This window comes from Rutilus rutilus (genome assembly GCF_951802725.1).
Source record: "Rutilus rutilus genome assembly, chromosome: 12".
In the NCBI taxonomy this organism is placed as follows: domain Eukaryota; kingdom Metazoa; phylum Chordata; class Actinopteri; order Cypriniformes; family Leuciscidae; genus Rutilus; species Rutilus rutilus.
The window spans coordinates 13,316,838-13,372,272 of NC_140217.1; the positions used below are offsets into that span (position 1 = coordinate 13,316,838).

General features: G+C 39.1%; 1 protein-coding gene and 1 long non-coding RNA gene across 6 annotated transcripts; both read right to left on the minus strand.

The window, feature by feature from the left end:
- Positions 1-9,456: 9,456 nt before the first annotated feature.
- Positions 9,457-36,652, minus strand: ppp1r12c (protein phosphatase 1, regulatory subunit 12C). Of its 3 annotated transcripts, XM_084426102.1 has the most exons (21): positions 36,470-36,652; positions 36,120-36,295; positions 35,498-35,657; positions 31,335-31,465; positions 28,454-28,572; positions 21,420-21,579; positions 18,188-18,332; positions 17,626-17,700; positions 16,594-16,670; positions 16,409-16,521; positions 16,280-16,326; positions 16,060-16,190; positions 14,393-14,480; positions 14,187-14,304; positions 13,946-14,058; positions 12,482-12,531; positions 12,199-12,247; positions 12,011-12,115; positions 11,849-11,899; positions 11,380-11,430; positions 9,457-11,030 (listed from the first exon to the last, which is right to left on the minus strand). In XM_084426102.1, the coding sequence occupies exons 2-21, from the start codon at positions 36,284-36,286 to the stop codon at positions 10,944-10,946; spliced, it is 2,037 nt and encodes a 678-aa protein (XP_084282228.1). In that variant the 5' UTR covers positions 36,287-36,295; positions 36,470-36,652; the 3' UTR covers positions 9,457-10,943. The 3 variants fall into 3 exon arrangements, with proteins under 3 accessions (XP_084282228.1, XP_084282229.1, XP_084282227.1); XM_084426103.1 differs by lacking the exon at positions 36,470-36,652 and having other exon boundaries at positions 16,409-16,518; positions 36,120-36,397; XM_084426101.1 differs by lacking the exon at positions 36,470-36,652 and having other exon boundaries at positions 36,120-36,396.
- Positions 36,653-45,014: 8,362 nt separating this feature from the next.
- On the minus strand, positions 45,015-49,225 carry LOC311301166. Of its 3 annotated transcripts, none has more exons than XR_014629403.1 (12): positions 49,116-49,225; positions 48,161-48,359; positions 47,974-48,023; positions 47,705-47,787; positions 47,481-47,529; positions 46,826-46,897; positions 46,640-46,721; positions 46,512-46,545; positions 46,342-46,428; positions 46,036-46,200; positions 45,819-45,876; positions 45,015-45,726 (listed from the first exon to the last, which is right to left on the minus strand). It is a non-coding gene; the product is annotated as an uncharacterized lncRNA (long non-coding RNA). The 3 variants fall into 3 exon arrangements; XR_014629404.1 differs by having other exon boundaries at positions 47,705-47,790; XR_014629402.1 differs by lacking the exon at positions 47,705-47,787.
- Positions 49,226-55,435: the final 6,210 nt, after the last annotated feature.

Consider the following 55,435-nt stretch of genomic DNA (forward strand, 5'->3'; position numbering starts at 1 on the left):
GACAGAGAGCAACCGTTAAAGACGCAATTGTATGACGTAATAGTATTTCCCAAAGCTTGTGTACTCTTTTGCTACACACTCAAAAGTATTTACTTTTTCTTCACAAAAAGAGTACACACTTTTAGGGCGTAGTTTAAGTAGGCAAATTGGGCATCTTCTTTTTTTTTTATCTGTTGTATAAATTGCGGTTGGCAAACCAACTAAAAGGTGCAGTATTGGATTGGAGTATGGAGCACAACTTGGTTGAAGACACTTGGTTGAGAAGAAGAAGAAGAAGAAGAAGAAAAAAAACTTTAATTAAATATTTTTTACCAGTCCTGTATCATTCAAAATTCAAATAATTCCTCATGAATTCTATCAATATTTTAAAATGTATACGATGTTTAATTGGGAGCCAAACCAGTGTTGATAGAACCGGGCTAATATGGTCATTCTTCCTGGTTCTAGTAAGAACTCAAGCTGCTGCGTTTTGGACCAGCTGTAGTTTATTTATTAAGCGTGCAGGGCAACCACCCATAAGAGCATTACAATAATCTAGCCCTGATGTCATGAACGCATTAACTAATTGTTCCGCATTTGTCATTGAGAGCATATGACGTAATTTAGATATATTTTTAAGATGGAAGAATGTGGTTTTACAGATACTAGAAACGTGACTTTCAAATGAAAGATTTGTATCAAAGAGCACTCCCAGGTTCCTAACCGACAACGCAGATTTGACAGAGCAGCCATCAAGTGTTAGACAGTATTCTAGGTTATTACGTGAGGAAGTTTTTTGTCCAATAATTATAATCTCTGTTTTTACAGAGTTAAGTAGTTGGAAATTACTAGTCATCCAAGTTTTTATATCAGCTGTGCATTCCGTTAATTTTGTGAATTTGTAAGTTTCGTCAGGGCTTGAAGAAATATAGAGCTGAGTATCATCAGCATAACAGTGAAAACGAATGCCATGCTTCCTAATGATACCTCCCAAGGGTAGCATGTACAGAGTGAACAGCAAGGGTCCAAGTACTGAGTCTTGTGGTACTCCATACTGAACTTGTAATCGATAAGACATCTCTTCATTTATTGCTACAAACTGATAATGGTCAGATATGTATGATTTAAACCATGCTAATGCAATTCCACTAATGCCAACATAATTTTCGAGTCTATTTAAAAGAATTTTGTGGTCAATAGTATCAAATGCAGCACTAAGATCGAGTAACACTAATAGAGAGATACAACCACGATCGGATGATAAGAGCAAATCATTTGTGACTCTAATGAGAGCTGTCTCAGTACTATGATATTGTCTAAATCCTGACTAGAAATCCTCGTGATCCAGATACCATTTCTTTCTAAAAAGGAACATAGTTGTGAGGATACTGCCATTTCTAGTATCTTTGATAGAAAAGGTAGATTCGAGATCAGCCTGTAATTGACTAATTCTGCAGGATCAAGTTTTTTTAACAAGCGGTTTAATCATAGCCAGCTTAAAAGTTTTTGGTACGTATCCTAATGACAAAGATGAATTAATGATATTAAGAAGAGGATCTATGACCTCTAGAAGCATCTCTTTCAATAGCTTAGTTGGTATAGGGTCTAACATACTGTATATGTTGTCGATTTAGAAATTCTTCATCTCCTATAGCAATGAATGAATAGAATTTTTCCTCAGGGAAACTACAATGCACTGCCTGATGCGATACTGTAGTAGACGGTTGCATAGTTATAATTTTCTCCCTGATATTATCAATATTGTAAGTAAAGAAAGTCATAAAAGTCATTACTGCTGTGCTGCTTGGAAACGTCTGGGGTTGAAGCTTTATTTTTCGTTAATTTAGCCACTGTTTCAAATGAATACCTAGGGTTTTGTTTATTTTCTTCTAATAGGGTTGAAAAATAAGCAGATCTAGCAGTTTTTAAGGCCTCTCTGTACGCAATGATGCTCTCTTTCCATGAAATGCAAAAAAACTAGTTTTGTTTTCTTCCAGTTGCGAAGCGCATTGAGTGTGCTCGTTGTACCACGGTGTTGAACTATTTTCTTTAATCTTCTTTAAGCGCAAAGGAGCAACTGTGTCTAAAGTGCTGGAAAAGAGTCAAAAGTTTTTGTCGCAATATCGAGTTCTTCTAAGCTATCTGGGATGCTGAGACGATGAAACTGATCAGGAATATTATTAATAAAGCAATCTTTGGTAGCAGAAGTGATAGGTCTAACATATTTGTAACACGGAGTCGGCTTTACAGCCTTGGCTAAATGAAGTATACACGAGACTAGATAATGATCTGAGATGTCATCACTCTGCTGCAGAATCTCAACGGCACCAACAAAGATTCCATGTGACAATATTAGATCTAGAGTATTATTACGACAATGAGTAGGTCCAGACATGTGTTGTCTAACTCCAATAGAGTTCAGAATGTTTTTAAATGCCAATCCCAATGCATCTTTTTCGTTATCTACATGTATATTAAAATCACCAACAATTAGGACTTTATCTGCAGCCAGAACTAACTCTGATAGAAAATCAGCAAATTCTTTGATAAAGTCTGTATGGTGGCCTGGTCTCAAATCTCAAACATGATTTATCATTTACATTAGATAGGGTTACATTAAGCACCAACACTTCAAAATAATTATATTTGAAACAAGACTTCTCAGTAATTCTGAAGATATTACTATAAATTACAGCAACACCTCCCCCTTTGTCTTTCAGACGAGGCTCATGTTTATAACAATAATATTGGGGGATGGACTCATTTAAAGCAATGTAATCGTCTGGTTTTAGCCAGGTTTCTGTCAAACACAGCACATCTAGGTTATAAACTGTGATCATATCATTAACAATAAGTGCTTTTGAAGTAAGGGATCTAATATTCAGCAACCCAAGCTTTATCATTTGTGCATTTGTATTATATTTGTTTTTTATTTGTTGAACATCAATAAAAATGTTACCCTTAAATGGGTTTGGGAGTTTTTTTGTATTTCCTAATTCGGGGTACAGACACATTCTGTATACGATGATGTCTAGGTGAAAGAGTCTGTATGTGATGGGATTTATCTGACCTCAGTGACGTGAGACAGACGGCAGACGGTTGGTTTAGCCAGTCTGTCTGCTTCCTGACCTGAGCCCCAATTCATGTTTAAGCTCTAAGACTATGAGCCATATTACAAGAGAGAAGAACAGCACCATCCCAGGAGGGATGAATACCATCTCTTTTCAACAGGTCAGGTCTGCCCCAAAAACGTTTCCAATTGTCTATGAATTCTATATTATTTTTGAGTGAGGACAGTCTACTAAGGATCTTATCACTCCGAACATCATTAGTGCCGACGTGAATAATAATCTTAGAGAATTTACGATTAGTATTAGCCAGTACTTTTAAATTTGCTTTGATTTCAGGCACTCTGGCTCCCGGAAAACATGTGACTATGGTGGCTGGTGTATCTATTTTTACATTCCATGTAATAGAATTGCCAATAACTAGGGCACTTTCTGTCACAGTTCATGAATTCACTGCCTTTTCCTTGTCTCGTGTGATTGTTGTGTTGTGTGTATTATTAGTGTGGGTGTGTCCTCCAATCACTGCTGATCATCAGCGCCAGTCATCATTAACTTGCCTATATATTCTCTGTGACTGGTGTCATCTGTTGTCAGAACGTTGTGGTGTTACCGGTGTCTGTTCCTGTCCCGTTTTGGCTGTCTCCTGTGATCTTCATTCCTGTTGGATTGTTTGTCGTGTCTTCACCTCCGATCATCTTCATCACTCTTCTGGATTCGGACTCATCTTCATCCACCACCCATCACCAGCCCGGTTGCCCGTCGAAGTCCCTGCGTCACTCTCCCGTCCCAGTGTGTCGTAAAGTGTCTCATGGTCACCCAGTTGTCCTGCTGCACGGGCTCTACAGCCGGAACTGAACAATGTACAGAGTTCACTAAGCTAGTCACATCCAAAGCAGTATCTAAAGCCCTTGCATTCTTACTATCTTCGATTAAAGTTTGGATGCGTGTCTCTAGTTCTGAAATCTTCTCCGTCAGCCTGACTATCTCCCTGCATTTATCACATGTAAAGCCCTCAGTACTGACAGAGAAGGCTATACTATACATGTGACACGAAGTGCAAGTGACAATAACAGGAGAAGACATTACTCACGATGTTTGTTGACTGATCCTACTTACCACAGTTGTTTAATAGACTCATAAAAAGCGCGCGAGAAAAAAAGACGCCAAGCACGGATGGCAGGTTAACAGGCTAGCGATAACGATTTAGATAAAAGCTATGTCAGAATAATGTGATAGGCAATATTAGACTATATCTAATATATGTTGATGAGTAAGTTATATTTAGCAATATAAACAAAAAGGAATGATAGTAAATAGAGATTCAAAACAGAAAGCTATACGGAGCTTACAGACGCAAACCAGCAGCAAGGCAGACAGGAGCAGCAAGTTACGACCTACAGTTCTTGGAGAATTAAAAAGGCAGTCTGGAGGAGAAAGTTCCTTTAGAGCTGAAAAATCACCAGGGCTGAGCCAGGTCTCCGTCACAAAAAAAGAGCTTGAGCAGTAAAAAAGTAATTTATAATTGTGGAGAAACGAAACAAAAAAAAAAAAAAAGCTGTACTGTGCTGATGACGAAATTCGCGTCATGTGCACTGTGCACATACCCTTGTGTACATGTAAAAACCGAAGTATACTTTTGGCTTTAGAAAAATCAAGCTACATGCATACTCTGCTGATGATGAAACTTATGTCATGGGGGCTGTACATGTCCCCTATGTATGTGTGAAAGCCTTCCAATTGAGAAACACCAGGAAGCATCAATTTCAGTATTGAGCACCATACAGGGTTGCCAGATTACCCCATCATTAGATCCTCATCCGTTTCCCTTACCCTCTGTTCTTTTATCCACTATGGGGTCCAGGGCGTTCAGTTGTGCTGCTCCTCGTCTCTGGAATTCACTTCCACAATTTGTACAAGAAAGTGATTGTCTTACTACTTTTAAATAGCTTTTATACTTTAATAGCTTTTTCTGATCAATTTAAAATCTTTTATCTTAATGTTAAACAACTGTTGCTTTATTGTATTGCTGCCTTGTATTCTATGACTGTCATTAAGTTGTAAGGTGTCTCTGGGTGCTTTGAAAGGCACCTCTAAATAAAATAATAATAATAATAATAATAATTCGTTACATTTATATAGCGCTTTTTCTGAGACCTCAAAGCGCTTTACATAGATGGGGGAATCTCCTCAACCACCACCAATGTGCAGCATCCACTTGGATGATGCGACGGCAGCTATATTGCGCCAGAACGCCCACCACACACCAGCTTACTGGTGGAGAGGAGACAGTGATGAAGCCAATCAGTATATGGGGATGATTAGGAGGCCATGATGGACAGAGGCCAAGGGCAAAATGCATTATTATTATTATTTAAAAAAAGAAGGAAGAAGTATGGCACGCTTCTTCTTAGCATCAGTTTCATGGTGTGTTCAGCATTCACTAGGTTGACTGAATTACTACCAGCCACGTTTTTGCAACTGGCATACCCAGAGTAAGCAAAGTTGGGTTAATTAACCAAGAGTTCATGGTTTGTATGATGGTATGTAAACCTTGGTTTTTGGCCCCCCGAATATTGGTCCAAAGTGGGCCAACTGGGGCCTGAGGAGTGGTTATGAACAAAGGCGGAGTTTACTTGAGTCAGGACACCGCTGCTCATTCCCCATGTTATTACATACAAGCCAATTTCAACATTTAAGACATAAAAAAAAAATGTTCAGCTCAAAACTCACTTTCAGACACCAGTGAGTGTTTAAAATAACATCCTTGTGATCCGTTGGGGATTCTGATCACCATATCAGGCAGAAATATATTTGAATGCAATGCTAAAGGCTACTTATGCTAACGCGGTAATAAATACATATGTTTATAAAAAATACCAGATACTGCTTTAAGAACATAGACATTGTGTATTTATTTGGTTTAATATTTTATCTGTCTTTTCTCTGTGCCTTTGTTGATACCGGACAAAGCATCCGCATGTCATAAAAAAACATGCACTACGGTTAATTTGTGAGCTCCCTCTGTTGCTCTGGCTGAAAGTATAGTGAGACGGGAGAGATCGCATTATTTCGTGGAAAATTAATAGAAATGCTCACTCTTTCTTTCTAAGGAAATGTGACAAACATGATATTTTGTCAATATTTTTTCTAAATGTGTAAGCCTTTGGACTTAAAAGCCTTTATGGAGTTTAGTGCATTCCTGTGATAACAAATAAATGGAAGCAGGTGCAAGCGTATTGGTGTGTGTTCTCTTTTTATGTTAAATGGTACCAGTTTGATACAGCATGATTGATGTGCGCTCCTGACAGCAATTAATAAATTACTGTCACTGTAACATTTAAAAAAACATTGGTCAAATATTGATGCTGGATTCGGAAGTCTTTAAGTAAACATTTGCATCTGTCATGCTAATTTTCATAGGCGAACCTACATTGAGTGGGGGCCCCAGGCAAATGAGGCCCTTCTAAAAGATTTTTTTTGTTAATATATCTTCATTACCTAGAGATTTAATTATACAACATACAAAAAGTAGTCAAAACACATCTAACAGAACATAAATTGTTTATTCTTTACAACATTAAAGTGCTTATTTTTAATTAGCCTAACGAAATGTCAATCATCTTTATAATAGAAGATACAATACAATACAACAATCTTCAAGATACAGTACAATCTTCATGTTAATAACGGATTGTCACCTTAAAAAAGGTCATTTGTGTGGTGGTGAAAGGGAACAAGCAATGATCCTACATATAGAAATATATGGTTAGCATCTTAATTTAATCTTTATTTTATTACTTTATCAACTAATTATATTCCGTGCTCAAGCGCACACATAAAGCTTGCTGCAAAACACCGGCAAAAGTAGGCTAATGATAATAAATGTGTCAGGAAAAAATAATGAGACATTTTAATTGTTTATTAATAAACTAGTGTTTTCTGAGCCAGTGTTGGATGCAAAGATATAAGTTGACGATGCTGACTCGCCATCTCCCAGCTGTATAGTGGAAGCACCTTTAGAAAGAAATGCACCTTTCATACGAATTACATAATCAGAGGGTATTTGCTTTCGATTCAAATTTGTTCGTTTAAAAGTAGACATTTCAAGCTTTGTATAGATATATTTTTCATGTCTGTGAGGAAAGTATACGCTGACTTTTTTGAGACGCGCTCCAGTTCACGGAGATCGAGACTGCAGAAAGCGCGCCCTGTTTGTTTTCTATATTTTACAAAAGCACAAGGTTTTCTTGTTATTGTGAGTTTACACAAATAAAAGTAGTTTCGAATGATGTATTATTTTTATCTGCACAGGAGTATTTTGCAAAAATGCAAGTGATCGCACAGGCGCCTCCATGTCATGCAGTAAGCTCGCTCCACACTCCGCACAAACACTTGGATATGCGCCTAATAACGAACATTTATCTAGGTTAACCTTATCTAGGTTAACATAGACTGAGCGGCTATGCCAGACGGATTATCCTCTTCATGTTTAACAAATCAAATCATGCTTTTACTACCTACCGCAAGTAAGCGCTGCGCCAGTTTGAAAAAGGCAGCCGAGGTGAGGCGGCAAAAGCATAACCAGTACAACGAGAGAGGGGGCCCCACTAAAGGGGATGCAGAGATGTTGCTGCATCTTTATATTAACATTTCTGATTGTTTAAATGATCAGCCCTCGGGGCCCCCCTCAAAATGCAGGGCCCCAGGCATATTGCGACACCTCTGCTCATTTTGATATCTAGCTAGTTTTCAGTCAGCTGGTGAAACGGTGGGGTTGTGTGACATCGTTCAATGGAGGCGTGTTAAGGCAGGTTTTAGGGTAGCGCTCTGGGGTGCTTTCGGCCCGACAGTGGAAACGGAACTTAAAGGGATAGTTCAACCAAAAAAGTACAATAAGCCCATGATTTACTCACCCTCAAGTCATCCTAGGTGTATATGACATTCTTCTTTCAGACGAATACAATCGGAGTTGTATTAAAACATGTCCTGGCTCTTCTCAGCCTTATAATGGCAGTGAATGGCCATTTCTGTTTTGAAGTCCATAAAAGTGCATCTAGCCATCATAAAAGGGCTCCACACGGCTCCGGGGGGTTAATAAAGGCCTTCTGAAGCGAAGCGATGTGTTTGTGTAAGAAAAATATCCATATTTAAAATTTTATAAAGTAAAATAACTATCTTCCGGCCAAACGAACATACGGATTTGACTTAACTGTAAACTGCAACTTTAAATAACCATTGCTGTGGTTACCTGGATTGTCAATGCATGTTGAGACTGCACTTCAGTTCAGAGCATAGACTGTAAAAAAATTGGTTCAGAGGCATGTCTGTTGGACAGGATGAATGGAGGGTATGAGAGAGGGATTCAGGGAAGGTCTTGGGCTGCATCTGAAATCGCAAAGTTCCCTATATAGTAGGCAAAGTATGTGACAAAAGAAGTATGTCCGAATTCACAGTACTATAGACAATACTATACTACACAGTACAATACACAATAAAAGAGGCGGCAAAAAGTAACCGGATAACCTACTAGAGATTCTGAAGTGTGCATACAATGGACACTTTACTATCCCATGAGACCACAGGAGAGGATTTGTGAATGGCAGTGAAACTACACAACTGATGCTGGAAGGTTACGTGATGATGAAAACATGGCGAATGTAATACGTCCAGATTACATTCATACTACACACATTCAAATTATACAGTGTACTTTGTTAGCGGTTGTGGAGTAGTTATTCCAAAAAAGTACCTACTCAAGAGAGTATGTGATTTCGGATGCAGCCAAGGCTAAAATGTCATTAGTTACACAATTCATTGTGTATTTGTTTGTTTGATGTTGTTTTGATTTCTCTTGGTGACAACATGTTGTTTTTAAATGTGCTGTAGAACTAAATATGATTAAGTCCCTAATCAAACACACTTGATTCAAATCATCAGCTAGTTAGTAAAAGCTCCATGACTTGAAATGGGTACATCGAAAAACATCCAAAAGATGAAATCCAAATGCCATTTTTGCACCTTTGGGGAGCAGAGAGGGAAAGGGGTGCTGCACTAAGCGTTGTTCCATATAAAAGTGAGTAAATTATCCCCTTCATAAATGCCCTCTCTCCTCTTAATACCACCCATTTCTGACTAGCAATAGCAATTAGTAAATCATGAGTCATGGATGAGTTTCAAAAGGCTTATGTCCCACTCCAACTTCCTGTTTCAATAATAAAATACACACAAACAATGTTTGTAATATGACTTAGTTAAGCCTGGTATGAAATTGCCCGGTTATGTTTCCCAGAAACCTTTCCCAGAATTTAATTTATCATATTCTAAATTTTCACAAGGAACCAGACAACATTTGTCTACTACATACATTTCACTTTTCTACCACTGCCACTAATGGGAAATCAAATCAAACTTTTGAAAATAATGTCTAGCAAGCTGCTATTTATTTATGCAAGAGCTAAAAGCAATGGTGCAGAGACCACTTTAATGGTTGTTACACAACCATTTGCATTGATATTTATTGGTCATCCTTTTTAACAAAGCAACAGATATATATATAAGGCACATTTTTTGGCAAAATACACTGGCTGGATGAACAAATGCTTAAGCTCTGAAAGCTATAATTTTAGGGGAAAACACAAATAAACAGTGGTAAACTTTAAAAAGCTTTGACCTATGGCGCCAGTTTGGTTTAGGACAAAACTCATAGTCACAGTACAAAACACTTTGTGTCTCTTCCTAGTAAAAAGAGATTACACCACTGGCAGAACACAACATCATCAAAATTAACCATATATAATATATTTATAAATATGCAATAATAGAGAAATAGATTCATACTAATGCCTGTTTGGTCCAAAGAACAGTAGTCAGCTAAAGTACAGTGTTAATCCAAATACATACTGAGAAAAAGACACACAACCCCAAGATCTTCTACTGTCTCACCAAGAGACCCCTGAGCAATGTCGTTACTGTTTGGCACTTTTTTTTCTCTCTTACCATTACAAGAAATATTTTTTAAAAACAAAAGAAACATTTAAGCTAAAATTATGATGGCATTGGCAAGCTAACAGCGCCATGACATTAAAAAGTTCGGTTTAAACATTTGTAAGTTTGATAACACTGCAATTTCAGTAATAAGCCTTTAACAAATATTAGATCATGCTTAACAGATCAGTACTTTATGTACATTCAAATATGAATGCATATGAAAATATATAAAATAAAATGTAATTTCTATTTCAATGTACATTCATCTGATCTGTTATACTGTAATTGTAATATTAGATACATTTTTTGTTATTAATGAACTATATTCTATCCTATATTCTGTATATCATAAACTCTTGATTTATCTATATTTGCAGGTTTTAAGAGGTACCTGCCGAAAGGCAAATATTTTGCAATGGTAGATGTCTTTAAGTGAAACTCAACAGTAAACCTGAACTGAAACTTCAAAGTATCAATAACATTGTCATCGGTGCAGCCCAGTGTAATAAGGGTACAATAAGGATGTGAACTAAATTAGTGAGATGGCAAGTCTGCAGAATTTTAAGAAACATTAAAGCTGTGCTATTAATAAAAAGCAGCAAGCACATTGCACAAAATAAATCAATAACATTACAAATGACACAAGAGCACCCTGAATCAAAGCTCAACACCACAATCTAAAGCAGTTGAACAGCAGATGGACTTGAGTCATTGAAAATTCCAGTTTAGATGGATCTAAAATGGCAGCTAAACAAGGCCTCACATATGTACATATCAATTTTAAGAACAGTAGTTTAACCACCCCAGGCAGATGTATATGTCCCAGAGATGAGAGAGGGAAAGAAAAATATTGTGCAGTTCTTTGTTTGGGCAAAGAATTCAGGAAAACAATGCAAAGAGCCCAAAGGTTCATTTCGACAGCTTACTAATGACACGAATGAGAGCTGCATTTTCATCCTTCAGTCTCTGGTTATCAGCACGCAAATCCACAAGCACCTAGAGGGGGAGGGGGGGTGACAGACAGTGAGATGAGAAGGCCCACATGGATATGCATGGGACTTTGCAGAAAGCTCTGCAGATTTGGCATGATCATCATTTCACAAGTTCTACAGAGCTCCCACCTTTTATATGTTTGTTTATTAAGTTGTGTTTAGCTGTCAAATAGTTTTTAGCTGTCAAAAGAGTGTAGTAATCTCAAAGCTCTTTTTTTTTTTTTTTAAATTACCATGTTTAAATCTATGACACATATTTCCCATGAAAAATCCTAACAACATATGTAAAAAACAGTCAGCAGATTTTGCATAATTAGGAGATTCCTGATGAATTTTAAAGCTCAAGTTCTTACTTTGAGTTCATCTTCTAACTCAGATGCTCTCCGCTGAAGAACTTTCTTTTCCTGTGTGGAGAGCAGATAAAAATAATAAAAAACACTTTACAATAAGGTTCATTTCGTTAACATTTGCGCATTAGGTGAACTAACAATGAATAATACTTTTACAGAATTTATTAATCTAGGTTAATGTTAATTACAACATGTACTAACATTTTAACATTTAAAGCCATATAAATTACATTCATGTATTTAAAAATACATTTAATTAATAGATGTAAAGTAAAAAATGTGTTACATTTTTTTTGATAATTGTTTGTTCATGACACCAGTGCATTAACTAATGTTATCTAATGGTATGAAATTGTGCACTGTAAAAAATAAATTGAGAAAACTTCAAATCTGTGTTCAGATTTCAAAGGTTTTGTAAACTGGAAAATATGTAGTTGTTTTTATTTATTTTTTTTACAGTGTGAGAACTTACAAATCTCTCCAGCTCCAGAAGGGCTGGTCTGTCTGATCCATTCTCTTGATTCTGATTACATGCAAACAAACAGAACAGACAAAAGAATTCTCTCTCACTTTAGTGGTTCAACATATCCTTTCCCCTTCCTTCAGTCTCAGGACAAGAAAAAACACCTCTCACCTGTTTGAGTTTCTCCAGCTGAACTTTACTTTCATTTAGCTGCAGTTGAGTTTCCTGCAGTTTCTCTTTTAGATCTCCATTCTCTTGCAACACCTGCAGATACAACTGAGATAACACACAAGAGTGTAAACCAGCTCTTATATTACTCATCGGTCTCTTGATGATTGTTGCGTAAAAAAAATCATTACCTTTCTAAAATAATGAGAAGAGTGTCTGGAATCATCTAACAGAGGATCCCTACAAAAACAAACAACACTGTTAAAAATATCATTGCAAAAGCCTCAACATTACTCTCTCAATGTGAGCTTATTTAAAACTGTGCTCTAATTAATCCGCCAATTCCGACAGGCAAACCCCAAAGCCACACCTACGCAAAGTGTTCTAGTCACAAGCAGAACAAAAAACAAAACGCAACCCAAACCACTCAAACAAAGCTATACACCAGGAGATGTAGAAAACCTTAAAACAAACCTTGTGCTCTTGTCTTTTTCAGCATTTTCATTTGCATCCATATCATCCATCTGAACAAAAGTAAAATGCCAAAACAAGTCAGTCATTTTACATTCTTTACAAGGAATTTCTTTGCCACTAGTGACACCAAACACAAGTAGGGGTGTAAAAATGTTCTCGCTGTACAAAGCAATCGGCCTAGCAACAAGAATACTATATAAATTTGGAAATTCTCTATGGTCATTTTCAATACAATCAATAACAAAGATGCAAAATGGCACCACTTGCATTTGTATGAAACAAGAGAGAGTGAGTTTGCAATGTTATGCAAAATACACTGAAGTAGCACCCAGTTGTTCCTTCTGATATACCAGTTTTGGGACAACAGCATCATTATAGTGTTGAGGTCTTTGTCAGGGTTGGAAATTAACTTTTGTTGCCCAATATTTGCCTTTTTTTTTACCTTTTAAGGGCAATTTCTTTAATTACCTTGTTACATTTATCAGTGTTGTCTTTTATGTCAAATATTTAAATTTACTCAATTACTTTAAAAAAAATCAGAATTCTATACTGTTACCAATAAAATTTTATCAACATCATCTTCAAACTGCAAAGGAGGAACAGAAACTGCATTTATGTGTATTTACACAGACTCAAAGCTGGCATTCATGTACTGTATTTATACAACAATTGCATATATATGTAAATAGCCTACATACTAATTATTGTTGATTATGAATGTTGTTCAATAAAACGTTTAAAAAGCTAATATCCGTTTATGAATTGGTTTAACTCTGGTGTTTTTAGAGGTGACTAATCTAAAGGCCTCTGATTGACCATTGCATTCATAAGCTCAACAAAAACTAGTGTGATTGTTTATTATTACAAACAATATGAAGAGTGCAACGATGCAAAAAAATGGGTAAAAAGAAATCCGATGCAACATGAGCAGATCTAAATGTAGTGCACAATCAATACTTTTAATTAATTTTCACATTTCACTTTAAGTGCGACAGCTGTACTAGGTTTAGTTTAATTGTGCAGGGGCATCTTTGTTTATTAAGTTCCCATTCATTTCCAAATTCTGGTCTCTGTTCATATCATAGACCCTTAGTTATGTACTGTTTGTGTTTGCATATAACGGTTGGTATCCAGCTAAAATCATTGTCATAAAAAAACATTATCATTTGACTTTTCATTCATACACTTAAAAAGAAACCAGGAATCACTTTAGCCACTATTTTAAAACAAGTCAAAAAGTAAACAACCACAAACTCCTCCTGTTCTATAACAATGTTGTGGGCAACATTAGCTGAAAATAAATGCACAGATACACATTTCCAAAATCTATTATTATTTTTTTGTAATATTCTGGTGAGAAGCTGCAAAAAAGCATACTTTTTTTAAGTACATTAAAACAAAAAAATGCACTGGGAGTGAGAATGCAGAATGAGAAATGAGTTTTTATGAATGTTTGAAGCTCACCTCTTCAGCCAGCTGAACGATACCAGTAGAGCGTCTCTCTTTCCTCCCTTTCCTGCGATCTCTCACTCCTAGTCTTGTCTCTGCCTCTCCAGATTCCTTCACTGGCTCTATGTCTATTGCAGAGAGAAAACTCTCAATATCCATACAGAAGTCATACTGAATCAAAAAGATCAAAGAGTCGTTACTCTTAACTGAAAGAGCAAATCCAGGTGCTTCACACACACTTGATAATAAGACTCACCTCTCTCAGCTGGGGTTACTGTGATGTTGGGGCTCACAGGCTGAACACTGAGGTTCTGAGGTTCATTGATTTTAACAATACTCCGTTCTGCTTCCTTAAGATCCGTCAGTGTTACTCCCTGGAAAAATAAATAATAATAATGAAAAAAAACGAAAACATTTTGAACAGTGTGCACAATATGAGTGATTAGGGGTGTGAACACACACCTGTGTTGATCGACGTGACTGCCGCATGAGACGCGAGCGAGCTTTCCTCTGAAACTCTGATTCCTCGTCTCTCACTGGAGCCTGAAACCTGAAAAACAATTTAATCATTATTCATGAACAGAGCTTAAATCCTTAAAAACATTTATTTACTTACTACTTTTACATACTGCTTAATAACTTTAGCAAAATTTGATAGTCTGTACCAATATAAGTGAAATTTAGTGATTCTCAATACCAACTTTGATACAAAAGATTAAAAAAGCTACTAAACACTTATTTTAACCATCTAACTGCTGTAGAGATACATTTATAAAAAATATCTCTGCTGTAGAGAAAAAAATGATCACTTTTGATTTTAATTATAAAAGTTCTATTTAAAACACGTTGTTTAAATAGCAAATGCATTTACGCCCATTTGTGCACCCATGGCGGTGCTGGTCTGAAAACGCGGTGTGTTCAGGCACATTGTTGGAGCGTTGCTATTTTGCGGCAACTGAAATAACCAACAAAAACCTGGTCTAAAGTCAATGGCGCAGTATTTTTTTTGTTATTTTAAGGCGGGTGCTCAACACGTACACACTCTGCTTATTACACACACTAGGACACGCAGCAGCACACAAACATGGCAAATATTAAAAATAAAAGGATTACAATGTAAAAGATTAATATTGTGTACATAAAGATATGGTGGAATCTGGCTTGTCTCGTAGATGCTCTGCTTGCACACTTTAACCTCGCGCATGAGCAGATCCGTTTTCTCTCTGGAGAAGCGTTCAATTTCCGCTTGCAAATTCCGCCATGTAAATAGCGAATCCGCCATGGCGCGAGCGCTACTGGCTTTTAAAGGGAATGGGAGATGAGACTCTGATTGGTTTTATTGCACGTTACGCCCAAAACACACCCATTACTCATTAAGAGAAAAGGGACAACCCTTTAGACCATTTTCTCGTCGTTAAACTAGCAAAAGTGGATTCGGACACCCCCTAACCCCAGTTATTTTTTTCGGCGTCCATGTTAATCAATGAGTGCATTCACACCGGGAGCAGGAGCAGCGCGTGAGCGTCAAGCAGGAGCGTCGCGTGAACAGCAGTGCAGCGGGGGTTTCGGCGTCCGGTCTATTTTTTGCTGTGCTGCTCACGCTCAATTAAAGTGAAAGAACACTTTTGATGCTTTTGATGGACAAAATAAATGTGATTTAACACAAAACGTGCTCAAAATGCACAGAATAAGCATGTCAAGAGTTTTAACAACAATGCCAATGTCTAGTGTTTTAACAATTATGCCAGAAAAGAAAATTAATTATAACAAATATGCATTTACCCATTTAAACTTTTTAATTATTCGTTTTGGGTGGAAGTAAGGTGTAATATTATAAAAACAAAAATGTTGAAATAACTGACCCATTGTTTGAAATGGTTATATTGTCTGCCAAACACGGTTTGCAGCCGCTGCACTACGCTTCCAGTGTGAATACTCGCGGGAGTCTGCTGCTGCAGTGATGATGTAGTTGCGCGGATGCGCCGCTTGCGGTGTGAAAGAGGGGTAAGTGCACTTGCGCTGTGTGCTTTAGACCATGCGCTTAGAGCGTTAAAATAGGGCCCAAAAGCATGGAAATAAAATGGAGTGTTCTTGTAAAGCATTCATTTCTTTAGATCAAGCGATCTTACTTCCTTCCGTCACTAGAGGCGTTACTGGGGCTCTCAGCGGGTGACTCTCGCCTCTGAGGGGTGGGCTGCACAACTGCTGTGCGACTTGCTCTGTCCTGATCATTCACCTTGACTTCTTTATCCTCACTGGTCTGAAAAACACAAACATACAGTGATTAACCACAAGCACCAGCAGAGACATTCGACAGTGAAAGCTAAGACAGAAGAGTGTGTGTCTTACCCCTGAAGAAGGAACAATGCTTTCTGGAGACGATACTGTTGAACTTTCTAGAACAGAGAACAAAACAAACATCAAACATGTAAATATGATAATGCTGCTGTATATGTTTGAGAGAGAGCGAGAGAGAACCTGGGCTGTTTTCTCTCTCATCGTTGAGACCAAGGCCACCTGAGACCCCTCGTTCTTTAGACTGGTCCTGTACACATATTTTGTCCCTGCTGCTCATCCGGCACACAGAGCTTCTGAGAGAGAGAGAGACATGAGTAAAGATGCCCGTGACAGACAAAGACTAAAAGACAAATCATCTTTCTCACCTGCGTTTCTTGTTTGCAGTGTTGGCATTTGAGATCTGTGAATTCTGCTGCTCAATAAGTGCCTGTTCAGTCCTCCACTAAAATAAACAGACACAAAAATGTATATAATCATCACACTTCATTAATATTGGATCTAAATAGACCAGATTTAATTCGTTTTCTGATTAAACATCATAGTAATGAGTGACATATTTCACTAGGGTTGAGTCTGCACCAAAATTTTTACTTTGGTACAAATCTTAAATAATTAAACAGCCACACTTGACAAAATATATCTTTATATACTTTATTTATATATACACTATATTTGTATTTATTTATTTTTACTGGGTTTCCATGTGTATATGTGTTAAAGGCCTTAAAAGTCTTAAAACTTAAGGAAACATGGACATATAATTCAAAATGCTTTCCTGTCTTTCTGGGATATATAAAAATGATATTTGGTCTATTTTGCTTGCCTACTTTATTAGCAAAGAATGTGAAAAAGTGAATCATGGGGGATAAATTAACAACTCTGTGAACACAACCTGGGAGAGCAATGTGAGTGATGATTTACAGAAATTAAAGAGATTCCAAGTGTCATCCATTAGAATAATTCTGTGGACATTATACAGTTGAATTGCAAGATTGCAAGTGTCTGTTCGCTTTCATATTGCCAGAGCAAAGAAAAAGAAAGTAGAGCACAAAAAAACTCTTAGAAGTTTAGAAGTTGTGTTATTGATGTCACAAAAACACACTTGGGTGTTAAGAGTCTAACAGCAAATAATAGTACAAGTATATGTACTTTTTATTTGCTCTGGCAATATGAAAGAGAACAGACACTTGCAGTCTTACAATCTGTTCAACTGTATAATATCCACAGAATTATTCTAGGAGGAATAATTGACAACCTTTACCAATAGACCGGATTCAGTACGCAGGCCACCAGTTGAAAAGGCATGCTATATTACATGCAACATGCTGTGAATTTCCTTTTGTGTCTAAAATGACTTATTGATTTAGATAGAGTTGTGTGTCTGTGTGTGTTCTTACATTAGCCTGTCTTTGAGACAGCTCTTCTAGTAAAGACACAACGCTCTCGTCCGCCACATCAAATGGAGTCTGACCCTTAAAAAACAAACAAACAAAAAAAACACTTTCAGTTATTATCATTTCCCAAACATGCATGCACACCCACACACATTATGAAACAGAATTATGGCTAACTGCAGTGCTGCTGCAGAACTGTGGTGCATTTTGACACAAAACAGTAGCTCCACACTTCCTCTTCCTTTAAGAGAGAATGAGCCCTCTGCACTTATTTTTTTGCTATTGCTATTCTATTGCTTTTACTTTCCCATTTAGAACTATGGTACATTTCTGTGTTTTTATGATTACAGTATATTGGCTGTTGTTAACACATTTCTTGATGTGAACTGAGTATAAAACATAAAAATAGTAATAGATAAAACAAGATAGAATTGTCCTCCTGAAATATAAATGTGGCACAATGGTGGATTTGACTTTGTACCAGGTGTATACCGGTCTCAGGAAGACAGCTTTGTTTCTCATAGACAACAGTCTAATCAGTGCACTCAATCCCTCTATCACTCACCCCATTGCTAATGGCCTCCATGTCACACAGCTGCTCAGCAAGCAGACGACAGGCCTCACTTTGACCCCAGTGAGCCGCAGCATGGAGAGGAGTCCAGCCATCATAGTCTTTAGTACTCACATCCAGACCACACTGACACAACAATCTGAGAGAGAGAGAGAGAGAGAGAGAGAGAGAGAGAGAGAGAGAGAGAGAGAGAGAGAGAGAGAGAGAGAGAGAGAGAGAGAGAGAGAGAGAGAGAGAGAGAGAGAGAGAGTATTTGAAGTTAACTGTGTGTTCAATAAAATGTAGACACAAGCTCTGTTCCAAAACCTAGTGAGAATTTTAAAGGCAGCATTTTAAAGGGTAATGGAACACAAAAACTTTTTTTTTTTAAATGTTAACACATATGCACAGTATGCATTGTACATAGCTAAAAAGAATATCACACAATGAATATTAAGTAAAATTATTAATCCCAAAAATGCCCCCTAAAAAAGGTACCTTACCTTACCCCCCTTAAAAAATACCACAAAAAAAGGTACCTTTGGTAATCACATTTATGGTAAATAAATATTATTAGTGCAGCAAACTCATTGCTGTTTTGAATCCAAAATAAATGTGATTTGTGCAGAACCACAATGTTTAAGGAGTGGTGAGGAAATCAGTCCAAAATTCTATGCAAATGACCACTGAAGAGTTTCGGCGTTTAAGGAGATATTTATTATTAATCCACATAATTTTTTTTTCCTCTCAGTTGATTGCATGCTTACAGCAGTGCAAGCACAAGCATTTGCACTCTAACACCTACAACATGTGACCACAAATGGCAACAGATAACAGCCTCTAATTTACAAAACACGCTTCCATTATACACAATGCCACTTCAGAACAGTACAGTGTTTTGTTCTCAGCCATTCTTGGGTGCTTTCAGCTATATATTTTGGGTCACTATCCTGCTGGAGGACCCATGAGCTGCAAATGAGACAGATTTCTGATGCTTGGCAGTACATTGGGGTCGATTTTGCTGTGCCCAGGGAGATGTCTACAGTCCCATGGACCTTAAACTTCTTAATAATACTTGCAACTGTAATGACGGGAACATCAAGCTGCTTGAAGATGGTCTTATAGCCTTCACCTTTAACATGCTTGCCTATGATTTTATTTTTATTTTTATCTGTAGAATGAACAATAATTTATATATTTTCCCACTTTCTTTCTCACCAAAGGCATGCAGATATACATGAGACAATTCCTTTTAATTTAATCAGTTTTCTGGAGGAATGAAGCATTGGAGCTGTAAGGGTATGTCTGTATATTCAGGTTTTCCAAGACCATGGTTTTGGAATTCTGGTTCATCAAAGAAAACAAACAGTTGCTGAGAGGAGTATATTAAAATAAGTATTATTAAAAATATATTTTGTTTTGTCTTATTTTTAAATCCCTTTAAGTCATTTTAAGGCCACTTGGATGTTTACTGAGGCCCTCTAGAGCAGTGGTTCTCAACTGGTTTGGCCATGGGACCCACATTTTCCCATGGTCACTAAGCCACGACCCACTGATCCTTATTTTTCTCTTTATTGAAGTGAAACAACACACAAGCAGAGTACAAGGTCTGACAGGACAGGAACATTTGTTTTTCTGACGTCAGAGACTTTTTATTTCATAACAAGTTACGAAAATAACGTAAGAATAATGACACTGACATACTGTAGCTTAACAACATCTCATCTGACAGAGATACTGAATCAGGACATGTTTTTCTCAGGCACTCTTTACTTAAACTCTGTCTGACAAAAGAGTCAACAGCTTTCAAGCACATCTTTCAAAATAAAAGTCTTGCATTAGAAAAAAAACATTTAGAATTAAAAAAAATTGTTGTTGATGTTGTTTCTTTGACTGCACAGTCTGCAACCCACTCAAAACGGTCTTGTGACCCACCAGTTGAGAAACACTGCTTTAGAGGGCCCCATCCCCTGGTTGAGAATCACTGGTTTAAATTATCAGACTTACCCCTGGTTTCACAGACAGGGCTTAAGACTAGTCCTAGACTAAAATGTAAGTCTGAGCTGTTTCCACTGAAATAAACTTGCACTGACTGATCTTAAAAATATATCAGTGCCTTTTTAGTTTTAAGATGCACATCGGTAATGTTTTTTTTCTAAGCATGTTTATAAAAATTACTTAAATGTCCTAATTGATCTATGGTCTAATCCTGGCTTAGTCTAAGCCCTGTCTGTGAAACCGGGCCTAAATGTAACTGGTGAAAGTTATTCCCTAGACTCTTCTGTCTCATGACTAATATCAGTAACTAATAATATATTTAGTCTTTGACTGCCCTCACATTGTAAAGTTAGAATGAAAGTGTAGGGCGGGACTTAATTTTGTCCATTGGGAATTGATTGAAATGTTGTGGTTTGCTATTGCTATGATCTCATGTGAGTGACAGGTTGTCCCACCCTCGTGCTGAAAAAAAAAGTCATCAGAGAAGAGAAGAGATGTCATTGCAAGAGGGAGGGGAAGTTATTATTTGTGTTATATGATGTGCACAGATGAACCACAGATATAATACATAGTGCACAGATACTGCAAAAATACTGCTATAATATAATAAATAAATACTGCAATATTCCATCAAAAATAGGAATTGCCATTTTTTTATTTTATGATGATTTTAAAGTCTGGATGAACTATAAATTGAGACATTGCAACATTCCATGAAGCATTTTGATCTCAAGGTGACTTTAAAGTTCATCTCAATAGTGAGTGTGTTTGCAGGTTTGCCTTCTCTTAATGCTTTCTCCTCCCCTCTTCCCATTCTCTGGGAATGACAATGACCAGCTATTCTTTTTCTCTTCAGTCACGTTTTGAGATATCATGCAGTGAACAAGAAGCTGATGTGCCTTCTGCTCTAAACAGCTCCGAGGCACACTCCACTCCTTCTCCACTTTGCATAGAAACAGGAAATAAACAATGACTATTCTGTGAACAGAGAACCGCCCGATGGCGTGGTGGAATACCCTGCATGAATATGGGGTGTTAAACTAGTCAAATAAGGGTGGATTGGTCCCTAGGGTTTGAGACATACCAAACACTACAAAATTCATTAATCACTGAGATACTAGTAGTCTATGGTAAAACTCTTAAAAGTACTGCATTATACCACATTGCCATCATATAAGTTAAAATTTTGCAATGGCAAGATTTTTTACAAGGATCTTTTTCCCACATTTCCGTTTGGATTCATACTTACTTAATGGCCTCCAAATATCCTTTAGCTGCTGCAACATGTAAGGGAGTAGCACCAGTCCGGGGATGGCAAATATTAGCAGGTAACCCATCTGTGAGCCAATGGCGGGCATCATGCATGATCCACTCCTCTTCTGCCCGCTTAGCTGCTTCCACATCCATGCCTGATGAGAGATGGACTGATTATAAGTGTATCTCCTACACTTCTGCATAAAACAACAAAATATGCAAGATTCTCTGAGGAGAATTATCTAATAAATTTGAGTCTGTTATTATTATTATTATTATTAATTTTAATCTAACCAGCTGATGTTGGATTGCAAAAACGAATTAAATGTAAATGTACTAATCTATACATTTCTAGAAACATAAACAATGTTTATAATTATGGAAATATTTTGTCAAGTTATTTGTGAATGAATATAGGGTAAATACACTGAACAAAATTATAAACGCAACACTTTTGTTTTTGCCATTTTTCATGAGCTGAACTCAAAGATCTAATACTTTTTCTATGTACACAAAAGGCCTATTTCTCTCAAATATTGTTCACAAATCTGTCTAAATCTGTGTTAGTGAGCACTTTTCCTTCGCCGAGATAATCCATTCACCTCACAGGTGTGGCATATCAAGATGCTGATTAGACAGTATGATTATTGCACAGGTGTGCCTTAGGCTGGCCACAATAAAAGGCCACTCTAAAATGTGCAGTTTTACTGTATTGGGGGGGTCCGGGGGGTCCGAAAACCAGTCAGTATCTGGAGTGACCACCATTTGCCTCACGCAGTGCAAGACATCTCCTTCGCATAGAGTTGATCAGGTTGTTGATTGTGGCCTGTGGAATGTTGGTCCACTCCTCTTCAATGGCTGTGCGAAGTTGCATATACGCCGATCCAGAGCATCCCAAACATGCTCAATGGGTGACATGTCCGATGAGTACGCTGGCCATGCAAGAACTGGGATGTTTTCAGCCTCCAGGAATTGTGTACAGATCCTTGCAGCATGAGGCCATGCATTATCATGTTGCAACATGAGGTGATGGTCGTGGATGAATGGCAAAACAATGGGCCTCAGGATAAATAAATACAAAATCATAAAAAAATAAAAATAAAATCAATTCAGGGCAGATGGCATACGCCTGCCCATACCATAACCCCACCGCTACCATGGGCCACTCGATCCACAACGTTGGCATCAGCAAATCGCTCACCCACATGACGCCATACACGCTGTCTGCCATCTGCCCTGTACAGTGAAAACCGGGATTCATCCGTGAAGAGAACACCTCTCCAAAGTGCCAGACGCCATCGAATGTGAGCATTTGCCCACTCAAGTCAGTTACGACGATGAACTGCAGTCAGGTCGAGACCCCGATGAGGACGACGAGCATGCAGATAAGCTACCCTGAGACGGTCTCTGACAGTTTGTGCAGACATTCTTTGGTTATGCAAACCGATTGTTGCAGCAGCTGTCCGGGTGGGTGGTCTCAGACGACCTTGGAGGTGAAGATGCTGGATGTGGAGGTCCTGGGCTGGTGTGATTACACGTGATCTGCGGTTGTGAGGCCGGTTGGATGTACTGGCAAATTCTCCGAAACGCCTTTGGAGACGGCTTATGGTAGAGAAATGAACATTCAATTCACGGGCAACAGCTCTGGTGGACATTCCTGCAGTCAGCATGCCAATTGCACGCTCCCTCAAAACTTGCGGCATCTGTGGCATTGTGCTGTGTGATAAAACTGCACATTTTAGAGTGGCCTTTTATTGTGGCCAGCCTAATGGCGCTTTTCCACTGCCTGGTACGGTATGGCACGGTTCGTTACGGCACGCTTTGACGCTTTTCCACTGCATGGTACGGTACGGTACGGCACGGCTCACTTTGTGGCCCTTTTCCACTGCATGGTACGGTACGGCACGGCTCGCTTTAAATGGTACCACCTCTGTTTAGGTTCCAAGGGTACCATACTGATACTAAAATGTGATGTGAAAACACTGCAGATCACTGATTGGTCAGACAGAATCGTCACTACCAGCGTCATTGTATTTGCGACACGAGACACCAAACCCGCTAGATTTAAATAGCCAGTAACAGCCACCGCTGTGGCACCTGTTTTTACACTACTTGCTTGACTTGCTTGAAGAAAAAAAAGAAAGAAAAAAAACCTCACAAATAAAAGAAATGGCTGAATCGTGGTCAGTGGACGAAGTGCAGACATTCCTCTCGTTGGTTGCTGCAACTATAACGATCAGTCTATAATCCCACCCACTTTGAAGCGGTACTAACTGCAGTGGAAAAGCAAACCGAGCTAAAGCGAACCGAGCCCTGCCATGCCGAGCCGAGTCGTACCACGCAGTGGAAAAGCGAAGCGAGCCGAACTGTGCCACGCCGAACCGAGCCGAACCGTACCATGCAGTGGAAAAGCGCCATAAGGCACACCTGTGCAATAATCATGCTGTCTAATCAGCATCTTGATATGCCACACCTGTGAGGTGGATGGATTATCTCGGCAAAGGAGAAGTGCTCACTAACACAGATTTAGACAGATTTGTGAACAATATTTGAGAGAAACAGGCCTTTTGTGTACATAGAAAAAGTCTTAAGGTGATGATACACAGGGCAACTTTTTGAGCAATGTTGCTGGGCAATGTTGCTGTCAACGGGCAACCAGATGAGACACAGGGCCCACAACCGATCTAAATGATCCAGATAGAAAGTTATTGCCCATTTTCAATGGGAAAGTGCCCAAGCAACAATCGCTCGGCAAGATTGCCCAGCAACATTGCTCAAAAAGTTGCCCTGTGTATCATCACCTTTAGATCTTTGAGTTCAGCTCATGAAAAATGGGGGCAAAAAACAAAAGTGTTGCGTTTATAATTTTGTTCAGTGTATATAAAAAGTTACATGATACATTGAGTAAAAATGCCTTCAAGTTATGTTTAATTTGTGTGACTCGATCAAAAAGTAAAACTGATTTGAGTCTGCACACTAAAGTGATATTTAGTTTTCCCAAAAATGTTGATTCTGTCATCATTTACTTACCCTCATGTCATTCTAAATCTGTATGAATTTCTTTGTTCTGTGTAACTCAAAAGAAGACATTTTAAAATTGTTGGTAATCACATGGGTTTGGTTACCACTGATTTTTTAATGTACAAAAATACCCTGAGTAATTTCACAAAATATATTTTGAGAAAATAAAGTCATACAGTTTTGGAAGGACATGAAAGACAAAACATTTGGGTAAATATATCTTAATATTATTGATCCAATAACATTCAGGGTTTTCTTCAGATGACTTTTTGACTCTGAGAGGTCAAAATCTTGCAAGTTGTTGAATAACATCTAGGCGGCTGCATATATGGAAAAAAAACACCAAACCCTAAAAAAATTCTAACAAAAGGTTTCGCAGCTGTTTTTTGTAGTATTAGGTGTCCTTAATAACACACTAAAAGTTTACCAAAGTTTGACCACAAGAAAGATGTAATTTTCAAGATGGCGTCCAAGATGGGCAGGAAGCCCTTAAAATGTCCAAACTCTTTCATTATTTGACAAAGATGCACCGTTTGTCCATGTTAACAAACAATAAAAAAAAAACTTGTAATACATTTTTTGTTTGTCTTGATGCAAGTAATCAACTCAGTAATTTTCATGGTGATATCTAAAGGTTAAAAATTTTACCCTATTCACGTAAGAAAAAGAATGAATAGTCGTATGAATAGGCTGTTTGGGTCTTTTTCGAAACTTTTCCCTAATGGGATTCTTCTGGACTTTTTTTCCCCTTACTCAGGACATATTGAGGATACAAAATCAGTTGAATTTGCTTCTGTTGCAATTTGTTCAAGGTTGACCCCCATTTTGTCTTAAAATGACTGGACTATATAGATGTTTTTGAGTATAAAGGTGGCATTATACTAAACCTCAGGTTAGATACGCCTTTGGGGGAAAGGCGTATCAGTATCGGGTCCTTCCATTTGGTCCAGCTTTGGCTCCGCGGACATTCTCAAAGTGCATGGATGCAGCTCTGGCCCCCTTGAGGCTCCAGGGCATCCGTGTACTAAATTATCTAGACGACTAGCTCATTCCGGCTCATTCCAGAGAGATGGTGTTTCGTCACAGGGACGTTATTCTCCATCACCTCCGATCTCTTGGTCTCAGGTTGAATGCTCAGAAGAATGTCTTAACTCCTTCTCAGCAGAACCCTTTCCTGGGTGCCGAACTCTATTCTCTCTCGATGCAGCCCCGTCTGGCCCCTGCTTGAGTTTCCAGTCTCCGTGCGTGCTTGGCCTGTTTCAGGCTCGGCCATCATGTAGCGGTGGGCATATGTCGCAGGCTTCTGAGGCTCATGGCAGCAGCCTCTCCTGTGCTGCCCCTGGGTCTCCCTCATATGAGACTATTCCTGTGCTGGATGAAACTCAGGGGCATCCGCCCTTCTTGGTCTGCCTTCCGCCTGCTGAGAGTGTCGCGCAGTTGCCTTCACGCTCTTTGGAGGTGGAAAGACTCCCCCCTTTTTACTTCAGGTTGTCACGACGGACGCCTCTTTGACTTGTTGGGGTGCGAGGGCAGACCTTTGAGGGCAGACCAGCGTACGATGTTTAGACGGGCGAGCTTCTCTCGTGGCACATAAATTGCCTCAAGTTGCAAGCTGTCACTCTGGCCCTGGATCAATTTCTCCCGGCCCTGATGGACTCATGTCATTGTCAGGATGGACAACATCGCAGTGGTGTCCCATGTAAATCGCCAGGGGGGCTCGTGGTCGCGCACCCTCGACAGGCATGCGCACCACCTCCTCCTTTGGGCTCAAGACAGGTTTCTTTCGCTGAGAGCAGTTTGCGTTCCAGGGGACCTGAACATCGCAGCGGACTTTCTGTCGAGACAGAAGCTCAAGTCGGGGGAATGGATGTTGCACTGCTAAACAGTGGCTCTAATTTGGAGAATGTTTGGCGAGGCGTACCTCTTTGCGTCGCAGAGCTCGACACAGTGCCCCCTATGGTTTTCCCTGTCTCAGCTCATCCGACACCTCTGTGGATAGATGCCCTCACTCATCCGTGGCTGGAGTTGAGACTGTATGTATTCCCTCCGGTCAAGTGAATCCCTGCAGTCCTTTGCAGAATGAAGGAGTGTGGGATCCGCCTCCTTCTGGTAGCCCTATTCTGGCCATCCCAGACGTGGTTCTCGGAACTCAGCTCCCTGGTGGAGAAGTCCCCTTGGCAGATTCATATCAGGAGAGATCTGCTGTCTCAGCTCCAGGGCAGGAATTGGCATCCTTGACCTGAGATATGGAGGCTGTGGGCGATAAGAGGCAATCGCTAGCGACAGTGGCGTCTGGTCTTCCCACTGATGTTTAGGAGACCATTGATAACGCTTGTGCGCCTTCTACTAGACTGCTGTATTTCTCTAAGTGCAAGGTTTTTGAGTCTTGCTGTTCGGCTCATGCAGTGGATCCTGTCAGCTGCCCAGTCGGTTCAGTGCTGGAATTCCTGCAGGATAAATTTGTGGCTGGAGTGGCTGCAACTACCTTTAGAGTTTATGTCAGCTATCGCTGCCTATCGGGAGTCAGACGAGGTCCCCTTAGGTAAACACTGTCTGGTCTCCTCGTTTAAGCGTGGAGTTAGACACTTGAGGCCTGCACATCCTATTAGTGTCCGCACCTGGGATTTATCAGTTGTTCTGGAGGGGCTATTAGAGCCTTCCTTCGAACCCTTGGAGTCAGCTCCGGACCGGATTCTTACTCTCAAGGTGGCACTTTTGTTAGCGTTGGCCTTTCTCAAACGCGTGGGGGATCTGCAGGCTCTTTCTGTGAGTGAGCCTTGTATGGAGTTTGCCCCAGGTCTTGTGAAGGTGTTTCTATGGCCTAGACCTGGTTATGTCACCAAAGTTTTGTCCACGTCAATCAGCTCTCAAGTTAAGCCACTGAGGAGGCGCCCGCGCCATCAGCCAATGAATTGGTGTGATTCTATACGGGTTCAGACAATCAGCACATGCCTTCATGTGGCAGCACTGTTTTGACTAATTTGACAGTACCACACAGTTCTAATGAATTTATTCTTTATTGGATTCAAAAGAATGGTTATAAACCACCAACACTAGGCAAAACGATATGAGAAAGGAGAAATATGCAATTACTTAAGGCGAGACACAGCAGGCATAAGCATCGGGTTTTTTTTCACTGGTCAATTTTGAGATTTTGGGATATTTGTCTTCAATAACATGTCTTCTTTCAGACTTGTGGCGAAAAAGAGTCTGAAATACACATTTAGGTCTTTATTTTACTACACTTTGTCTGTTTGCGTCTGTAGATTTCTCATAAATTCAACAAAAGTTGGCGTTCTAAATCATCCCGCTGCTCTGCGATTGCTGGAGCACCCTGCACCCTGTCATCACATACACCGTAATTTTTTTTCCCCATCTAATATGTGAACACAATGAACAAATTATTTTGAACCTGGCTTTATCCAATACTCAGATTTCGTTTTTTAATATATATATATATATATATATATATATATATATATATATATATATATATATATATACATACATATATGCAAATAAGCGCATATTTAATTAGATAATGCCTAATTTGCATATTTAAACATTAAATTACAGAAAACTTGCAATACATTTTTTTCTCATCTTAATGTAGACAATCAACTGGGAAAGTTTCATGGTGATATCTGCTAGTTAAAAAATTTACCCTATTCACCTGTAGTGTCTCGCCTTAAGGGAAATTCCTGACGGCTGCCATTTTGAAAATGGAGCCTTTCTTGGAGTCAAACTTTGGTAAACTTTTAGTATGTTTTTAAGTACATCTGATACTACTGTAAACCAATGAGAAACCTTTTGTTAGAATTTTTTTGGGGTCAAGCCATATTTGCAGCTGACTAATCAGTGTGTGGACATTTGTGTTTTTTTTATATTGTGTGCTTTGCACCTGTACTCCAACAAACTTGGATTGGGTGATTATTCTTAATAAAGGCTTTAACTTCTGCAACCTATACACGATTCTGATGTGACATCTCAAATGTTGTGTTGTCTAACCATGTGTTGATGTGTGTTCCTGCAGCAGTGTCTCTGTGGCCTCATCCTCTGCAATGTCCAGTGGTACATCACCATCACAGTTCACTAAGCAGAGAGATGCACCCTGCTGGAGCAGAAATCTGAAACACCAATGTAATCTTACATTGTGAACTCTGGAATGAGCCTAAAAGTTTATAGCAGTCAATAAACTACAGTCAAGGACTACAGTCAAGTTGTACAATGTCTGAGTGACAGTACCAGTAAGCACAGTATAATATGCTAACAGGGTTCATAACATTCACAACAGTCCATTTACTTTTACCACGTAATTAGGTAGAAATATTTCAAAATAATTTAAACCCCCTAAATCACACAACTCTGTCCACAAATGCAAACACATTTAAAAACGGTCACAATGAAAGCAACTTATTTCAATTTTTTCTATTGGCAATTCAACTTTCAGTCTCAGTGCTACCTTTAAAATGCTTCTCATGAATAGTAGTAGAATACAAAAAAGCAGCGTCAAGATTTAGTAAAAGCTATTACATTAAACATGACAGCTGTTCACAATATCACTGCGATAGAAGATTGTTATTTTCATTGTACAGCATTGTTTTGTTATGTAAGGTACAGTGGTTCTTAACCAGGGGGTCAGGGCGCACTACCAGGCCTCAGCAAACTTCCAAGGGGACCTCAAGATGACTTAAAATGTGTGTTTTTTAAACATTCTTAAAAAAAAAAAAAGACAACTTGATTTTTTGTTGCTTTGAATATTCCTACGGTCTTCGAAAACCTGGATATATGAGGAAGCCTCATTTTAAAAGTGTGATTTCTAGACCTGGAAAAGTCATGTAAAATAATAAAATCTTAGAAACTGAGTTTATATACAGATGTATATATATGTATATATATTTATATAAATAAATAATGTATCCTTATCCTTAATCTTTATCCATTAAATCACAAACAACTGGAAAAGGGGCCCTCGAAAATTTGTTGTGGACAATTCTCCAGGTTCTAAAAGTCAAAAAGTTCTAGAAGAATATCACTTAATGGATTTGTTAAATAAAATAATGTTTTAATCAAAAGTTGTGTCTTTAAAGGTGGGATCAGTAGTTTTTGAAAAACACTTCTGAAAACTGTCGGACCGAGTACCAAAACACACTTGTAACCAATCAGCAGTAAGGGGCTAAGATTGTTTAGCTTTGTTTCACAGAACTAATATATGCTGGCCATTGCTTGAATATGCTTGTGTGTCATCTTTGCTTGTTTTTTCATTTGCGATCATATTGTTGTTCTCTTCAGCTATGAAAAAGACACATTCATTTTCACACCATAGTCTTGAGCGTCTAAACCTCCTCTACCGTCTCTGTTTCAAGCGTCGGCTCCCAAAGTGTGTCTGAAAAGTAAGATAATATACTCCTAATATATGTTTGTTTCCTTTGGTTCATCATTTAGTGATCGATATAACCCCCTAATCTTTTTACAGTCTTCTCGTCTTCCACATGAAACGGAGCTGAACCACTGACGTGTTAAAACACACATTACTACCAAAACACATTCAACATGGATTACCATAGTAACACATTGCTTTCACTTATTGATGACATCATACCCTCGGCCGGCAGTGGCAGGTACAGCAGATTCCGCCATAGATTGCCTGGGTTGTGGTCGCGTACGCAAGTGTGGGGTGGAGCTATCAAATTAGGAGCGAGATACCTTTTGGGGTAGTAGAGGAGTGTTTGTTTCGGTGATTTCAAATATCAACATTGGCCAAAAGTGTATTTCAAAAACTACTGATGCCACCTTTAATATAGGACTGGTAAAAAAATTTCATTAACTGGTTTAAACCATGAAAAATTATTAAAGGAATAGATTAATATGAAAATGTACTCACCCTCAAGCCATCCAAGGTGTATATGACTTTAGTATCATAATCAGTGTTATATTAAATACTATCCTGGCTGTTCCCAGCTTTGTAATGGCATTGAATAGAGGCAGAGTTTTTGAAGCTTCAAAAAGTGCATCTATCCATCATAAAGGCAATCCATACAACTCCGTATGTGCTTTTATAAGAGAGTCGAGTTCTGACATGAATTTGAGCCAGTGATTATGGTTTATAAAGTTTTAAATATAGCTATTTTACTTACAAAAATACTAATTATTTAATATAACTCAGATTGTGTTTGACTGAAAGAAGCCGCAAAACCCACATTTAGGACAACCATTGTCTCTGTCTGGCTACCTGGTTGATTCTGCCAGTAACGTGTATATCTCAGATATTAAGCCATGCAGGTATAAGTGAAAGTGCAATTGGCTCATTAAATCATATTGAGTGGAGCGATCCTCACATAAAAATCATAGATACACTTTTTAATTATAAAACATATACACTGTGTTTTTTATTTACCATGAACATTTTAAAATGAAAAAGTTTTGAAGGGAAAAAAAAGAAAAACAAAAAGAATTAGCCTATAATGGGTTTATGTAAAATAATGATGTATTTGTATGTATAATGTTGATACTGGCCTTGAAAGTACTTGGTAAAAAAAAAAAATTATTTATACTACCTTTATGCTAATTCTTTATTAATTAGGGGATTGAATGTCATTTTTTATGACTACATGTTTTAATATAATATGGTGCATTTAATCATGATACATCACAGAATACTGTGCAATAGTTAAACATTAAATTAACTAATTCATAGTCATAGTAATAATGGTTTCATAAGAATAATAAGGGCCTCGAGGCTGTGCTAGTTTCTATATCAATATATTAATCTCATAACATATTTCAATCACACTCAACATCTCAAAGCTATCTAATCGGTAAACATAATAGAACACCTTGAGACAGACTCAATCTAAACACATTTTCATTAAATTCTGTCATAACATACTCTGTTATCTCCAGGTTCCCACAGGATGCAGCCACATGAAGAGGAGTCCAACCCTCACTGTCCACCTGGTTAACTTTGGCACCCTGAGACAGAAGAAATTCCACCATCTCCATACTGCCATCGATACAGGCCTGGGAAAGAACACCATGTACAATCCATCAGATTTGTACAGAAATGCACCAACATTAAAGTCAGCATGAAACAGATGATGCAATAGTCTGAATGAATAAAAATAGGGCGTTCTTCCCTTTTTTGAAGTATATCTGACTGAAACAGCTTCTCGAACAAGAAAAATGTACTTGATTCTGTCCATCGGGAATTGATTGGATCGTTGTGGTTTGCTATTACTGTGATCTCACGTGAGTGACAGGTTGTCAGGCCCATGGGCCGGTAAACACGTCAGCGTAGAAGAGATGTTGTTGCAAGAGGGAGGGGAAGTTATTTTGATTAAAGATAATGAGGGCACATTCATATAAGCAAATGATGTGCATGGATAAATCATTTATAATAAATACTGCACAATTCCGTAGAAAAATAGGATTGGTCAATTTGATTCCATGGTAACTTTATAAAACTATAATGTTTTATAAATATATAAACCATTATAGTTTACTTTAATACTATAATGTTTTATGTATATGTTTCGACCGATAACCAATAAATGACCAATGTTAAAATAACTATATACACTCACCTAAAGGATTATTAGGAACACCTGTTCAATTTCTCATTAATGCAATTATCTAATCAACCAATCACATGGCAGTTGCTTCAATGCATTTAGGGGTGTGGTCCTGGTCAAGATAATCTCCTGAACTCCAAACTGAATGTCAGAATGGGAAAGAAAGGTGATTTAAGCAATTTTGAGCGTGGCATGGTTGTTGGTGCCAGACGGGCCGGTCTGAGTATTTCACAATCTGCTCAGTTACTGGGATTTTCAAGCACAACCATTTCTAGGGTTTACAAAGAATGGTGTGAAAAGGGAAAAACATCCAGTATGCGGCAGTCCTGTGGGTGAAAATGCCTTGTTGATGCTAGAGGTCAGAGGAGAATGGGCCGACTGATTCAAGCTGATAGAAGAGCAACTTTGACTGAAATAACCACTCGTTACAACCGAGGTATGCAGCAAAGCATGTGTGAAGCCACAACACGCACAACCTTGAGGCGGATGGGCTACAACAGCAGAAGACCCCACCGGGTACCACTCATCTCCACTACAAATAGGAAAAAGAGGCTACAATTTGCACGAGCTCACCAAAATTGGACAGTTGAAGACTGGAAAAATGTTGCCTGGTCTGATGAGTCTCGATTTCTGTTGAGACATTCAGATGGTAGAGTCAGAATTTGGCGTAAACAGAATGAGAACATGGATCCATCATGCCTTGTTACCACTGTGCAGGCTGGTGGTGGTGGTGTAATGGTGTGGGGGATGTTTTCTTGGCACACTTTAGGCCCCTTAGTGCCAATTGGGCATCGTTTAAATGCCACGGCCTACCTGAGCATTGTTTCTGACCATGTCCATCCCTTTATGACCACCATGTACCCATCCTCTGATGGCTACTTCCAGCAGGATAATGCACCATGTCACAAAGCTCGAATCATTTCAAATTGGTTTCTTGAACATGACAATGAGTTCACTGTACTAAAATGGCCCCCACAATCACCAGATCTCAACCCAATAGAGCATCTTTGGGATGTGGTGGAACGGGAGCTTCGTGCCCTGGATGTGCATCCCACAAATCTCCATCAACTGCAAGATGCTATCCTATCAATATGGGCCAACATTTCTAAAGAATGCTTTCAGCACCTTGTTGAATCAATGCCATGTAGAATTAAGGCAGTTCTGAAGGCGAAAGGGGGTCAAACACAGTATTAGTATGGTGTTCCTAATAATCCTTTAGGTGAGTATATATATATATATATATATATATATATATATATATATATATATTCTTTTTCTTTTTTTTTATATAAATGTATGGATAACATTTTATAAATGGTTGAACATATAACATAACTATTTTACCTTTGCATTAAATTACAAGAAACTGGTTAACGCTGCAGTGAGGGTGTTTCTATTACAGAGGCTGTGGGAGTGACGGTAAAATTGACGTCTTTCTCTCATCTGACTGCCGTTATCAATTTCTGTCATTAATTACTCACCCTCATGTCGTTCCAAACCAGGGTCCGAAATTAACTTTTTGGCTCACCTGCCACGGGGACTGGTAGATGAAAAAATCCACCAGCCAAGCATATTTTTTACCGGCCAAAATAATAAACAGCCTTTTTTTTGTCACATATACATTCATTTCAGTACATTTAATTTAGATAATTATGCTAGGCCTATTATGTTGAATACAAACATAAAAAATTGTCCAGAGCAAAATTTGAAATGTATAATAAAAAAAAAATCTATATATATATTGCTCAAAATGAGAGAAAAATATGAAACATTACTATCATTGGGGTGAAATAAAAAAAAAAATTGTCAGTTGTGTTACCTGACTCATGTGGAAGGGAGGGCAGAGAACGTACTAGGTTACTTGCGTAACCTCGGTTCCCTGAGAGATAAGGGAACGAGTATTGCATTGCAAAAGCTATGAGAAAACCAATTTTCTCGAGAAAAGAACGGCCATGGTGTGTAAAGCAGAAGCAGCCTGGCCAGCGGCGGAGCACGATCCACGAGTGCTGAAGACGTTCTGCGCGGCTTTGATGAGCAGGACAGGACACAAATGGGCGGCGACCGCTTCACATGTCCTTTTTCCTCAGCGCCGTCAACAGACAGAGCGTTAACTGTACGTTCACACCGCCGCCGACTTGAGCTTCGAAGAAGCTCTGGCCGCCCTGTCAAGGACGCTTATCAAAAAAAGTACGAGGAAGCTTGACCGCTCTGAATAGTGAGTGCGCGCGCGCGGCCGGGGCTCTCTCCATAGACGGCTCTCTCTCTCTCTGCTCGTTCTTAAGAGGCAGAAGAGCGCGCATGCGCGCTGAAAATTTTATATTTTGGTATGAACATTCACCCGCCAGTGTGGCGGATAGCCTTTTGAGATTTACTCGCCAAACGGAAAATCTACCCGCATTTGGCGCTTGGCGGGTGTTAATTTCGGACCCTGTTCCAAACCCGTAAGACTTTCGTTCATCTTCAGAACACAAATGAAGATCTTTTTAATGAAATCTGAGAGCTTTCTGTCCCTCTATAGACAGCTACGCAAATTACACTTTGACGCTTCAAAAAGTTCATAAAGACATTGTAAAACTAATCCATATTAATTGAGAGGTTTAGTCCAAAATGTTTAGTTTTCTGAAGAGACATCGCTTAATATGATAAACAGATTGATTTTAGACTTTTATTCACATATACACATTCATCAACTCACACATCAGTTGTGGTAAACAGAGGCTCAAGCATGTTCGCTTGACTTGCGAGAACCAACAAGGTTCTTTCTCGTGCACATTTGAGCTTCCACATGAACCAATGAGGTTCATTCTCGTGGGTTACTAAGCATGTTTGAGCTTCCACATGAAACAATGAGGTTCATTCTCGTGTTACGCAGCACGTTTGAGCTTCCACATGAAACAATGAGATTCATTCACGTGTGTCACGCAGCACGTTTGAGCTTCCTCAAGAACCAGTGAGATTCATTCTCTCGGTTACGCAGCACGTTTGAGCTTCCTCAAGAACCAATGAGATTCATTCTCTCGGTTACGCAGCACGTTTGAGCTTCCACAAGAACCAATGAGGTTCATTCTCATGTGATACGCAGCGTGTCTGTGCTTCCTCAGGAACCATTCTTGTGCATTAAGCAGGTTCGGTTGAGCTTCTGTTTAAATGTTTTCTGATCAATGTTTATATGTGAATAAAAGCCTAAATTAAATCTGCTTATCATATAAAGCGATCGAATCTCTTCTGATAATTTGGACCGCTCAATTCATATGGATTCGTTTTACGATCTCTTTATGAACTTTTTGAAGCGTCAAAGTGGTAGTTGAATAACTGTCTATGGAAGGACAAAAAGCTGTCAGATTTCTTTAAAAATATCTTCATTTGTGTTTTCCGAAGATGAACGAAAGTCTTACGGGTTTGGAAGGGTGAGTAGCCTAGTTAATAACAGAATTTTCTTTTTTGAGTGAAGTATTCCTTTGAAATGCAGTAAAATTCTGACCTGGTGTAAAGCTGTTATTCCATCTGCATTGGCACAGTTGACCACATCGTCATCTCCATTCTTTACTCGTACTTCTCTCAGCATCTCGGCTGCCTCCTCTGTGTCACCGCTAGCACACACTGCTAGGAACTCTGCAGTCTTCTCAAACCTTACCCGCAACCTGAGAAAGGGAGAGACAGGCTATCTGGAATGGTATTGACATCATTGTGACAACTCAAAAACTATACAGTATTACACTATTACACTGTTACTAGACTTGCCAAATATGATGTAATTTTGGGTTCTACACTAAGGTTCTACAACTTCCACCTTTAGCTTCAGCAATCATCAGGTCTAGGAACAATATTTTCAAATTGTGCTGGTTCTTTGATACTGTACATTAAGAATGGATAACCAGGAAACACATTCTACCAGGATAGTAATCCAATGCATGGCAGATGGTCCTTGACACCCAAAATAGCTAATTAAATCTGGAGATCTTCATTAAAGAGTTAAGCTGAGAAACACAGAAACAGATTTATTCGGAAATGCTTGTTTACATCAAGGGACTATATCACTAATTAACAGTAAAATGTTTCCTTTGTTCTGTTTTTGCCATAATTGTGGTGGTGAATCTCTAAACCTGTTTTTTTTCTGCTGCTCATTGGTGTCTGTTCTGCCTCCATCAGGAGCTCCGGTGCTCGTCTCTCCTCTCCAGCGACTCCGCGGCACCGCCGGCTCTCTGTCTGTACTGGAGCCCGACCAACGCGTCAGCTGCTCCCGACGCTTCGCTACCGCCGCGTCCCCCATAATCCAGCACTAAAGACACATTTTAAAGAGAAATCCCCATGATCACAGCTATAGGAACATATATGACACAGACACGCCCTCCATGCGCGCTGTTTACACTTCCTCATCACATTCACAGGAAGTTACTAAAAACATCTAACGTTAACCAGTCATTAACGCTCACTTCTGTCCCACTAAAAATACCTGCCGATCGGAGATTTCGACGACCAGTAATAAAGTTCAAGAACCTGAAAAAGATTTTATGTAATTGCCATGACGTTTAAGGCTTTAGGTCAGAGATCAAAACTACAGTTCCACCTCCAGGCTGCAGAGGGCATAGCAGAGATCCTTTCCAGCTTCCGGGGGGTTATACACGCAATACACCCCAAGGGATGATGCATTAGCTATCACTTTTTATAATACCTCCAAAATGTCATGTTTTAGCATTTCCCTTTTCAAACTTATTTTTACATTTGTATGAGTACGCTGCAGTTCAAACAATGTGATGCACAAGGCTGTAAGAGGAGGTTCTGATGCTTTTCTTTTTTTACTTTTTTATTTCAACATATTCACAAACTTGTAAAAGTATATCATGAGCTATCTGATATATTCCAATTGTCAAATATGTGTGAAAGAATGTTTTTTAAAACACCTTTATTATGTAAGGATGGAGAAATGAAGCCTCGTGAAGGAAAAGATTCAAAGTCTCGGATTATCGATTACAGTGCCATCTAGTGGTTAATAAAATGTATACACTCTTCATTGATGTAATTTTATTCTGTGCACAAATAAAAGCACAACAAGCTTTTACCCTCTGATAATATATTTTATGTACCATAATGTTGCAATTCATGCCAATAAAAGTCTATATTAATCAGTGCAATACAATAACACACTGCTTAACTGTGTTGTGGGTGCCCAGCTAGCAGGCAATTGATAGCTTTTTATAACTAAAGAGTTGAATATGGCATGCATTTGACATATCATTATTTGTGTAGTAATAACATCATCTGTATTGTTTATTCAACTTATATAGCCGTATATATCATAATATAGCTTTGAAAGTTTGAAAGTGAATAGAAAAAAACATCCACTTGGTGGGAAAATAAAATAAGAACAACGTGTGGGGAGATCAGGAATCAAGTGGTTATTAAATATACATGTGTAATTGTGGGTGAAGAAGAATATAGGCACAAAGGGGATTTTTTTATTATTATTTGTAATGAGATATAAGTTATAAATCATACTTTAGATCTAATATTGTCACATGGAATCACTGTTGATGCCGTTGAAATTCTGCAGCAGACCGATGACATCTCAGATCATTATTTAATCTTATGTATACTTAATTTAGCCAAGGTTGCAAAGCCGACTATGTGTTATAAATATGGTAGAACTATCACTTCTGCCACTAAAGATTGCTTTATAAATAATCTTCCAGATCAGTTTAATCACGTCAGCATCCCAGATAGCGTAGTAAAATAACTCGATATTGCAACAGAAATGATTGGCTCTCTCTTTTCCAGCACTTTAGACATAGTTGCTCCACTGCGCTAAAAGAAGATTAAAGGAAATAGTCCAACGACGTGGTACAACGGGCACACTCGGGCCCTAAAGAGAGCAGCCAGAAAAATGGAGCGTAGCTGGAAGAAAACAAAATTAGAAGTTTTTCGCATTTCGTGGAGATAGAGCACGATTGCGTACAGAAAAGCCTTAAAAACTGCTAGATCTGCTTACTTTTCAACACTTTTTGAAGAAAACAAACACAAACCTAGGTATTTATTCGAAACAGTGGCTAAATTAACGAAAAATAAAGCTTCAACACCGGGCGTTTCCAAACAGCACAAAAGTAATGACTTTATGAACTTCTTACAAGATTGATAATATTAGAGAGAAAATTATAACTATGCAACCGTCTACTACAGTATCGCATCAGGCAGTGCATTGTTGTTTCCCTGAGGAAAATTTTCATTCATTCATTGCTATAGAAGATGAGAGGAAGAAGAAGAGATCAAACTGCTGGCCTCAGTCAACCATCCATCAGTCAACAAATCAGTTGAACACTACAACTTTTCTCTTCACTGCCTCCTGGATACACATGCCCCCCTCAAAACAAGAACTGTGTCTTTCTCCCGTTCTGCCCCCTGGTTCACGGATGAACTGCGCAAGATGAAGGCTGGTGGCCGTGCCATTGAGAGGCATGTCAAATCATCTGGCCTGGTGGTACACAAGCTGGCCTACAAACATCACCAGAAGGCCTACGCAGTGGCCCTTAAACAAGCCCGGTCCATCTACAACTCCAACATTATCAATAACAGTCCAGGAAATTCCAAACAGCTTTTTTCCACCATAAATCATCTCCTCAATCCCAAAAACCAAACCCAAACCGAACCCACAGCAGAACTCTGCAACAGGTTTCTTGTATTTTTCCAAGATAAGATCAACTCCATCCGGTCTCAGCTTTCTGGCTCCCCAGCTCCATCTCTGCCATCTACCTGCTCACAACCTCCTCTTTTCAGCACTTTCACTACAGTCACACAGATCGAAGTCGAGGGTCTCATCAAAAAGATGAAGCCTTCCACCTCTCCCCTGGACCCCTTCCCTACAGCACTCATCAAATCAAACCTGTCGGCCATTAGTCCTCTCATCACACAAATAATAAACCACTCGTTAAACTCTGGCCATGTCCCACCCCCACTCAAAACTGCCGTTATCAAACCTCTCCTGAAGAAACCCAACCTCGACCCAGAATGCCTCTCTAACTATCGGCCCATCTTCCATTCCTGTCCAAGGTGCTTGAAAAAGCTGTTGCTGCACAGCTACAGGAACATCTACAACGTCATTCACTGTTTGAAACTTTCCAATCTGGTTTTCGTACTGCCCATAGTTCAGAGACAGCACTGTTGAGGTTAACCAATGACCTTCTTATTTCTGCAGATTCTGGATCCCCCTCTCTGCTCATTCTCCTTGACCTTTCAGCAGCCTTTGATACTGTCGACCACCATATCCTCCTAAGCCGCCTCCACACTGACATTGGTCTCCGTCACTCCACACTGGACTGGTTCACCTCATACCTCGCTGACAGGACAGAGTACGTCCGCCTGGGATCTGCCATGTCCCGAACAGCCCCTGTCACTTGTGGTGTCCCCGAAGGATCTATCCTAGGACCCCTGCTCTTCATCCTATACATGTTGTCAATGGGTCGTGTCATCAGCCGACACGGCATCTCTTTTCACTGTTATGCTGATGACACTCAGTTATACCTGCGAACCGACTCGAACCTATGCTCTACCCCGGTCCTTTCATCATTATCTGCTCCCTCATCATCTTCTGCTCCCTCTTCACCATCATCTCTAGTCCTCTCTAACTGCCTGGAGGAGATTAGGGCATGGATGAGTCATAATTTCCTCCAGTTGAACAGCTCTAAAACTGAAGCCATACAAATCGGCACCCCTCATCAGGTCCAGTCATCACCCATAACCACTATCTCTTTCTCCGGTCAAGACATCCCCCTCTCAACTACTGTTACCAACCTCGGTGTGAAGCTGGACCCACTACTGACCTTTGAAAATCACATCAAACATCTGTATAAAACCTGCTTTTTTCATATCAAAAACATTTCAAAACTCCGCCCCTTCCTAACTTTCTCTGACGCAGAAAAACTCGTCCACGCCTTAATTTCCTCCAGGCTTGATTACTGTAACAGCCTGCTTATCGGTATACCAAATAAACACCTTCAAAAACTTCAATTCATTCAGAACTGTGCTGCCCGAACTCTGATGAAAACCCGCAAATACGAACATATCACTCCCATTCTTCAGAACCTCCACTGGCTCCCCATAACCTCAAGAATTCAATACAAGATTGCCCTCATCACCCACCTTTGCATCTATAACAACGCCCCGCAATACCTCAAAGACCTCCTTACCCCTCACTCATCCACCCGTAACCTCCGGTCCCAAAGCACAAACCTCCTCCATCAGCCACGCTCAAGACTCCGCACCATGGGAGACCGAGCCTTCTGCTCTGCTGCCCCTCGCATCTGGAACTCCCTCCCTGAACATTTGCGAAAACCCTAGTCTGTGGACACTTTTAAAAAAGAGCTTAAAACTGTTTTGTTCAGGCAGGCGTTCTTAAGTTGTCCTTAGGCTTTGCTAATCTCACTCTGCACTAAAAACTCCTCTTTTAGCTGTTTTTTCTTATGTATTTTATCACTTGTATTGTTATTTGTTTCTGATTTTAAATTCGTTTAATGTGGTCTCTGTAGCACTTTGAGATTATTTTATGAAAAGCGCTTTACAAATAATTTTTTATTATTATTATTATTATTATTATTATTATAGAAGAGGAAGAATTGTCTAAACTCGTTAAATCATCTAAATCAACAACATGTATATTAGACCCTATACCGACTAAGCTGTTGAAAGAGATGCTTCCAGAGGTCATAGATCCTCTTCTTAATATCATTAAATCATCTTTGTCACTAGGATATGTACCAAAAACTTTTGATCAAACCTCTTAGAGAATTAGTCAATTACAGGCCGATCTCGAATCTACCTTTTCTTTCAAAATAATAGAAAAGGCAGTATCCTCACAACTGTGTTCCTTTTTAGAAAGAACTGGTATCTGAAAGGATTTCCAGTCAGGATTTAGACAATATCATAGTACTGAGACTGCTCTCATTAGAGTTACAAATGATTTGCTCTTATCATACGATCGTGGTTGTATCTCTCTATTAGTCTTACTGGATGTTAGTGCTGCATTTGATACCATCGACCACAACATACTTTTGAATAGACTCGAAAATTATCTTGGCATTAGTGGAATTGCATTAGCATGGTTCAAATCATACTTATCTGACCGTTATCAGTTTGTAGCAGTAAATGAAGAGATTTCATACTGATCAAAAGTTCAGTATGAAGTACCACAAGGCTCAGTACTAGGACCGTTGCTGTTCACTCTGTACATGCTACCCTTGAGAGATATCATTAGGAAGCATGGCATTAGTTGTCACTGTTATGCTGATGATACTCAGCTCTATATTTCTACGCGCCCCGACGAAACGCACCAATTCACAAAATTAACGGAATGCACAGCTGATATAAAAATTTGGATGACTATTAATTTCCTACTACTTAATTCTGAAAAAACAGAGTTTCTAATTATTGGGCAAAAAACCTCTGCACGTATTAACCCAGAATACTGTCTAACAATTGATGGCTTCTCTGTCAAGTCTTCGTCGTCGGTTAGGAACCTGGGAGCGCTCTTTGATACCAATCTTTCATTTGAAACCCACGTTTCTAGCATCTGTAAAACCGCATTCTTCCATCTTAAAAATATATCTCAATTACAACATATGCTTTCAATGAAAAATGTGGAACAGTTAGTTCATGCATTCATGACCTCAAGGCTAGATTATTGAAATGCTCTACCTGGTGGTTGCCTTGCACGCTTAATAAACAAACTACAGCTGGTCCAAAACGCAGCAGCTAGAGTTCTCACTAGAACTAGGAAGTATGACCATATTAGCCCCGTTCTGTCAAAACTGCATTGGCTGTCAAAATTAAACATTGTATCAATTTTAAAATATTGCTAACTACTTACAAAGCTCTAAATGGTTTAGCTCCCCAGTACTTGAGCGAGCTCTTAACGCATTATAGTCCTTCACGTTTACTGCGATCTCAAAATTCTGGCCAGTTGATAATGCCTAGAATATCAAAATCAACTGCAGGCGGTAGATCCTTCTCCTATTTAGCACCAAAACTTTGGAACACTCTTCCTAACATTGTCCGGGAAGCTCTGTCAGTTTAACCTAGACTAAAAATGCTCCTTTACCTGGCATTCATATAGAGCATTATACATTTCTATTATTCAAATCAGTTAAATGATTATTAGGCTGCATAGATTAGCTCAGCCGGAACTGGGGACACTTCCTGTAACACCTGATGTACTCGTTACATCATAAGAAGAATGGCATCTACGCTAATGTTAGTTTTTCTGTTTATTCCAAGGTTTACTGAAGTCAGCCGGATATGGGCCGTATCCAGATCAGATGGTGGACCTGCGCCTGGACCCATCCATGACGTATCCCTGAGGTGCCAGCCTCATCAGCCCTGTGAAGGCCTCATCGACACGACAGCCATTGGCACTGATCTTCAACAAACTCGTCTCCATCCTGGCGTGATGACTCTGACTTCCAACCAGATGGAACTGGATAAATATTCTGAATGTTTCTGATCCAGTCTGACTTCTGACCTGTAATGCTGCCTGAATCATAATCATCCACTCACAAAGGAGAACTGGTCCCAACTGAGCCTGGTTTCTCCCAAGGTTTTGTTCTCCATTCTGTCACCTGATGGAGATTTGGTTCTTTGCCACTGTTGCCTTGGCTTTTGTCTTGCTTAGTTGGGGACATTTATTTTAATTATTGATCTGCCTTACTTAAGGTGGACAATGACGCAATTTTCTTCTAGAAACAAATTTTGTTGTATTATTTTCATGTTAGCACTGTGAAGCTGCTTTGATACAATCTGTATTGTAAAAAGCGCTATATAAATAAAGGTGACTTGACTTGACTTGCCTAAACTCTGCAGGACTGAGTTTGGACCCCCATCTTCAACTATTTCAACTTTTTGCGATTTTACATGCAACAAGACATGCAATATGCAATATATAAACAGTATATATAATATATATTCAGAATATTAAACTGCACAACCATCAAATATTAAAACCATTCATATCAATTCAACATTTAATTATGGTTCTTTAAAACAATGATTTCTACTTTCTATCAAAAATGTATAAATATTATTTTACAAATAAAAGTAGTCAAGTGTCCATTACAAGTTAAAGGGATAGTTCACAGAAAAATTAAAATTAGCCCATGATTTACTTAATCGTCCAGGTGTTTATGACATTCTTCTTTCAGACGAATACAATCGGAGTTATATAAAAAAAATTCCTGGCCCCTCCAAGCTTTATAATGGCAGTGAATTGCTGTTTCTGTTTTGAAGTCCATAAAAGTGCATCTATTTAGTCTCATCCTATTTTCTGTGCAATCAAATGTTCCCTAGAATCTCAAGAGTCCTGCCCTCTACATGATAAAAAGATGCTAAAGCTGTGTCTGAGATTGGTCACTTGTTCACACATTTACTGTTTTCTATGTTTTGAATAGCAAGTAGTGCAATATATAGGGGATAGTGAACGATTCAGACAGTGCTTTCCTCCACAGCACACAAACACGGTGTGCTCTGGTCCAGAGACACGATATGAGCGGATCATATCAGACCCATTTGAATTCTGCATAGAATGCTGTATTTGTAAGTTCTATGGAGGATATCAGACATCGCAAACGGTTAAACAGCCTTGGCATTATAAACAACACTGATTGTAGAAACAGTTTCATATTAAAATGAAAGGGAGAATCTTTTAGACTTCATTTTTAATTCAACTGTGGCTGTCACAAGATGTCAAATGCAGCTTTCCCATGCATGCTGTGACACACACACACACACACACACACACACACACACACACACAAATATGGTGAATTCAGGAGGCAGATTTGGTTTTAAGGCTCTATGATCTACAGCAGTGGTTCCCAACCTTTTATTGTCTGAGACCCCCTTTTTCCCAAGAAAATATTTTAGGGCCCCCCTTCACATTTAATGATATTATCGCTCTTGTTGGCTGGCAGCAAGGATGACAAAATATGTTGTTTTCAAGCAAACGGTAGGCTATGTTTATTACTATAACCAGATATGTTTATGCACAAATAATAGCCTATAGCCTAATATTGAAAATACAATAACAAAAACATCAGTGGGCCATTTGTAATTTAAAAACCTAAGCCTAAGAGTAGCCTATAAATTGGCCCTATTTGAATCGCAATAAAAAAATATCAGTATTCACACTGGTGTGTAGGTTAAAACAAAAAGAATGAATATATAGGCTATTACAAAATTACTGCTGTCAGTGGGACCTCAATACTTGCATGTTATTTGTGAGGCTTTATCAATAAGTGTGAGGATCTGCTGGTCGTGAGTAATTTGATCAATGCGTGGAGAGATCTTTAACAGGGTAAGACATCTTTATCATCCTCAAGGGTCAGTCTGGCCCATATGTATTTGGTTTTTAAGGCTGTCATGGTTAAAATCCCATTTTTGGTCAGCCAGGCCAGGTAATGGATAAAATTAGCTAATGTAATATGATCGTTCTCCTTAAAGCATGCATTCCTTCTTTTTTTTTTTGCGCTATAGCGATCGTTAATAAACATGCGTTTGTTAACAGAATGATGCGTCTTTTGGAGCCGGAATTACTTCTCTGTGTTTGGCTATGACGAGTCACGCAGGGTAAGTACCACTACTCCGCAGCGGCGGCGATCCGAACCAGTGTTAAATAGTCCCAATATAAACACTTCCCAGATAGCAATGAGTCGGCGGACCACCGTCGGCGCTCCGGCGGCAGTAGAAGCGGCAGAATGGCGACATCGCAAACACGTTGGACGGCGCACCGCCGGCGGCAGCCGCTTTTTAAAAGCGGCAGCCGCCTTCCTACCGCCTTCGTTCCGCGGCCGGCCCGCGGGCCAACCGCCGTCCCGCCGCCGTTATATTTAAGGCGGCCCTTCCGCGGCCCGCTGGAGGCAAGCGCTATTTTCGAGCGATCTGCCGCCGCTTATTCTGGCTATATATATATAATATTTATAGCATGCAGTTTATCAAGAATAATGATTGCTCAAACCAGACAATCCATTTGGCATTTTTATTCCACATTTCAAAGTACATTAACTGTCATTTAAACAAGATGTGTCAGATCACTGAAACATAACAGAAAAATAAATAAATCAATATACTAACATGCAGGTTTCTTATTAAATTTTGGTAAAAAAACAAACAAACAAACAAAAAACAGCCTTACAAGCAAATTACTCTTACAATAATTGTTGATATAAAGAGGACAGCTCTAGGGTGAAAAAAATTACCTGTAAGTAAAGAGAATACTTGATACGAAATAATGTGCAGGATACCAAATAAATCAAAGTATGACATCACATTTACAAGCCATTTCTAACAATAGGTTAAGTGGTAGTAATTTATAGTAAAGCTCTGGAGTAGAATAGACCATTATAGCTGCAATGCTGACCTGTGGCACAAGGACTTACAAGCATTATTTGAAAAAAGAAAAAAAAGAAAGTAATTTCCACAGTTAGTGAGTATAGTGTGACACTTCTGACTTCTTTAGGGGTCTTGATGTTACTGACTGCAAGATAAAGAAAGGATTCCAGTTGTCAGTGATTCTGGGGTGTCAGTAGTCAGCCTAAGTGGTCGGCTGTGGGTCCCTCTCAGCTGTGCGGTGCCTTTTTCTGCCTTCACGGTCAGATGCTCCTTTCAGGTAACGCGAAACGTTAACCTAGACCGCTTCATCAGTGGCATCCTGGGTTGCCAGGTTCTTCTGGATGGCTAATTTAGAAAATACAGATCTGTCATTTCATTTGAATTGCATGAGGCCATACACATCTACTTAAATATAATTAAAAAAATATCCAACTTACTTTGAACAATGGTCTAAAGGAACATGTCTCTAAAACATGCTTTATCCCCTACACCGAGCTGAAAATCCAAAAAAGTGTTACAAATTACATTTCTCTGAAGCTTCTCATAAATAAATAAAAAATGTGAAAGGCTGAGGATTCAGACTGTAATATATGCAGTATACAATCTTAAATTTTACTTTAGATTACTCTATGGCATTATAATCAGCAAACTTACAAATTGTTCCTGGAGCTTTTTATCCTGCTTCAAACTGTTGTCAAGACACGGCAAATCTTCCTGGGTGTGTAGGGGGAGTAACAGATCCCCTGACAGGGATAACTCCAACAGACACAACATCACCAAACTCTGCAAGACGTCACAGCATAAGGGTCTGATCTGCACCTACAGGGTTTCCCAGAATAAAATAATCAGTCCTGGTCCCTCAACTACTAAACTATGACATTTATATCTAGGTCTACTACATGGTCAGGTAGCCCCAGTGGGAATTAAACCAACAACCACTGTGCTGTTTGCAAGTTGTACCTGATTTCCCAGTGCAAGCAAACGTCTTCAACATTGTTTGTTGAACTTGCTTCACCTGCTCTTGAAGTGAGCCGGTGTGATCCGAAGCTACAAAATGAAAGGCATATGGTAATTTTGGACTTACATCACACACAAAAAAGTACAATTTAAGAAACAGTGCAAGTTCTCACCTGCTCGTGCATTGCTTTCCCTCAGGGCTTGGTTCTACATTTAAAAAATAAAATAAAACAAACAACTAAAGGCACTATTTTCAATACTGTTAAAACACTGGACATTAAGACATAGGGCTAGAATATACCTTCACAGCTGAAAACTTCATGCTTGACACGAGATGCCACTGGAGTACAAGGGCCAACAATAGAGCAATGACTTTCTCCCTCCTATTGATAATCATTGACATGTAAAAATATGTTTGAAGTTATTGCATACATTTAATGAATTGGACTTAAATGTAACACTTAGTTAAGCGCAACATATTACATACCTCCAGAGTTTTCACCCATATGCTGCCAGGGTAAATTTGCTGCCGGGGGTGTAAAGCTTAGTACTTGATGAGCTGGGGAGCAAACATAACAGCTTTAATTTCAATGCAGAGTATTGCTAGCCTGGTAATACCAAACTCTGCTACTTCGCTTTGCTTCGTAGACAGAGTCTGGCATGGCATAATTGAAAAGTGTTTTCTTTTTTTTGGGGGGGGGGGGGGGGGGGGGGCTAGATAAATCATTGGTTACCCGTAAGCCAATCACATAACGTTTGGTTATGGCGTGTGTTATGCGCATGCTCAGCCGCATCTAACTTCCACTGTAAACATGTATGATGCGAAAACAAAACCATCGAGCGAAATACCGGAGTGAACATGGCTGTGAATGACTTTTGCAGATTATGTGAAGTAAATCTACGCATCCACGGTACAATCAGCGTCTACGTCACGGCTCTCAGCCCGCCCTCTGTTCGTTGATTGGCCGGCTGTTTTCAGGCCGGAGGAAAACGGAAAGCTATGACGCTGTCTCAGACTGAGTACAGAAGCGAAATGAAATTGAGCGGAAGTACGAAGTCTGACGTAGTCAGGCTAGAGTATTGCATATTCAGTAATGAAACAATAATTGAACTGTGTAAAGCTAATGGAATGTACAACACACCTCAACACCTTTCATCCAGAAACTGCTGCAGCGAATCCCATCAAGTGTCCTAGTGAAAAACAGATTATGATTAAAGGATTCATCATCTTAAAGTCAGCATGAAATCAAATTTTACAATTTGTATTTTTATATCTAATATTGTAGTGTTTATGTAAATTATTCATCTGTGCACTTTTTTTATTTTTTATTCATGTACCCTTATAATATTTAATCAAATACGTTACCCTTCCCTCCCCCCTCGAAACGACTTCTCTTCTGGTCATGTGCAATGGCGTGAGGGCGTGGCAACTCCCCTCAAACCGTTAGTCTGCTATGAGCAGAGATGGAGATGAGGAGCGCTAGAGTAAAACCCTGCTCCTCTATTCAATATTCCCTTTCACTTGGAAATATGTCAACACTGGAGAAAAGTCGTTTGGAACTTCCAGTTCATGCCAACTTTAAATAGAAGCAATAGTTTCCAAGACAAAAAAACTTCACAAATAACATCACTTACTTGTACTCAAACTCTTGGCGGATTCTGGATTACTGGGGAGAAACCTGGTTCTAAGAAAGAGGAAACAGAAATTTGATGATAATAATAATAATAATGAATGAAAGATTCCGTTATCCACAATAAACAGACAAATAAATTACACAGATGAAATAAAGGAAAATCAAATGTACAAGTCAGACCCATTTACCTGCTCCCTTCATGAACTTAAAATGATGTTTCTCCCAGGTGCTGTGTGGAGGTGTGCAGCGGATGGCTAAATTGTTCCTTTGTCTTTTTTGCGGAGGTTAAATGGGGGCCAATGGCACATGCCCTTCGTTGAGCCACTCTTGCGGAACCACTGCAAATGGCAGATCCTCCTTGTTGATAAACTGAACAATGTGAAGCATCTAAAATAGAAGACACATTAGCATAAAGTATACTTTTTGATTTTTTTTTTTTCAGGCAAAATCAACAACATTAAAATGCTCACCCCTTCGAAAAAGCAGTAATTTTCACAAGTGGATCAACAGAAAACCATGTTCAGACAAACAAAATCATATAAACAACCTACATCGTTATTTTTGTAAGATAACACCAAAAGTTAAACTAGTCTTTCTAGATGTAAAGTTTGGCTACCTACTGTAGCTAGATACATTTAACATGTAAGGTTAGAACATGCTTGAACTCAGTGTGTAAAAAAGGTGAAACAGCATGTGGTAGCGAACACTCTAATCTAGACTAGCAGCATAATTATGTTTAGTTAGAAAACAACACAAGTTATACTGATCAGTCTTTCTTGTCGTGAAGATTTTGCTAACGTTACCATTCCCACGTAGGCGGCAGAATAATTGTCCGTAGTTCAGGAACTGTAACGTTAGTTCATTCGACTGACCAATACTATCTTAAACCACATGTACTCACACTTGTATAAACATACATAACAGTTAAACATACTTAGAAGAAGAAAAAAACTCAACGCCAGGAAGAAACTAAGTAACGTTAGCCTAGCTATGGCGGAAACATGGCGGAAACTTTGCAAACAAGGCTAACTTACTTTAGCTTGACTAGTTAGGCAAGAACAGATCTTAAGAAGAAGAACTAAAAACAATGTCAAAAATGAACATAGTAATATTGCGTTACACAAAAAGGAAAAATGTACTTACTTAAAAGATCGTATATTTCCCATACAGTAAGATATTTCCTCTCTCCAAATACTGAAACCGTGTGACGAGACGAGTAAATCTGCTTCAGTTTTTTAGGTGCTGCCCCTCTCGACCGGTGGAGGTACTTCTCTGTTTGTGCTTTAACACTTTCTTAAACATTTGTACAGGTCGCAAAACTCGCAATTGCAAACTGCAAAGTAATCCCTTATACATGTAAAAGATTAAAAAAAAAAAAAAATTGAGCTTGTAAAACAATGAAAGACATAACCACAATTTCCTGGAGTGACAGAGAGACAAAATATTTATAAATATTTCACTTTATCCTTCAGGTCAGAACAGGGATTTTCATGTTTCTCATAGACATTACCATGGTTGCAAATTAATAAAAAAATATAAAGCAAACCCAAGATTTTGGCCAAGTTGCAGATGTCTTTCACTGTTCACTGATTTCAAGCATTGGTGAAAAATCTACCTTCATCCATTTATTCTGCTAAATATTTATTTTAAAAACTAATCAGAATCAGAAAGATATTTATTGCCAAGTTAGTTTTACAAAAGGAATTCTGTTTGGTCTATTGGTGCATCTCAAATTGTGCATAAATCAAAGAAATGTAAAGAATTGTCACCTTAAGTGAATAAAATAATTCTATATATTTTACATATTATCGCTTCAGAGTGTCAAAGTAATTTAAATGTAATTTCCTAAACCTTATCATGGAATCAGAGTCAAATCTGTTATAACCCCTAATGGCTTTGGAGCAACAACAAAAATTGATATAATTCACATAATAATTATAATCGCTTTAAATGTGAAAAGTAGTTAAGATGCTGTCAGTTTCACTCATGGCTGGTCGATTTCAAAGCGGCTTGCCGCCAGCCGGCCGCGGTTCATTTAGACGGCGGCAACCGCCAGAGAGAATGAAGTCGGCGGCCCGGCGGCTGTTCGCCGGCGGCATCTCGCAAGAAATGGGAGTGACGTATTCGGCGGCAAACGCTTCATCGCCGCCAGCGGGGCGCACCTATAGCCGACAGCTTGGGGCCGGCGGCAAAAAGAAGCCATGCCGATATTTTTTGCTATCTGGGTTATTATAGGTGTACCATAGTGATTCAGAATAAGAAAAAAACACGGTTTGGAAGATGGATTCATGATGAACTCGCTCATTATATACATTTTGTACATTTTTAACATAGAAAAAGTTACGGACGACTTGAATGCTCATTACTCAAAACTTTTCAAAATATGACGCGACCCCCCAGAGAGCTCGCCGAGACCCCCTTGTGGGCCGCGACCCCCCTGTTGGGAACCACTGATCTACAGCCTTTGAGACTACCAGCAAAATAAGATGCGAATTGTGTCCTTTGCTATTTAAGTTTCTTTAGCAACCACTCACATATTGTAAATGGTCTTCCTGGTGAACCAATGATTTTGCTGCTCTTGTAATCTTGTGAAGAAGGCTGATGTTAATGCTGCTTATACCTCTAAAAATAGCTGTTATGTTAAAGGTAAGAATTGATTTGATGAAACACTAGAAGGCTTTTAGAATTAATTGGTGAACCCAGAGGTTACAACATTTTCGAAGGAAGTACAGACACTTCTGGCATTTGGAAAATCGTCTTACTATTTGGTTTGAAAGTGAGTTTTTGATCGATGGTGGTTCCCAGATATTTATATTCTTGCACCATCTCTTTTTCCTGACTGCTGACATCTAATGCTTTGATGGTATGGTAGATCTTTCCCAATGGAAATCAATGACCATCTCCTTCGTCTTTGAGGCATTCGGTTCCAGATAATTCGCCCTGCTCCACTCAGGCAACTCATCCAATTCAGGCTCAAGTTGTCTATCCGAGTTTGTATAATCAATGATGACTGTGTCATCCGAGTATTTGATTCCTCACTGCTACAGCCATATGTATACAAGGTGAACAACACAGGGAACACACAATAGATTCAGGCATTGGATTATACTTGTAAATAAATTGTACTTTCATGAACAAATGGTTAGATAAATGTTGCAAATTCAGCAGCAAGAAAAGACTTTGCCTGGCATGGTATTTTATGATATAAAACCTGTGGATGTATACTCTTCACTAAACCAAATGCAAAGAGATGTGGTTGAAGGCTAGCCTGGTAATACCAAACTCTGCTACTTCGCTTTGCTTCGTAGACAGAGTCTGGCATGGCATAATTGAAAAGCGTTTTCTTTCTCGCGGGGAGGCGCTTGTCTGAAGTTTAAAATCATTGGTTACCCGTAAGCCAATCACATAACGTTTGGTTATGGCGTGTGTTATGCGCATGCTCAGCCGCATCTAACTTCCACTGTAAACACATGTATGATGCGAAAACAAAACCATCGAGCGAAATACCGGAGTGAACATGGCTGTGCGCGACTTTTGCAGATTATGTGAAGTAAATCTACGCATCCACGGTACAATCAGTGTCTACGTCACGGCTCTCAGCCCGCCCTCTGTTCGTTGATTGGCCGGCTGTTTTCAGGCCGGAGGAAAACGGAAAGCTATTACGCTGTCTCAGACTGAGTACAGAAGCGAAATGAAATTGAGCGGAAGTAAGAAGTCTGACGTAGTCAGGCTAGTTGAAGGCCCTCAGCCTTCTTAACTTGTTCAGTTAGAGTATACCCCTAAACGTATCTTCGTTTAGCAACGATATGTTTGCACGAGCTCTGCAATTCGGCTCTCTAGTCACGTTTCTTTACATGACTTTACACAATAGATTGCTTAAAACCAAGCAGTTTTACCATATTAAACATGAAAATCAGTGTCAGTGTCTCATTTCATCAGAAATACAACTTAATTTCTACTATAAAGCAGCTCTCCAGCATGTTTGTTTTCACTCGGGGGTCACATCTGAACAAAAAAGGAGAAATGAACTGGAAAAGATATCCATGTGAAAGAAGGCGGAGCCTCAGTGCATACCTACATATTAGTAATTGCCACGGACCAATGGTAGTGTTTGCCAGCCAGAACGAACTTTTCCGGAAAGTTAATTTTGGCAAGCTGCTTCGAACTCCCAAAACAAACTCCAAGCGAAAGTTCGTTTTGGCCTGATTTTGTTCAAAATGATGTCACATGAGTTCGTTCTTTGATTTTGTTTGAAGTATATCGGGACCTTTAGACTGATGGCAGAAGGTCTGGACTCCATAGCAGCTTTAATTGGCCAAGGACAGCTCAAGAGGCCGTCTCACTGACATGTAAAGCAACCAATCACAGTTTGTTCTGTTCAGCATCATGTTTAGAGGTGAGAAACACACCTTTCAAACAGAGCACGACTGAGCGACGCAAATGTACATCGCAATGAGGCTCTTGAAAAAAAAAAAAGAAGATCCCTATGGAGCTATAAATATGAAGCTAAATATATGATTACAATGATATTTGTTCAAGCCATTCAACCGAATTCCAGCATTGTGACTTCCACACCTCTGCTACCAGATCGTCTGGACACAATCGGCAGTTGCGGGAACTCCTCAGTCGAGATCTTCTCGAAGTAGTCCTGCCAGCATTTGACGGCCTTCTTGCGGTCATTGATCAGTTGCCCATTTTCGTCATTGACAACGAAGAATTTCTTGATATCCTCAGTCTGACGATGGCGCGACTTCATGAGGCAGTAGATGTCACGTTCACCTTCGCGTGTGTCGAGCTTCTTGTAGAGCTTGACATAGCGAGCAGCTTTTGCGGCAGCTACATCCTTCTTTACATTCCTTCGGGCATCGTGATACTTCTGCCAGTTATCACAGGTTTTTGTCAGCGTGTGATGACTTCAACCTCTTTTTCTTTAAACCTCCACCATTTAATGTGAGCCGGTCCGTTTTGTTGTATTTTATGGTCCTTTGGTGGTGCAATGCGGAGCTTTGGCTGGACGATGTTGGGCGGTGACCGTCTGGTACGGGATGTCCTTGACGTTGAGCACAGTCTTCAAATCACGTATTCTGACTAGGATAAAGTCAATTTGTGACTTTGTGTTGCCGCTGTAGTAGGTGATGATATGGGATAGCTGCTTGCAGAACCATGTGTTTGTGATTATGAGGTCATGGAATCGGAGGTTCTCTCACCCTCGTCGTTTCGCACGCCATAGCCAAATCCCCCGTGGCAGCTGTGGGCGTCTTTTGTTTTGCCGATATGGCCATTCAAGTCACCAGCAACGATGATGTACTCATTCGGTGGCACAGCTTTTGTCTTTTCGTCAAGCAGGGCCCAAAAGACGTCCTTGTCCAAGTCAGAGCATCCAGTTCAGAGCATCCAGTTTGTGGTGCATAAGCAGAGAAGAAGTGGATGCGGACCTTATCTGTTACGATAACAATCTTCATTAACCGGTCGTCATAACTCGAAACTTCTCTAAACTCGAAACTTTCGGAGGCGAAAGGGAGTTCGTCGCGACCAGGGCAGGACTTAGGGGGCTGTGGGAGAAAATCAAAACTCTAATAATAAAGCCAAGAGAAAACAGTATTTTTAAATTCATTGTCATAGCTATCTGTGTCCTCTTATGTCCGATTCTTAAATTTAGTCAACAAATTCAATCAGAATACTAAGACACGATGTATGGCTATTATGACCACCAAAAAAAAGAAAGTCAGTATCTATAAAATCCATTTTTGGATTTACACATGGGCTGTTTAGACATGGCATGTATGGATTTACACAGCAAATTATAATTGCATAAATTATGTTAAGAGATTAATGTTTTAAATGTAACATTTTAATGTAGAAATATGAAATGATTGAAATAAGTCTACTTTTTAACTATGGAACTAACACCGCCAGTAGGTGGCAGCAGGTCTGTCTCCCTTAATGAGGGAGTTGAATCCTTTCATATCTGGCATACAAGTTAACCTAACAAAACAAATGAATGAAAACGGGTAACGGAGGGGGCCCCCTACTGCACAGCAAAAACTCCAGTGTTAAATTAACTCTCCTGGGAGTTTATATGGCTCCAGACTCAGTGTTAAAATATGAGTGTTAAATTAACACTCAAGAGTGTTAAAGTTAATGAGCTCATTAAGTGATTAATTGAGTGATGATTGAGCATTATTGAAGACACCTGATGTTAACAAGCAGAATCACCAAAAATAGAAAATCTAATTTGTTAAGACACCGTTATGGTGATCAGTGTTTGGTATCTTGACCCTTAAACTGTTAACATTAGATTTTGTTTGACTGTTGTATCTGAGTTATAACTCTCAGATGAACAAAGAGAAAAGTTGATCAGGTGGTGTTGGTTATGTTTTGACATAATCATAATTTGACCTGAATCACTGAACTCATTTAGAGCCTAATCTCTGACTTAAATGTATATTGTTGAATACAGCATCACTGTGATTTTACAGCATAAGATCGGAATTTTGTAAATAATCTAATGGATTTTTTACAAGTTGTTCTGATAAAACAAAATCTTTCTTTTAGGCACACACAGATGTCAAGTGAGTTTTGTGATTCAGGTCAAAAGATGATTATGTCAAAACATAACCAACACCACCTGGGGCCCGTTCTTCGTACGTTGCTTATTACATCCGAGATCAAATGACACATCCAAGATGATATCATCGTGCGAATCATGATCTGGCTAACTCGGTTCTTCGAACACACTTGCCGGATATGATTAGTATCGCTGGATTTGAGATAACTGCGCGTTCATGCGCTGGTTTAAAAGGGGATATGTATCGATAGTAGAAACATTGATCAGCAACGCTGCTATTGGCTGCTCAGCGTGGCCAAAGAGCGCGCTCAGTTTTTCTCCTCAGCAGAGCAAGAAGTTTATTCGGAATTTTAATGTTTAATCAAAACGCCAGGGAACACCTCAAAGTCTGCAAAAGCCAGGAGAGAGGGCTGGCAAAAAGTAGCAGACAATTTAAATCCGTTAGAAGTGGCCATGTTAGATGTTTTTATCAGCCTATATTTATATAATATATTTATCCTATAATATATTTATTAGCCTATATTTTTGTATTTTAATAATTGCATAATTACTTTGTTCATTGTAATGTCAGAGTCACCACACTAGAACATGGGAACTAATAAAAGTGAAGTACAAAAATATTCTACATAATGGTAATTTTTAGTTATATTATAGTCTCTTTTATAAAAGGCACTGTTAAATAAATGGTTGTCTGTTTATAAAAGCAACCAAGAAAAAGGCTGAGAAAAAAAAAATATCTTAGTAGCCTACACTGTAAAATAATTTTTGCTGCATTAAATTAAGGCCGTATAGTCATTTCAACTGTTAAATCTTGAGTAATGATGAATTGCTTTGACTTGTGAAAGTGAAAACTGATAAACTTATGTTAATGTAAAAATATTTTGCCATGAGTTAT

Excerpts from the sequence above, each read along its gene's own strand:
- ppp1r12c (XM_084426102.1), bottom strand. The coding sequence starts at position 36,286 with ATGGGGGACGCGGCGGTAGCGAAGCGTCGGGAGCAGCTGACGCGTTGG. Across the intron at positions 16,191-16,279 it reads GCATTGTTCCTTCTTCAGGG|ACCAGTGAGGATAAAGAAGT; the intron begins GTAAGACACACA and ends TGTGTTTTTCAG. Across the intron at positions 11,431-11,848 it reads TTCTGGAGCTGGAGAGATTT|GAAAAGAAAGTTCTTCAGCG; the intron begins GTAAGTTCTCAC and ends CTCTCCACACAG.